The 72089-nt window shown below is 40.2% G+C and overlaps 1 protein-coding gene across 2 annotated transcripts; it reads left to right on the top strand.

Annotated features, from left to right (window-relative positions):
• The first annotated feature begins 35962 nt into the window (after positions 1-35962).
• Positions 35963-39899, top strand: LOC104613491 (interactor of constitutive active ROPs 4-like). Of its 2 annotated transcripts, XM_088900272.1 has the most exons (4): positions 36437-36586; positions 37245-37406; positions 37515-37600; positions 38465-39899. In XM_088900272.1, exons 3-4 carry the CDS (start codon positions 37587-37589, stop codon positions 39609-39611), a joined length of 1161 nt encoding a protein of 386 aa, XP_088756398.1. In that variant the 5' UTR covers positions 36437-36586; positions 37245-37406; positions 37515-37586; the 3' UTR covers positions 39612-39899. The 2 variants fall into 2 exon arrangements, with proteins under 2 accessions (XP_010279620.1, XP_088756398.1); XM_010281318.3 differs by lacking the exon at positions 37245-37406 and having other exon boundaries at positions 35963-36586.
• The last annotated feature ends 32190 nt before the right edge of the window (positions 39900-72089 follow it).

The following is a 72089-nucleotide window of genomic DNA, read 5'->3' as shown; positions in this document are numbered from 1 at the left end:
TTGGTTTGAGGGTGGTACAATTTGTTGAACTTGAGTTTAGTATTCAACCGAAGCTACAAATATCACTAAGTCCAACAAATTTTCTATTGTGATTCAGGACAATAGATTTAGGAAGACCATGCAACCTTACTACTCTGATTACAAGTTATGCTATGTGCAATGCATCATTGGTTTTCTTGCATGGAATGAAATGTGCCATCTTAGAGAAGCAATCAACCATGATGAGGATACTATCAACACCGCAGAAGGTGCAAGGAAGACCAAAAATAAAGTCCATGCTAATGTTAGACCAAGGGTGAGAAGGCATTGGAAGATGTAGATAAAGACATGCATTAGAAGGTCCTCCCTTAGAAATCTAGAAAATTCTACATCTTTTGACAAATCTGTCCACATCGCACTTCAATTTTGGCCCATAGTACTATTTTGCAATGAGGGCATAGGTCTTATCTGTTAGATAGTTATGCCCTTAGCACCAATCAGATTGATGTATTTATTGACATTTATTGTAAATGAATAAAGTGCATAATTGATTCATGTTATTTTGGTGTGTTTCTGTGTAATACCCTTAAACTAGACACTAACGAGACTCGTGTTAGTTTAGAATCTTCATAGCTGTTGGACAGACCTAGGGAGGTTTATCTTGCCAAGGATGACACTAATGTGGTGCCGAGAAGGTTGGGGTGGCTAGTCTCAAGCTACTAGGGTAAGACCCAAAGCACACGTAGTGTGGGTTTTCTTGAAACTTTGAACCGAACCATTTTCCAGTTATGCCCTAGACCTTGGAGACATATGGGCAAAACTGGAAGTTACACCTAACCCCTAGACTCAATCATGGTACTACACTAGGTGTCCGATTGGGCTGTCTTTGAAGGGATGAGAGATCCATCATATGGATGGCCGAACCCTACAGGTAGGTTGGGCAAAATTTAAAAAATTTCTCTCTCTCCCATGTGGGAATCACATTCCCTATTTTAGAAAACTGCATTTTCAAGGATCAATCTTGAACCTAAACCAGACCAGATCTGAAACCAAAATGTAGGAAAGGGATATACTTGATACGGAGTAGTAGTAACCCCCAACGAAAGTGTTCATGCCCAAGGAGAATACCAAAGATTGCTCCCACTAAAGATGACACAGCGTAGGGTGGAGCGGAATTAGCAGGTTGGTTGTTTAGCAAGAACCAAATTCTTTAGCAAGAACTCGATGGAGGGCAAGTGAGCACGACTTCTGATTATCTTTTCTCCCAAAAGATAATATCAAGAACTCTTCTTGATCGCTCCTACAGGTGGAGATCGAATTGGTAATGGCGGCAATAGCAGGAGAAGGCAAGAGCAAAAGATGGCGTTAGTCCAACTGTATGTTGTCTTCTCTCTTGAATCAGTAAGACTGAAGGATGAACTGGAGGTTTGCCCTGCTCCTCTATTTATAGCCTTAAAGAGAGCATCTCCTAATCCCATTAGGAGTTTCCTAATCCAAATCTTATATTTGGCTCTGGACTCTCTTTAAGAGATAAGGATAATCCCTTATCTTATCTGTAGATAAAGATCAGCCCTCCTAATCTAATTAGGAGTTTCCTGATCCAAATCTTTATTTGGATCTGGACTCTCTGAGTGGATAGGGACAATCCCTTATCCTATCTGCTGATCTAAATCCCAGAACCGCCCCTCTTTAATTAATCTAATTAAGCCAGTTCAAATTGGGCTTTAGGCCCATTAAATCCATGTGCTCACTTATCCTCCAAACTACTGCCCAGTTGGATATCCTTGTATGGCGTGGGACCCAAACATTGATCTACACATCAGCAACATGGGTTCAGCCCAGCCTTTGTTACAAGGCCTGGCCGAATTCACTATAGGAGACAGTGAACCCCTTAGTCCATCACCATGGGCTCTTAATGGGCCCAACATTTACACTAAATGGTCCTTGGGTCAAACCACCTTATAAAAACCCAAGGACTGTGGGCAGATGCAAGATTAGCCCATCAGTTATTACCCTCAATGGTCTTACACTTAACCTCTCAACCCATAATGATCAAACACTGCCCGACAAGAGAGGACCTCTCCCTCGACTGCAAAGTACAATGTTGCACTCTCTACTCACATGGATCACAGGAATTAAAACCTTTTGCAAACATTTTGAAACCATAATATATATGTATATCTCTATATAAATATATTTTGCAAAACAAATTTCAACGGTTGAAATCGATTGCTGGCAGTTTTGGTTTCCATCAGAGAGAGTGCATCCCCGATCATTCACTTTGTCCGGCAAAGGGGCTGATCTTGTCACTATGATCACCCACTCAGATGAATTCTCGGACTGTCCCAACATACCCAGGTTTTGAACCCCTCTAAGAATTTCACTGATTGGCATATCAAAGACAGTCCAATCCGACACCTAGTGCAGTATCATAATCGAGTCTAGGGGTCAGGTGTAACATTCCAGTTTTGTCCATCTATCTCCAAGGTCCAGGGCAATACTGGAATTCTGGTCAAGTTCAGGGTTTCAAGAAAACCCACACTGCATGTACCTCAGTTCTCACTCTGACAGCTGAGATAAGCCACCCCAACCAACTTGGCGGCACATCAGTGTCAACCTTGGCAGGATAAATCTCCCTAGGTCTATCCAATGGCTGTGAAGATTCTAAACTAACACGAGACTCATATGTGTCCAGTTTAAGGGTATTACACAGAAGCACACCATAATAACATGAATAAAATATATACTTTATTCATTTACATTAAATGTCATAATGTACATCATTCTGATTGGAGGTAAGGGCATACACTGTCTAACAGTCTTTGATATGCCAATCAGTGAGATCCTTAACCGGGTCAAAACCTAGGTATGTTGGGGCAGTCCGAGAATTCACCTAAGTGGGTGATCATAGTGATAGGATCAGCCCATTTTTCGGACAAAGTGAATGATCAGGAAATGCACTATCTTTGATGGAAACCTAAAATTGTCGGTAGTTGATTTCAAATTGTTGAGATTTGTTTTGAAAAATATATTTTTATAGAGATATACATATGTATTATGGTTTCACAAAATGTTTTCAAAAGGTTTTAATTCCCGTGATCCATGTGAGCAGAGAGTGCAACACTATACCTTGTAGTCGAGGGAGGGGCCCTCTCTTGTCGAACAATGTTTGATCACTATGGGTTGAGAGGTTAAGTGTAAGACCATTGAGGGTTATATTTGATGGGATAATCTTGCATCTTCCCACAATCCTTGGGCATTCATAAGATGGCTGGACCCAAGGACCATTTAGTGTAAATGTTGAGCCCATTAAGAGTCCATACTGATGGACTCAGGGGTTCACTGTGTTCTGTAGTGAATTTGGCTAGGCCTTGTAACATTGGCTGGGTTGAACCCATGTGGCTGATGTGTAGATCAATTCTAGGATCCCATGCCATACAAAGAGAGCCAAACTAGCCATCATTTAAAGGGTAAAGTGAGCACTGTGACTTAATGGGCCTAAGGCTCATTTTGAACTAGGCTTAAGTGATTTAATTAAATGGGCAAATTTGGGTTTATAACCTGATTAGGATTAGTAGTTGGATAAGATAAGTCTTATCCAACTTGAGAGTCTAGATCCAAATATTAGATTTGGATTAAGAAACTCATTCCTAGTTGGATTAGGAAGCTGATCTAGAAAAAGGTTATAAATAAGGGGGCGAATTCTATAGAGAGATCACTTTTTCTCTGCAATCCATTTCTTCCTCTACTCTTGTCGCCTTGCCTAGTTTGATCTCCACCTCTTGCAGTGATCAAGAACTGCTCTTGATATTGTTTCTTGGTGAAGAAACAATCTGAAGTCGTGCCCACACAGCTCTACATGATTCTTGCTAAAGAATCACAGGTTCTTGCTGAAGAACCCTTATTGCTGACCCTACCTCAACATTCGCTGTGTCATCTACAGTGGAGGCGGATTTGGTAACCTCTTTGGGTGTAAACACCTACGTTAGGAGTTTTACATTGATTCCGTATCAAGTACTATCCTCTCCCCAATCTTGGTTCCAAATTTGGTCCAATTTGTTTCAAGGACGCACCTTAAAAAATGCAGTTTTTCTAAATGAGGGAATAGGTTTCCCAGATGGGAGAAAGAAATTTTTGAAATTTTGCCTAGCCACCCTGCATGGCCGGTTGCTGGAGAAAATGGTCCAAGTATATCGATACCCCATTGCACGAAAGGCCACGGGCTAGTGTGATACTTGAGATCGGTAGCGGGCTGATGGTGGATGTTGGCATGTCAATGGCACTTGTCACACTTTCTGATGAGTTCAATGGCGTCTGCTTTCATTGTTGGCCAGTAGTATCCATGTCATAGTGCTTTTTGGGTGAGGGCCCTACCCCCCAAGTGTCTGCCGCACAGGCCCTCATGAGGATCTTCGGTACAGCCGTTCGTCTATCAAGACATATTTGGTCGCCTAACTCTCTACCCTTCTGGCGGCATTGCAATCTGTAGGGAGGGTTCCATGTAGCAGGAAGCTCGCGAGCGAGTCAATCCAGCTCGGCTCTGCTTGATCGACAGGGGCAACCTCCTCTACCCCCCCCCCCCCCGAGAATGCTAGGCCGAGGCAGGTTCTCTATGTACATAGTTCTCATGGTGTTATCACTGGTGCTGGCTAACCGAGATAGGGCATTGGCCTCAGCATTCTCAGACCTCGGGACTTGCTTAATGAAGTGTGACTGAAAGTTGGGCAGAGCCTCTCTTACTTTGGCCAGGTAGGCAATCATAGTCGATTCACGAGCTTCGTATTATCCTGTGACCTGATTGACTACGAGCTAGGAATCGCTGCAGATGATAATGTGCTTGGCTTTCATTTCTTTGGCTAGAGTTTGGCTATCAACGCTTCATACTCTGCTTTGTTGTTGGATGTCGTGAACTCAAAGCATAGTGCATACTCCAATTTCTTGCCTCTTGGGCCGTGCAAAACTATTCCGGCTCTGCTATCCTACTGGTTCGAGGAGCCATCTACGTGAATGATCCAGGGCTCCTCATCCCAGTTCGCTCTTGGCCTAACTAGGAGAGATGCCGCACTGGCTGCTACCTCACGGTGCTTCAACTCAACTGGCCTGAGAGCTCCGGGCTCGCCCGAACTGGGGGCCTCGTGCTCAACCGGTCTAGGGACTTCGGAGCTGAAAGTGCACTCCACAATGAAATTTGCTAAGGCTTGGGCCTTAATAGTAGTTTGCGGCTTATATTGGAAGTCGTACTCGCTGAGCTCAATGGCCCACTTCGTCAGCCGACCATAGACCTTGGGCTTAAGTAAGACTTGCCTAAGAGGCTTGTTGGTGAGGACGACAATGGTATGATCCTGAAAGTACGGGCGGAGCTTTCAGGCTACAATGACCAGTGCATACGCCAGTTTTTCTATCTCTGGATATCTCGTTTCTGCTCCCTGCAACACTTTACTAACATAGCAGATAGGTCATTGGACCCAATCTACTTCTTTTATTAGTACCGAGCTGACCACTTCGTCACTTGCCGAGAGGTACAGCTCTAAAACATCACCCTCCTCGGGCTGGGTTAAGACCGGTATATTAGCGAGGTACTTCTTGAGCTCGTCAAACGCGAGCTGACAATCTTGGGTCCATTCAAACCCTTTGCTTTTAATTTCTTTAAAGAAAGGTAGGCAGTGATCTGCCGACTTGGACATAAAGCGGCTCAGGGCGGCTATTCGGCCATTCATCCTTTGAACCTCCTTCATTTTTCGGGGTGGTCTCATATCCAGGATGGCCTTTATTTTGTCCGGGTTGGCTTCAATGCCGTGCCGGTTTACGATGTATCCCAGAAATTTACCCGAGGTGACACCAAAGACACACTTATTCGGGTTTAGCTTCATATTGAATCTACGCAGGATTTCAAAAACTAAATTCAAGTCTTGTATTAAATCACATGAGAGTTGGGTTTTGACGACCATGTCGTCTACATAACATTCTACTTTTTGGCCAATCAACGGCTCAAACAGTTTGTTTACAAGTCTTTGAAAGGTTGCCCCGACATTTTTAGCCCAAAGGGCATGACCATGTAGCAGTACAGGTCGAGCTCGGTTATGAATGCAGTTTTCTCTTCATCAGCAGGGTCCATCCTGATCTGATTGTAGCCCGAGTAGGCGTCTAGAAAGCTCAGCAACTCGTGCCCCAAGGTCGCGTCCACTAGACGGTCGATTATGAGGAGTGGGAAGCAGTTCTTTGGGCAAGCTCGGTTCGGGTCAGTGTAGTCGACGCACATGCGCCATTTACCGTTAGCCTTTTTCACTAGAACGGGGTTGGCTACCCAGCTCGGGTAGTGGACTTCCCTGATAAAATCGGCTGCAAGGAGCTTCTCGACCTCCTCATCGACCGCCCTCCACCATTCCGAGGCTAGGTTGCATTTCTTCTGTCTAACGGTCCTAACTACAGGATCAGTATTAAGTTTATGAGTTATGATGTTAGGGTTTATGCTGGGCATTTCTGCCGCAGACCATGCAAAAACATCTAAATTTTCTAGTAAAAAGCGTACCAATTTAGATCGCAAGGGCTCCTTAATGGAAGCACTGATCTGAAGAGTTTGGGCTGGGTCTTTCACCGAGGCCGGGATCAAGACGGTCTCTTCTGTGGGCGCAGCTCGCTCCTTGCTTTGCTCCGTAGGTCGCTCCAACTCGAGGTCATTGGCCACCTTGGTTTTTCCCTTAAGGGCGGCGATGTAGCATTTGCGAGACTCAAGCTGGTCACCTCGCGCTACCCCGATGCTGAAGTCCATGGGGAACTTCATGGCCAAGTAGTAGGTGGACACCACAGCCCATAGGGCATGGGTAATCCGCCAACCTACGCGTTATATGGGGAGGGGGTTGCGACCACTAGGAAATCGCGGTTGAGCCTCACTATGCTAGGCCAGGTGCCGACTTCCACAGGTACTGTTACCCTTCCCAGGGGCTGAACTTCCTCTCTGCTGAAGCCTACCAGGGGAGTGTTCGCAGGCTTTAGGTTGCACTCTCGAAGCTGGAGTTGGTCGAAGGCCGCTTTGAAGAGGATGTCTGCTGAGGTGCATGAATCGACAAGGATGCGCCTAACTTCGAAGTCGTTGATCTTCATCTTTATGACGAGCGTGTCGTCATGGGGGTAGTGAACCCCGCACGCGTCGTCCTCTATGAAGAAGATGGGGTCTTCTATCCTTGGTCGCTTCAGTGGGTTCTACTCCTCCCTGTCGGTCTCGCAAGATGACACGCGAGCTGCTGCTGAGGTGCAGCCCGCCACAATCGAACCTCCGACTATGACATGGATGGTCCCCCGGACTGGTCTCTCTTCGGGGGGCTGCTTCTGCGGCTGTTCCACTTGCCTGCTGGACTCAGGAGTGTCTCTATTTTGCTCCCCTTGTCGACCTGCTTTATTATTATTATTATTATTACTTTGTACAAAATTTCTCAAATATCCGCGACGGATGACTTCTTCTATCTCATCGTGGAGGTTTTTACAACTTTTGGTACTATGACCGTGATCTTTATGAAAGCTACAATACAAATTTTTATTCCTGGCGTTAGGGTCGGTCTTCAGCCGAGGTGGCCACTTCACGTACTGAGCATCCTTGATTGCCATGAGGATCTCGGTCCGCTCGCGTTGAGGGGTGTATAGTCCCTTTCTGCTGCTGGAGCTTAGAAGGGTTGGACCGGCCGTGCCCCCCGAACTGTGTCCTTCTTTCTACTGTCGCCTTGAGACGGGGGTTCTAGCTCCCTCTTTCTTTTTTCTGGGGCTTGCTCATCCTTCTGGTTGATTTCCTCCTCTGTCCCTATGAACCGATCCGCGAGCTTAAGGAACTCGGTCACGGTCTTGGTTGGTTGACAACTATGTGCCACTTGAACTCTTTGTGGGTGATACCTTGCTTGGCTGATGTGAGGCGAACTGCGGGATCCAGGTTGGGTATTTGCAAACAAGCATCATTGAACCGCTTGATGTAGCTTCGGATGGACTCCCCTTCCTTTTGCACTATGCCGAGGAGGCTCTCTTGAGTTCGCGAGCACCTTTTGCTGGTGACAAAGTGGGAGGTGAAAACTTGCATGAACTATGCCCAATTTCTTATCGAACCGGGCGTGAGGTTCCAGTACTAGGTGCGGGCTACCCCTTTAAAGGTGGTGGAAAAGGCAACGCACATGCAGGACTCGCTGGCTCTTGCTAGGTGCATCTGGGACTGAAAGGCGTCAACATGGTCATTTGGATCGAAAGACCCATCATCCTTATCTAGAGGGGGGAGCTTAAAGTCCCTTGGCATGGGGACAACAAGGAGTTCTAGAGATAAAGGAGAAGAAACTGAGAGGAGAGGGGTAGCTTCCACTTCACTTGAGCATACCACCTCTTTTCCTTTGAGCTCGGGAGAGACTCGGGTACTAGTTCGGCGAGCTAGCTGGCGTCTTCGCTACTGTTTTTTTGGCTCATCGTTGGTGCTTGACGCTTCAGTATCGCCGAGCCCGATAGGCTCAGACTGCTGGTGGTAACTTTGGACCGAAGGGCCCTGCCTATAGTCTGCGGCCAGGACCTCGAATGGATTCACCGCGAGTGGGAGCTCGAACTGCGAAGGCCAGGGCGACACAAGCTTGGTTGGTTGGGAGGCCCCCAACCTGCCCATAGGCTGCGAGGCGGGGGTGGTTGGCCTCTCCTTCTTGCTATGGGATGAGGCTTGGTTCTTGGCGGGATCCGGGGCCTGGGAGGCCTCTCCCCGGCGAGGTCGCTCACTTCGGTAGGAGGGTTTGGTCTGCTTTGTGGCCGGATGCTGAGGAGGAAGCGACGGTTGGGCCCGAGGTAGAGAGGGGAACTACTTCTGGTACTGGTATTGGGAAACCTGGTGCAACACTTGTTGTTGGTAGAGTTGGAATTGTTGAAATTGTTGCATTTGAGCTTGCATGGCTCGCATGCATTGCATTATGTCCTCCAACTGGTTCGGGTTGGCTGCTAGAGACACAACTGAGGGTTCAGCAAAGGTTGCCCCAACTGTGGAAGGGAGTGAAGCGACTGCGGGTGCCACTGTAAGAGGCATGTTAAGACTGAGGACCCCGTCCGCGGAGAGGGGGATGGTAAAATTTCCGATGCAGACAGTAGGAAGCTGGGGCTGCTCCCCAGAAGCGTTATGGTTGGTGCCACGTCCGGCATTGCTGGAAGAAGCCATGAATGCTGAGTTTTTTTTTTTTTGGAAGAAGGAACTGTAAAAGCTTAGAGGAAGGCTTTTTGAAGCGTTTCCCACAGACGGCGCCAAATGATGCAGCACGATCCAGGCACTCCTAGCAGGCTGCTGACTGGCTCCTTGTTGGTAACGGACGACACCTAAGAAGACGAAGGTGAAGGATTCCTAGGGGATTTGCCCAACGGGAATACTCTGAAGCTTAAGTTAGAACGTTGGGGAAGAAGAAAAGAGTATAAGAGGCTAAGACTGTAGGTCGCACTAGATCACTGTGTCTCAAGATTAGCTCGTGAGCAAGTAAGAGTTCAAGTTCAGATCTAATTCGAGAGAGAGTTCTCCCATTTGTTTAAAGGGCTTTTATAGGGGCGTTCTTGTCAAATCGGGCGTAACCGCCACTGGGCTCCTATCCCAGCCATTACCTGCCAGGGCTGCATAGGTGATCGTTACAATGTACTACCCACCTGGATGAGTGACATGTCATGAAGTGACAGGCATGCCACCATCTGTCGAGAGACGTGGGTGCAGACTGTCAAATGGGCAGGGACTGCACCGTCGGTCAAGAGACGTGGTGCAGTCTGACGAGTACGGCCTTGTCAGATAGAAGCTTCCTGAGAGCGTCGCATTGCTTAGTCGCGAGCTACCCTGTTGCGTAGCGAGCTACTTTGTAGCAAGCTCTTAGAGGTACTTCGGGGTGACCCTCATCAAGGTTGGTCTTCGGGGCAGTTCTTCTGCCCAAGTGCTAGAGCGAGCTGAAATAGTCTTGGAGTATTCCCTTCTCAGTAGCTCGGGGGACCTGGAGCTCGCGTTGTAGCGAGCTATGACATAGCGAGCTGCTCTCAGGTCATGATGCTGAGTTGTTGCTCCTACTGAGTTAGATCCACGTGTCATCGTTTTAGTAGATCGGGTCAAATCATCCTCCATCAGAAATCAAATTTCTTTTCAAATTCGGTACATAAAAATAGTCTTTAAGTAAAATAGCTCTTTCTCTGAAATGCAATTCTATAGTTCCTATGGTTGTAGCTGCAACAGTCACAGAAGTCCCCAAGTAAAGAGTCACTTCTTCGTCACTCAGCCTTCTGGTTGTCTTGAACCCCTGCAATGTGTTACACGCATGAGTAGAAGCCTTGGAGTCAATACACCAAGACACAGAAGTGTCCAACAAATTGGTTTTTATGATAAAGGATTTGAAATTACCTTTCTTCTTGGTCTCTAGATATTGAGGAATTCCTCTTCCAGTGGTCGGTCTGCTTGTAGAAGTGACATGCATGTGAGGATTTGTCCTTGTTTTGCTTTTTAGGTTTGCCAACCTTCTTCTGAGGCTTCTTCTTTGCCTTCCACTTTTTCTTGCCCGATTTTCCACCTTCAACAAACATGGAAATTGGCCTATTCTTCTTAATCAGTTTTTTAGCCCTCTACAACATATTGTTGAGTTCTTAAATGCTAATTTTTAGCTTATTCTTGTTGTAATTCATGATAAACTGATTGAAAGAGGGTGGCAAAGAGTTAAGAACAACATCAATTTTAGTATCATCATCAAGCCAAGAACCAAGAACCAAGAGCCTCCAGTTCATTGATATAGTCCATCATCTTTAGACAATGGTCATGAACCTGTTGGTTCTCAGTCATTTGAGTGGTCATAAATAATTTTAGGAGCTTTTGTCGAGTAGAATGATTATGCTCTTTATACATCATCCTCACACTATACATGATATCCTTGGACACTTCGATCTTATCGAACTGCCGCTGTATCGGATTGTCTAAGGAGCCTATGATATAACACCGAACAAAAGAATTTTTCTCCTCCCATTCTTGATACCCATTCTTCCGTGCCTCAGAAGCCCTGTCACCCGGATGTTCTGGTGCCAGGTTTTTGGCTACCTTATCCAATTTCTCAGACATCAGCACCAGCATAAGGTTATGGAACCAGTTAGCGTAGTTTGGGCTCTTAAGTTTATTATCGTCCAACAGTTTGGCGAATTGTCCATTTACCATTTCTGATAAAAGGCAATGCAAATTATTAGTCCACAACCTAAATTGATTCATGTTATTTACATAGAAAAGACTTTTAATCTATGTTCCATTTCCATTTGTTCATCTTTGAGATTTCCCTCCTATCTCAGTGACGGAGATTGCAATGTATGTCTCTGAAAATGTGGGAAATCACATACAGTGCATGGAACCAACTATTTCAGCTGCATAACCCCACCACCTTCTGTGAAGGATGATATCTACTCATCTTATGAACTTTCTCTTTGTCCTCTATCAGACAAGGTTCATTGTCATTTTAGGTTAGATCTTTCTGTCCAGTAAGTGCTTACCCATCATATTTGTGAACGCCAAGGTACCATGAGAGAGTCTTCCATTTTAGGATAGGCCCCTCCCACATTGGTCTATAACACCCCTATCATCTTATGAAATAATCAAACTGACTCACCAGCAAATGGATAACCCAATTTTATGGTGCATCTCCTAATTACTTATAAGCCCATCTTCATACTAATGATGGAAGGCCTTTAAAGAGTTCATCATATGAATCTCCCTATCACATGCACTTATATATATTTGGAGGAAACAAATAATTATGCCCTAGTTCTGATTTAGGTCAAACCAAAGTGCTCCCACTGACTTTCTTAAAGTCGGATTCAGATGAGCCCTAAACCGGATAAGGTTCCGCACGGTTCCTCTTGGGGAGGAAGCTGAAGTGGGGCCCATCAAGAAGGGAGATCATCCAATGATCTTAAGGACACCATGCAATGATGTGCATTAAGCCATGGTGTGTGTAAAGAGCCACTAACGAATGAACATGGGCCAAGTACTTATGGCCCATGCGCGAATCACATTCAGCACATCACACATACATCCACATGCACAAGAAATCACACAATTGATCCAATCAATTATATCAACTGTAAAACCCTTAATTAATTAAGTTAAATCAATATCAGCCCATTAAAGACCATAATATTATCATATAACATTATCTAGGTATATGGGTTAAACTGCAAAAGGTAGTTCAACCCATATAGCATTCATGCTCAATTTGGGCTAATGCATTTTTAACCAGGGTTTTATAGGGGTGGGCCGAATTGCATCTTGTAATGGGCCACCAAACCCCTGGCCCAAAATCAAATTTTTTGGGGCTGTGAACAGACCCTTTTGAATTGCAAATTTGGTCCAACCAGTTTGGACCAAGATGGGTTAAATCGGCCTGGGATTTGGCGTCCATTCCAAGATCCAATTCAAGATTATGATCTGAAAATTAATTACAACAGATAAAAGACAATCAAGAATCAGTGAAATCAATAACAAAGGGTTGATTGTTTGGCTGCAAACCTGCAAGAAAAAGGTTAGTCGTAGATTGCAGTTTCCAAATCTACAAATCTCAGATAGCAGAATTCGGTTATGCAAAACTTCTTCTCCTCCACGCGCTTCCAGAAGTTCTTCAGACGTGAAAAAAAATAGAAAAACCTATTTTTCTATTAATTACATCACATTGGATTCTATACATTTTGTCTAAAAAAAAAAGTATTTACAGACCAAAATGAATAGAAAAAAAAATTTGCAAGGTGTGCAAATCTTGCCACCTTTAAAGAATTCGATCTCCATAACACGACAACCCAAGAATCCAAGAAACAATTACAGAACCATTCCATAATTATTAAAGAATAATAAAGAATTAATTTCAGATCTACACGCCCATAACTGAGAACCAATTTCTCAGAAAAACAGTAAACTTGTGCAAATCGGGTAGAACAATTTCTGCCCATTTGCATAGGTTTAGATCTGGTCCAGATTTGGTTCAAGACTTGAACCTAGCTCTGATACCACTAAAGGGATGGGAGATCCATCATATGGATGGCCGAACCATGTAGGGTGGCTGGGCAAATTTTCAAAAAAAATCTTTCTCCCATTCAGGAATCCTATTCCTTGATTTAGAAAAACTACATTTTTCAAGGTTCATTCTTGAAACAAACTGGACCAAATCTGAAACCAAGATTAAGGAGAGGAATACCTGATATGGAATCTATGCAAAAAGATCCTCCCAGCGTAGGTGTTCACGCCCAAAGATGGTATCAAATCCTTCCTCCATTGAAGATGACACAGCTTAGGGTGAGGCAGAATCAGCAAGTGGATTCTTCAATAAGAACCCCAATTCTTTAACAAGAATTGTGTAGGGATGTGAGCACAGCTTCAAGATTGTTTCTTCCACCAAGAAACAATATCAAAATCCAATTTTGATCACTCCAAGAGGTGGAGATCGAATAGGGTAGGGCGACAAGAACAGAGAGAGAGAGAACTTAATGCAGAAAAATCAGTCAAACAGTGTGTCTTATTCCAGTTCACCCTCCTCCTTTATATAGACATTAAAGAGTTAATCTCCTAATCTGATTAGGAGTTTCTTGATCCAAATCTTTATTTAGACCTAGACTCTTTAAGTGATAAGGCTTATCCCTTATCTTATCTGCAGATCAGGATCAGCTTCTCCTAATCCAATTAGAAGTTTTCTAATCCAAATCTTTATTTGGATCTAAACTCTTTAAGTGGATAAGAGTTATCCTCTTATCCTTATCTGCTGATCCATACCCAGATTCACCCCTTTATTTGTTAGACAGTTTTGTATGCCCTTAGCTTCAATCAGAATGATGTACTTTATGAGTTTATTGTAAATGAATAAAAAGGCATATTTGATTCATGTTCCCTTGGTATGTTTCTGTGTAATACCCTTAAACTGGACACTTAATGAGACTCGTGTTAGTTTACAATGTTCACAGCCAGTGGGTCGGTCTGGGGAGACCTATCCTGATAAGGCTGACACTGTTGTGCCACCAAGTCGGTTGGGGTGGCCTGTCTCAGCTGCCAAGGTGAGACCCTAGGCGCATACAGTGTAGGATTAATTGAATCTTTGAACTGGACCAGATTTCCAGTATTGCCCTGGACCTTGGAGATTGATGGGCAAAACTGGAAAGTTACACCCGACCCCTAGACTCGATTATGATACTGCACTAGGTGTCGGATTGGGCTATCTTTGATGTACCAATCAGTGAGATCCTTAGCGGGGGTCAAAACCTGGGTATGTTGGGACAACCTGAGAATTCATCTGAGTGGGTGATCGTAGTGACAGGATCAGCCCCTTTGTCGGACAAAGGTAATGATCGGGGATGCACTCTCACTAATGGAAACCAAGACTACCGGCAGCCGATTTCAATCGTTGAGATTTGTTTTGCAAAGTATTTTTTATATGAGATATAAAAGTATATATATTATGGTTTCTAAAATGTTTGCAAGAAGGTTTTAATTCCCGGGATCCATACAAGTAGAGAGTGCAACACTGTTCCTTGCAACCGAGGGAGAGGTCCTCTCTTGTCGGGCAGTGTATGATCATTATGGGTTGAGAGGTTAAGTGTAAGACCATTGAAGATAATACCTGATGGGCTAATCTTGCATCTGCCCACAGTCCCTGGGTGTTACAAGGTGGCTTGGCCCAGGGACCACTTAGGGTAAGTGTTGGGCCCATAGAGCCCATTTGATGGTTTCTAGGGGGTGCACTATCCATAACAGTGTATTCGGCCAGGCCTTGTAACAAAGGCTGGGTCGAACCCATGTGGCTGATGTGTAAATCAATGCTTGGGTCTCATGCCATACAAGGAAGCCCAACTGGGCAGCAGTTAGGAGGGTTAAGTGAGCACATAAGCTTAATGGGCCTAAAGCCCATTTCGAACTGGGCTATTTAATTAGTTAATTATGGGGCGATTTCTGAGATGGATTAGCAGATAGGATAGGGTCTTGACCCTATCAACTCAGAGAGTCCAGATCTGAATGTGATTCAGATCTAGAAACCTCCTAATGAGATTAGGAGAAAGCTAATCTAATCTGTAGATAAAATAAGGGTTTATCCTTATCACCTAAAGAGAGGGCTGATCCAAATATGCTTTGGATAAGCAGCTCCTAATTGGATTAGGAGATGATCTTTTAGGTTAATAAAAGAAGGAGGGGGCGGCAGCCTTTAGAAGAATCACATAATCGGATCCTCTTCAGAGTTGAAATCACAGAAGAAAGATTTCTGCAATCCCTGCAAAGATCTTTCTTGCCGCCTCCTTCCTACAGCCGCCAGACATCCAGTTTGATCTCCAGTTGTGGGAGAAGTCAAGATTCGATCTTGACATCAGTTCTTTGAGAAAGAATTGACAGAAAGTTGTGCTCACGTACCATCCTGCTGTTTCTTGCTAAGGACAGAGTACTTGGAGAAGAACACTGTTGATTCTGCTCCATCCTGCACTGCGCCATCTTCAGTGGGAGCAGTCTTTGGATCTTTCCTTGGGCGTGAACACCTTCGTTGGGAGATATTATTTCTCCGTATCAGGTTTAATCCTCTCCTACTCCTTTTGGTTCAGATCTGGTTCAGTTTATGGTTCAAGATTGATCATTGAAAATATGTTTTTCTAAATAGGGAATGCGATTCCCAGTTGAAGGGAGAGAAAAATTTTTGAAATTCGCCCCCTTATTCCGCAAGATTTGGGCGTCCATACGATGGATCTCTCATCCTTTCATTATTTAATTAATCAAATTAACCAATTCGAAATGGGCTTTAGGTCCATTAAGCTTTCAGGCTCACTTCCTTTAATGCTGGCTAGCTTGGCTCTCTTTGTATGGCGTGGGACCCTATCATTGATCTCCATATAAGCCACATGGGTTCAACCTAACTTCTATTACAAGGCTTGGCCGAATTCACTACTAAATACAGTAAACCCTTGAATCCATCAGTATGGGCTCTTATTGGGCCCAACATTTACACTAAAGGGTATTTGGGTCCAACCATCTTATAAAGGCCCAAGGACTGTGGGTAAATGTGAGATTAGCCCATCAGGTAAAAGCCCTAAATGGTCTTACACTTAATCTCTCAGCCCTTAATGATCAAACACTACCCGACAAGAGAGAACCTCTCCCTCAGTTGCAAGGTACAGTGTTGCACTCTCTATTCACATGGATCTCGGGAATTAAAACATTTTGCAAACAATTTGTGAAACCATAATATATATGTATATTTCTATATAAATATATTTTGCAAAACAAATCTCAATAAGTTTGAAATCAATTACTGGCAGTTTAGGTTTCCATCAGATAGAGTGCATTCCCCAATCATTGACTTTGTCCGACAAAGGGGTTGATCCTGTCACTATGATCACCCACTCAGGTGAATTCTCGGATTGCCCCAACACACCCAAGTTTTGACCCCTCTAAGGATCTCACTGATTGGCATATCAATAACAGCCCAATCCGACACCTAGTGTGGTACCATAATCGAGTCTAGGGGTCAGGTGTAATATTCCATTTTTTCCCATCTGTCTCCATGGTATAGGGCAATACTGGAATTTGGTCCGGTTTAGGGTTTCAAGAAAACCCACATTGCATGTGCCTCAGGTCTCACCCTAGCAGCTGAGACAAGCCACCCCAAATCCACTTGGCGGCACATTAGTGTCATCCTTGTTAGGATAAACCTCCCCAGGTCTATCCGACGGATATGAAGATTCTAAACTAACACAAGTCTCATTAGTCTCATTAGTGTCCAGTTTAAAGGTATTACATGGAAACACACCATATAAAATGAACCAAGTATGTACTTTTATTCATTTACAATAAATGTCATAATGTACATCAAGCTGATTGGAGCTAAGGGCATACATTGTCTAATAACTGGTTGGATCGAATCTGTGGTTCAATAGGGTTTGTTCTCAGTCCTAAAAATTTGATTTGGGCCAAGGGTTTGATGGCCCATTACAAGATGCAATTCGGCCCACCCTATAAAACCCAGTTTTGACAAGTTAAAACTGCATTAGCCCATTTTCAACATAATTGCTGTATGGGGCGATCTACCTTTTGCAGTTTAACCCATATACCTAAATAATGTTATTAGAAAATATTATGGGCTTTAATGGGTTGATATTTTTAACTTGAATTAATTAGGGTTTTACAATTGATTTATTTGATTGGATCATTTATGTGATGCATGTGATGTATGTATGTATGTGTGATGTGCTACATATATGGACTATAAGTACTTGGCTCATGTTCATCCGATTAGTGGATCTCTACACACACTATGACCGCTAAAATGATTGAGAGCCAAATAGTTCATGACCATTGTCTAAAGATGATGGGCTACATCAATGAACTGGAGGCTCTCGGGTCAAGGCTTGATCATGTCACCAAGATTGATGCCGTCCTAAACTCCTTGCCTCCCTCCTTCATTCAGTTTCTCATGAACTATAATATGAATAAGCTAAATGTTAGCCTTTAGGAACTTAGCAATATGTTTTAAAGGGTTAAAAAACTGATTAAGAAGGACAAACTGATAGCCATGCTTGTTGAAGGTGGCAATTCGGGTAAGAAAAAGATAAGGGCAAAGAAGAAACCTCAGAAAAAAAGTTAGCAAGCCTAAAAGGCAAAAGAAGGACATGACATCAGATGCCTATCACTTTTGCAAGCAGACCGACCAGTGGAAGAGGAATTGTCCTCAGTATGTGGAGACTAAGAAACAAGGTAATTTCAAATCTTTTGTTATAGAGACCAATTTGCTGGTCACTTCTGCTTCCTGGTGTATTGACTCTAAGGCTTCTACTCATGCATGTAACACATTGCAGGGGTTCAAGACAAGTAGAAGACTGAGTGACGAAGAAGTTATGCTCTACTTGGAGACTTCTACAATAGTTGCAGCTACAGCCATAAGAACTATAGAATTAGTTTTCAAAGAAGGAATTATTGTAGTTAAAGATTGTCTTTATGTACCTACACTTAGAATAAATTTGATTTTAGTTTCAAAATTGTGCATGGATGGTTATTCTATTTTGTTCAATAATGTGATTACTATTAAATGGAATAACAAATTCCTCGCATACAGAGAACTTGAGAATGGTCTCTATGTTTTCCATCCTTCACTGAAAACAAATTTAACCGAAACTACATCGAAACTAATCCCCAAGAAGAGAACTCGTGATATAGTTAATCCCACGTGCCTGTGGCATTACCGACTTGGCTACATTAATATAGATTGTATCACACGGTTGGTAAAGGATGGTCATTTGGATTTTCTAACTATTGAAGATCTCTCAACTTGTGAGCCTTGCCTTCAGGGTAAGATGACGAAACAACCATTTACAGCCACGCCTGAAAGATCTATAGGCACGCTTGACCTTATACATACTGATGTATGTAGTCTCATGAATGTTAGGATACGTAACTAGCACGTCTATTTTATAACATTCACTAATGACTTCTCACGGTATAGTTACGTGTACCTAATGGGACACAAGTCTGAATCCATTGAAAAGTTCAAAGAGTTCAGACAAGAATTCGAGAATCAGTTGGGGAGACAAATTAAGGCCCTTTCGATCAGATCGGGGAAGCAAATATCTCTCCGACGAATTTTGAGACTACTTGAAGGATACTGGGAAGCCTCCTACAACACCACAATTAAACGATGTATCGAAGAGGAGAAGCTAGACTCTATTGGATATGGTCTGTTCACTTCTCGTTTACTCAGAATTGCCTATATCCTTTTGGCATTTCGCTTTAAAAACTACGATTTACGTGCTGAACCGGGTTCCATCCAAATCCGTTCCTATGACTCCATATGAGCTATGGACCAGTGAGAAACCAAGTGTAAGATACTTGAAGATTTGGGGGGTGTCTAGCACATGTTAAATGAACAAGTGCTGACAAATTAGAATCCAAAACCAACTATTGCTTATTTGTAGGTTACCCTAAAAGCTCTGTAGGCTACTTATTCTATGATCCAAAAGAGAAAAATGTGTTTTGCAGTCGAAATGCCTATTTCCTAGAGGAAGATTATATCTTGGACAATCATCATTAGGAAGTTGTTATTGATGAGAAGAGCCCAGGGGTAGTGGGAGATGTCCCACAAGCTCCAGATAATAACCAACTTAAAAGGTTTACCCGGGTATCTAGGCCTGCAGTTCGTTATGGCTATAACCAATAAAGTTATGGTGGAAGCCACGACCAGTGAGGAAGATCCCGTGATTTATACGGAAGCTATGTTGGACATAGATTCCTTGAAGTGGGTAGACGCCATGAAAGCCGAGATGGACTCGATGGAGACCAACAAGGTCTGGACTCTTGTAGACCCGTCCCCTGGGACGAAAGCAATTGGTTGCAAGTGGATTTGCAAGAGGAGGAAGGGCCTAGATGGTAACATTGAGACCTATAAAGCTCATCTTGTGGTGAAAGGGAACACTCAGAAAGAGGGAATCGACTATGAGGAAACCTTTTCGCCAGTGGCCATGCTTAAGCTATTAAGATCCTACTAGTTGTAACAACATACCATGATTACGAGATTTGACAAATGGATGTCAAAACTGCATTCCTGAATGGAGATCTTACTGAAAATATCTATATGCAACAACCGCAAGGTTTCATTGCTACAGGTCAGGAACACATGGTGTGTAAACTCAATCGATCCATATATGGACTTAAGCAAGCTTGTAGGAGCTGGAACATCCAGTTTGACTTTGAGCAAAATCCGGATGAGCCTTGTGTTTACAAGAAGACAGTGGGAGATAAGGTTACATTCTTGGTTCTGTATGTAGATGACATTATACTCATTGGGAATGACGTAGGAATGTTAACTACAGTGAAAGTATGACCTTCACAACAATTCTCCATGAAAGATCTTGGATAAGCCTCCTACATCTTGGGACTTCGACTCTATAGAGATAGATTGAAGAGGATAATAGGATTATCCCAGTCTACTTACATTTACAAGATTGTCAAAAGATATAGTATGAAAAACTCCAAGAAAGGAAATGTTTCTTTCAGGCACGGAGTCACTCTCTCCAAGGGCATGTCCCCCAAGACTCTCGAGGAGATTGAAGGCATGAGAGAGACTCCCTATACTTCAGCCATAGGGAGCATCATGTATGTCATGTTGTGCACTCGGCCTGACATTGCTCAGGCAGTAAGTGTAGTAAGTAGGTTTCAATCTAACCTAGGTTAGGAGCATTGGATAGCTGTGAAACACATACTAAATTACCTTCGAAGGACAAAAGAATTTTGTCTGGTATTTGATGGTAGATCACTACAGATCTAGGGGTATACTGATGTCGATTTCCAGTCAGACCCAGATGATAGAAAGTTTACATCTTCACGATGGGGTCCTGTGTAGTCAGTTGGAAGAGCAGCAAATAGGGGTCCCCCGTAGATTCCACAACCAAGGCCGAATACATTGCCACAAGTGAAGCTGCCAAGGAAACCATTTGAATGAAGAAGTTCATTTAGGAATTAGGAGTAGTTCCATCTAGCACATCACCCATTCCACTATTGTGTGACAACAATAGAGTCATTCCTCAGGCTAAAGAGCCACGAGCCCAATCAAAATTGAAGCACATCGAGAATAAGTACCATGTACTGCGGGAGATTGTTTGTAGAGGGAGCGTCCGGATTCAAAAGGTAGCGTCAGTGGAGAATGTAGAAGTACCATGTACTTGGACCTAAGTGTAAGTGGGAGTTGTTAGACAGTTATGCCCTTAGCTCTAATCAGATTAATGTACTTAATGACATTTATTATAAATGAATAAAGTGCATAATTGATTCATGTTATTTTGGTGTGTTTTTGTGTAATACCCTTAAACTGGACACCAATGAGATTCATGTCAATTTAGAATATTCACAGTTGTTGGATAGAGTTGGGGAGGTTTATCCTATTAAGGCTGACATTAATGTGGTGCCAAGAAGGTTGGGGTGGCTGGTCTCAAGCTACCAGGGTAAGACCCAAAGAACACGTAGTGTGGGTTTTCTTAAAACTTTGAACCATGCCATTTTCCAATTATGCCCTGGACCTTGGAGACAGATGGGCAAAACTGGAAAGTTACACCTAAACCCTAGACTCGATCATGGTACTACACTAGGTGTCGGGTTGGACTCTATTTGATATGCCAATCAATGAGATCCTTAACCAGGTCAAAACCTGGGTATGTTGGGCAGTCTGAGAATTCACCTGAGTGGATGATCATAGTGACAGGATCAGCCCTAGTGAATGATCGGGGAATGCACTCTCTCTGATGGAAACCTAAAACTATCGGTAGTTGATTTTAAATTGTTGAGATATGTTTTGCAAAATATATTTATATAGAGATATACATATATATTATGGTTTCACAAAATTCTTGCAAAATGTTTTAATTACTGGGATCCATGTAAGCAAAGAGTGCAACACTGTACCTTGCAACCGAGGGAGAGGTCCTCTCTTGTTGGGAAGTGTTTGATCATTATGGGCTGAGAGGTTAAGCGTAAGACCATTGAGGGTTATACCTGATGGGCTGACCTTGTATCTGCCCACAGTCCTTGGGCCTTCATAATGTGGTTGGACCCAATGACCATTTAGTGTAAATGTTGGGCCCATTAAGAGCCCATACTGATGGACTCAGGGGTTCATTGTGTTCTGTAGTGAATTTGGCCATGCTTTGTAACAAAGGTTGGGCTGAACCCATGTGGCTAATGTGTGGATCAATGCTAGGGTCCCACGCCATAGAAAGAGAGCCAAACTAGCCAGTATTTAAAGGGTAAAGTGAGCATTGTGACTTAATGGGCCTAAGCCCCATTTCAATTTGGGCTTAAGTGATTTAATTAAATGGGCAAATTTGGATTTATAACTTGATTAAGATTAGCAGTTGGATAAGATAAGTCTTATCCAAGTTGAGAGTCCAGATTCAAATATTAGATTTGGATCAAGAAACACATTCTTAATTGGATTAGAAAGCTGATCCAGAAAATGTTATAAATAAGGGGGCGGATTCTATAGAGAGATCACTTCTTCTCTGCAATCTTTTTCTTCCTCTGCTCTTGCTGCCTTGCCTAGTTTGATCTCCACCTCTTGGAGTGATAAAGAACTATTCTTGATATTGTTTCTTGGTGAAGAAACAATCTGAAGTCATGCTCACACAACCCTACACGATTCTTGTTGAAGAATCACAGGTTCTTGCTGGAGAACCCTTATTGTTGATCCTGCCTAAACATTCGCTGTCATCTTCAGTGGAGGCGGATTTGGTAATCTCTTTAGGCGTGAACACCTACATTAGGAGTTTTACATTGATTCTGTATTAGGTACTACCCTCTTCCCAATCTTAGTTTCGGATTTGGTCTGGTTTGTTTCAAGACCGAACCTTGAAAAATGCAGTTTTTCCAAATGAGGGAATAGGATTCTTGGATGAGAGAATGAAATTTTTGAAATTTCGCCCAGCTACCCTGCATGGTTCGGCCATCCATATGATAAATCTCCCATCCCTTCATTATCGTGCCTAAAGCATCCTTCATTGTGGAGCTCCTACAAACTCAGTAATCACCAAGAGCAATCACACACACATAACATATTATCCTTGAGCAAGTACTTGTCATGAAAGTAATAGCTAGTACTCTCCATTACGAGTAAATTGATCCTTGACTATAATTAATATTGCGAGATGCATAGGTATCATACAATTTTATTGATAATGCATCAATCAAGAGTTCAAGACACATATTATATAGAATTTTATAAATTAATACATGCACAAAGCCATTATTATTTGATTTTCTATTATAGTCTAAGGCAGAAACATATGCAACTATTATATTTGAATCATTATATCATTTTTCTATTTTACTATTTATAATTTTTAACATTAACAAAAATGTCAACTAAAAATTGAATTCTCAAATGTTTGGTAAACAATATTTTCATTTTTGTAAAAAATGAGTTTGTTATTATAAAATATAAATTAAAATGTTAATTAATAATTTATAAAAATATATAATCCTAACATAAAATATATCAAATCTATTAAAATTTCAAAGATACATATCATATGAAAATTCATAAATTTTAATTACTAAAATAATTATTCCATTATTAATATTTTTATTTTTATAAATATTCTAAAAAAATAATGTTTTGATATAAATGTATATTAGTGGATTTGATAGATTCAAGTTATTTTACATTTTCAAATATTTGGTAAATAATTTTTTTACTTCTGTAAATAATAAGTACATTGTTATTTAATGCAAATTAAAATATTAATTAATAATTTATAAAAAATTTAAGATACATGTGCAAATTTATAAATTTTAAGTATTAAAATAACTCTTCTATTTATAATATTTTTAAATTTCTTGAAATTAAAAAGCATTTTTTGATGTAAATGTGGATTTGATAGATTATGTATTCCATTGGTTTACAAAATACTAATTTTAAATATTATTCTTTTAAATTTGTACTTGGAGTTGTTGAAGATAAGTGTATGTTGCTTGTTTGGTGGCTTGGTGGTTAAAGATGCATTTACTCTTGGTAGGATACACTACGACTAGAGGTGTATCCTACCAGTCATACGTATTGGCCGGTACCATACGATATACACTGATATGCTGGTGTATCGGACTGATATACACAACTAGTAGCATCCACCTCCGGTCGTGATGAATCTTATGCCAATATGGTCTGATACCGATACGATATGCCCCGTATTAGGTGTATCATATCAATATTTTAATCCTTGATGACACGTCACTCCTCACTTCTATTGCACCAGGTTCCCATTGCATCATGGTCTTGCGCCCTTGTTACATCTAAAATGTTCTTATCACCACTAATCACAGCCTCATCATAGTTGAGTTCCTCCTCATCACAGCTATGGGAGCCTCGGGCTGCATCACACTTCCTCCTTAGAAGGGTTTCCGATGTTGATCCTACAAAAAACAAGAGACAAGAGTATATGTTTCATCATGGCATGGCTTACTTGTATTGGTGTTTTAAAAGTCGATCCAAAGGCTAAACTGTTTTCACCTCTGATTTGAAGATCAACAATTCGACCATTTGGGTCAAAAAGGTTAGATATAAATAGAAAATACATACATATATGACATAAAATAAATAATATGTAATTGCATTCTACATGTAATATATGTATTATTTTATGTCTAATTTATATTTTTTATTTTGGAATATGGGATCTCAAAAAGCTACCCAAAATATAAAAAAAAAGGAAAATCGTGCCCAAAGTTGTGGCCTCTAAAAATTTGCATATACATGTAACTTGTAACCCATGACTCGGGTATTGGGTTAAATGAGTCAACGGTTCCAACAATTTCTTTTTATCAACTCTTGAGTTTTAAAAGAATATATATATATATATATATATATATATATATATATATATATATATATATATATATTAAAATTGGATGGTCCATGTTAGCATGTCTCTCCTTTGAGAGAAGTTATTTATCTATTTTCTCCATTTTTTGCATTTTTTCTTATTTTCTTTTGTTTTAGAGATATAAAACATTAGTCATTGCTTATCTTGATTAGATTAACAAAGATGCACACTATTGGAGAGAGACTTTTGGGTTTTCCTGCATGTTATTATTACATTTAAAAAGACATTTAAGATAGAGAGAGAGAGAGAGAGAGAGAGAGAATAGTAATAATATAAATAGGTTGAGGTTAAACAATCAAAAAATTATTAATTTAAAAATCCATTAAATTTCACTAAAAATAAATATTAAAAAACATAGTAAATATTAAAAATGTGTTTCAATTCCACTTAAAAATCAAACTTAATAAATGCTAATAAAAATAAGAAATTTAAATATAAAAATATTAATTGATAGTTTTAATAATATTATTAGATAACTTATGAGTTGAGAGACCTTTATTGTGCATAATGAACTCATTAAAAATGATAAAAATTAATGAAAATTTAAAATGCACAACATGTTTTATTAATAGTATTTTATTGCAAAAAAATACTTATATGCAAAATTATTGAATAATAATGAAAAAATACCAACAATTAATTAAAAATCCAAAAAATTCTGAAAAGCCTAAACATAATTAAAATACTAAAAATAATTAAAAAATATTGAAAATTAACAATATTTTATATTAAAAATATTAAACAATTAATAGTATTTTATTATTAAAACTACCAAAAATTATTAAAAAAATACCAAGCTAGAAATTATTGAAAAATATTGAAAATTAGCTTTATTTTTTATTAACTATGGTATTTATTTAGTTATTTAATTTATTTGTACTAAAAGCAAATGCAAATTAATTTTGTAGTGACTAATATGCAAAAATAAATGCTGAAAAAACTGAAAATTATTGAATAATACTCATATTCAAAAATTACTGAATAATAATAAAATAACACCAAAAATTAATTAAAAATCCAAAAGTTCTGAAAAACCTAAAGCTTAATTAAAATACTAAAACTGATTAAAAAATTAAATTAATTGCAATTTTATTGCAAAAAATACTGAATAATAATGAAAAAATAATGTATTTTAATTATTAATAGTAATATAATTAAAAATAATTATTTTTAAACTGTAATTAACAATAATTATAATTTAAGCTATAAATAGTAGAAAATTACATTTAATTACCAAAAAGTTATATTTAATTACCAAAAAATACATTTGATTAGTTTTAGCCAAGAAATTAGAAATGTTTCTAAAAATATGATAATTTCCAAAAATTATTGTATTTTTAATAAAACAATATTTTAATAGCTAACAATATTGTAATAATTAATAATAAAAAGTAACAGATCATTTATAACTTAACCTAACCTGATTAGATCTATAAATTAGCAGGCTCAAGCAACTACTTTCTTTTGAGTTAGGTCTAGCTGAGATATGCACCATGCCCACACATTATCAGGAATAATTAGATTCAAAATCTAAATGGGTATCAAATTTTTGGAGTCCAATGATGGCTTTAGCGGATAGGGCCCAAGCTAAACAACCCCTAATAAGCTCAACTTGGAAGTTATATGCATATATGGTAAATATTTTTATATAATATTTAAATAACAAATTTTATATTAATATATAGAAATGTTATATATTTTTTATGCTAGACTAAAATTAAATAAAAATTTTAATTTGTAAAAAATCATAGTTTTATAATTAACACGGGCCTCTTTATCAACAGAAAATGTGCAAGCCCGAGCCTAGCCTAATCATCGGACCTAGATCTTGAGCCCAAGCCCAACCCTTATATAAAGCTCGAAGATTGAGCCCGATCCCGAACTGTACACAAAATTATCCCAGGGGAGGGAGGCACAGCCCAGGATGCCCCCATGGACCAGCATGGCATGGCCGGCCTGCACTTTGTGCAGGACACATGCGGGTTGTGTCGTGCCAGTCCAACACAACCCAATTTACACCTCTACTTGAACCTGCCGCCCAATATTAGGGATAGGGCAAGAAATTCAAGGATTCCCCATCCTAGATGAGGAGTGGGGTGCCTTGCCACTGAAATCGCCCGACATTGAGGAATGGTTTCTTTGCCCTAAACCCACTTGACAATGGGGATGGGGTAGAGTGTCTTGACTATGGGACAGGGATAGGGATGTGGTGCCCCGCCCTGAACCCATCCCATTGTCATTCCTATATAATTGTTAATTATTAGTGAAACTAATAAAAATGTTAGTGTTTGTAATTATTTTTGTTTATTTAAAGTTAATCAAAATTTCATTTAAAAATACTAAAAATAATAACAATTATTAGGATTACTAAAAATTATTAATAAAACTAAATTTATTAATAAATATTTGTTCATATTAAATTAACAATAGTTATTTTTTGTAAATCAACATTAATTTAAAAATATAATTATTAAAATTCTAGATATTAACAGTAACTTTGAATACTTTTAGTTAGTTAATAACAAACTTTAACTATTAATTTAATATTAATTAATAGTACATAAAATTATTAAATCTTTCAGATTTTCTTGTACATCACACGGATCCCTGATAGTTAGTTCTAAAAATAGGATTGAGTGACAGTTCGAACAATTTGACCATCTGAGTGGAACGGAAAGGATAAGAAAGGAAGGGAGAATGTTTAATGACTTTTTGCTTGTAGGGGACTTTTTATCAAAAAAAAAAAAAAAAGGTTGTTGTTTTCCCGTTCACAGCATTGAATATTTACTTTTAATCATAATCGATTTTGTCGATTTAAGAAACATTATCATTTATTTTCTAAATAGTTATACTCTTTTTTTGGTTAATTGGTTTAATTAGGATTCGATACTTGGATGCATTTGGATTTGACTTGACCCGGTAATAATCAATGTGATTCGAATTTGAATATGACAAATTCGGTCCATTTGCAGCCTACAGGCTAGAACCCAGTTGCTAGTCAATTGGCACTGAATCTTCAACGACCAGTCTACCACTAAAAGCAAAAAGTAAAAATAATCTACATACCATTCTGCTTTTTGTAAATGATAAGACCTGGGTCGGGTTCCCTTTTTCCACAGGGAAACCGTGATAAAGTTGACACCTGAAATCCAAACCTCCTTCAATATCAACCATAAGTTTGGGCGGTTGCTTTTTCCATTGCTGTACTCCATGCACACACATAAAGAAATACTCCACTTATTACCTTTGTTCTTCACTTTTTTTCCCACTGGCTTGTCACTTTTGGATGCCTCTGTGCTCTGTCTCTTATTTTGCGTGACAGGTTTATGGGCTTGAAATCCAAGGCCCAGCACTACATGATCACAAGCAGGGATCTTGGGCCTAGTATTATTGGGCCCAAGGCATGTCATCAAATTGTTGGTCCTGAGTTGAGTTGTCAGTCTGGACTAAGAATGATCAACCTTATTCTAGAGGAATTCAGATTAGCTGAATTCGATGGGATGGCTGTTCAGCAGGCTGTAGAACCAATGATGAGATAAATTCATAGGCCCTACTGTAAAAGATAGGAACCCCATTTATTTAAATACTGGAATGGAACATTGATTCCACAGCCTGCTGAACAGCCACCGCCTTCAGCCAAACCTTGCTCGTTCTAGAATCATTTCAGTTAGTTCAACTTTGAGTTTTGATTTGAATTATCAAGCACCTAAAGCCTGCCATTATAAAATTAGATGGTTATTTTATATGAAGAACTCTAGGAATGTCAATCAATCGGGTTTGGATCAACACAAATCCAACCCTACGACACCCTATATGATTAAGGCTGCATTTGGCATTCCTTAAAAACTTAGTGTTCATAGGGACATTTTAACTACAAAAAAGAAGATAAATCCTTAAAATAAGGAATGTCAAATGCAGCCTAAATGGAATACTTGACCCGATCATATAGGATGTGATAGCAAATTCTAAACCTACCTAAGCCATTGTTAGTATTTATAAAATTTTCAATGTCATTATATTATAGAAGTTTAATGAATATTTTATCATAAATACCTAGGGTGCATCTTGAGTTTGGTTTGGTTAGAAATTTGTCCGATTTTCAGTGAGCCCGAACCCTAACCCCGGCCAATGTAGTTGAGATTCTTTAAATCAGACAACCCGACTTGCTGTCCTAGTTTGACAAGTAAACTTACAACTTATGATAATATGGAAAAGGAAAATTATGACTTGGTAATGTCAAGAGGTCAGGTGTAGCATAGGCCTTATGCTTGAATGGCTGAACCCAATCCGACACTTGATCCATGATAATAAGGAGTAAAATGATGTAATCCCCACTTTGTATGAGAGAGAATAAAGGCCCAAAGAGAATAGTACAAATTTTGTATCAATTTTTAGGATAAAAGATTTGTATTTCCAATGTGCAAATTTTCATCGAAGTAGAGGTGTAAATCATAACTACAACCACAAGCAAATACATACAGATCTTTTATTTACGTATGAACTAAAACCAAACTTGACTCTCAGTCAGATGATGGAGCCATGTTCCACTTCAATCCAATTATCAAGCCAATTCTACTTTCAAATATGAGTTCACTCGCAACCATGTAGAACTGGGAACCAGTAGATCCAGGTTGATCAAGAATCCTTGCTGGTTGGTGGTGGGTGAGAAGAGGGCATTGGATGGTGATCCATGACCACTTGTATAAGCCGTCATGGTTTTTAAAACCGACTCGGAGACCGAATCAATCAAGAGTCCAGTTACTGGGTCGAACGGTCCGACTGTTTAAATCGAACGGCCGACTCATTCCGACAAAAAAATAAAAACCGATCAAAACCGTTCGAACGATTAATCGCTCGAGTCAGAAGTTTGTTGATTAAAATCAACGTTTTTATAAAAAATCTGATTTTGGGGAAAACCGAAACTAATCACCTAACTGATTCCCGATTTTCCAATCCGACCATCCAATCCGGTCAGGTTTAGAAAACCATGTATGCCGTCACTCGTCAGTAGCTGTTGGATGTGATCCTTCTATTTTGCTCCAAGAACAGGATGGTCTTTTGAGGTCTTATTGAAGGGGCTGTTTGATATAATTCGTATTTCAAATATAAATGTCACCACAGCACCACATAGGCATTTTGAGTTTAATAATCAATTTTCTGGTTGGAGATATTTTGAGTTAAAACAGTACACTTTTCATAGAAATCCATGTGTTTCAAGAAACATCGATTTCTCTGAAAAGAAAGTCTCAACACGCTGACTGACGTGATTTTGATGTAATATTGACATGGATGAAAAATACAAATTTCTCACCAAATAGGATTGATTACAGACAATGATGCCTGTGTTTCAAGTATGAATAGTGTTTCAACTTAAAACATTGATACATGAAAGACCATTGCTACAAAACATGACCTAAAATTTTAATGAAGATTATGAGTAAGCCTTTTTAACTCCGATAGCTTCGACACTTGGTCATGGGAAGCTATAACCTCATAGAGGAGATATTCTCATATACATTTTTATTTCTTGGATGCCAATTAGATCTATGTTTGTGTTTACAATAATGTTTTAAAAAATGATTCAGATCGGAATCGTTTTGGCCACTGATTTTTGGGTTGATGTTTCAACTGTCTGATTCAAATGAATGGTCTGTTCTGATAAAAAAATAAATATAATTAAATCATTAGGTTGTTGATCAATTTAACAATTTTTAGTTAAGGACCAGGTTTAGATTAAAACAGAACCAATTGCCTAAACAATTTCCAGGCCAAACGGTTTGACTGTTTGGGTCAATGATGATTTAAAAACATTAATTTAATTAGAATGACCAGTTTCCTGTTCATTTGCTTACTTGTATGGAGTGGATTTGTAAAAATATAAAAGAAAAAGGAGAGAGAGAGAGAGAGGGTTTTACAAGTGGCCATAATTCAGAAAATGTGCTTCAATATCAGTGGTTTGATTTATAACAAGGCCATGAAGTTGGCCACATAAGACCATTTCGCCCGTGACTGACGAAATCATTTCTCTTTACTAATAGTCTAATACCACACGATCGGACATGGGATAATTAGAAGTGGCAGCCTTTTGTGGATCCACCTAGTTTCCAGGTCATCCTTTTCACATTACAAAAGAGATTTATTTTCCTTCCTACACATGAGAAAGGTACGTAGGACAGCATTCCCCATACATTATTCCCTTGTAAAATTTAAAAAGGACAAGGCATGAAATGATACATGAGAATCCTCTAACATGTTTATCATTCATTGGCTTCCAAACATAACTTTGTCTGAATTTCTGAATCAGTTAGCCATAAGCACAGTAGGATTCTCAAGGATCACTGAAAGAAAATCAGCACTGATTCATTGCAATGTTTTAAAAAACGTTCTGGCCATCAGTTTTGGGTTAATTGTCCGACCGTCCAATTTGAACAAATGACCTATTTTGACAGATAAATTAAAAAATAAAAATAAATAATTAAAAATAACAAAAGGTTAAAACTGTTAAGTGAATTAATGGTTCAATCACCCAAGTTAACAGGTTGTTGATTTTTTCAATGATTTTTTTTTTTTGAATAAAACGGAACCAGTTGCCTGGATGATTCCTAAACTGAATAGTCCGACAGTTTCGATCAACAGGCGGTTCAAAAACCTTGGTTCATAGTGAAAGGAAATGAACACATACATGGGTGTCAGGCTGATGACATGGACAACATCCTTCCCCCTTATTAAAACACCTAGACAAATTTGAGCCAATAGTCATGGATGTTATGGAACTAATGCTTGTTAGTTGGTCCTTGAGAAGTACTTGAGTGTCGATAGAACATACGGGTACATGCGTGTAAAACAGGCTATATAACCAATTATAAATAGGGATTTTTGGAGTGTTCCGTAGACATAACACCTACATGGACCCTTTCGTGGTTGTTGGATGTGACCCTTCTATTTTGATCCAAGAACAGAATGGCAATTTGAATGTCTGTGTGAAAAGAAGAAATTGAAGGGAGATCATGACTGAATTTTTAAGTAAGTGAAGTTTGAGATAGCTTGGCCATGCCAAACTATAGTCTCTTCTAGAAGGCACTTGAGCTAAGTTTTGTGTATTGAACTTTTGATTCCCTTACCTCATTTTGCAACCACTTTAAAGAATGAATTTGCAAGAGATATCCAAGAAACATAAAGAAGAAGAAGACACATTGGTCATGGCAAATTTAGACTCAAGTTGCATTTATAGGGGGTGTTTGGTTTTGTAGCATTGTGTTTTTATTGCTTTTGGGTTGATCATATGGGTGAATTTGAGTTGTGCCGAGTTAAATATTTGGCTATTCAAGTTTAGTTCAACAGAAAAATATGAGGTTCAAGTTCAATTCAAACTAGAAATATGAGCTTAAATTTGACTTGATTCAAAAGCTCATATGTTCAAGCTCGGCTCAACTTGAGCTTGATAAAGACTAAGGCACCATTAATTTGGTAACAGCTGAATTTGATGAACTGAATGATATATTGCTTTGTCTTTTAAGTATGTTGTGAACTCATTAATGACTGTAATGGGTTCCTTATTTTACCCTCGAATATTTTATTATTTAATAATTTCATCCAATAGGAGATAAAAAATGTTATTCAGTTCAGCCCTTTTTTTGGTCATCAGCTTCAGTTCAGCCACTTCGGCCATTATCCAACAACCCCTAAATTAGGGATGTCATGGTCCAATCCAATCCCATGAATATTTGGACCATTTTGGACCAGTCTAATTCAATGTTGGGATCGTCCAATCTGTTTAAATTGCTTTTGATTTAGATTGGCTCTAACACAAACCTGGTCCATAGACACCTGAATTCTTATTTTCTATCAATGGATTGGATATTGGTTCAATTCAACCAAATCCAATTTAAATCCATTATGGATAGACAAGGTCCAATCCAATCCAATAAATACTTTGAACCATTAAATCTGTATTAGTCTAATTCAATATGTTTTATTGGTCCGTTCAATGTGTCCAAATTAACTTTGATTTGGATAGGATACAACCCAAAATCTGTCCATTGACACCCCGACCCTAAATTAGGCATGCTTTGTAATTAAACAATTTGATGGAACCTATTCCAATGTAATGTGTTGAAAGCCTTTGCGATGGGCCTGTAGGCCTTGTGTTCACCCTGCCCCTATTCCCACCCTACGTCCCCACTAGCCTCTAACCCATTAATAGGGGTGATCATGGGCTGGGCTGGGCTTTGCACTTATGATAAGGACTATAACCTAGGCCCAGGCCTGGCCTGGCCCAGGGTTCTAGTCCTGAAATATAAGCCCTAGCCCAAGTCTATACGGGCCCGGGTCAGGCCAGGCATGATTCTGGGCCAATGTCTTTCATATATATATATAAAACATTACATATCTATAATATTTTATATTAAATGACATAATATGCATATAAACTTATTTTATACATTATATAATATAAAATATTACATGTAATATAAATTATACATGTCATGTTATAATATTTATATATAAAATATATAATATAATGTACAATAACTTGTATACATGCGTATACATTATACACAAAATGTGTAACTTTAAATATATGTGGGCTGGGCTTGAAGTATTAAGCACAATCCTGGCCCTAAAATTTGCGGGCCTAGGCTCGGGCCGAGCTTGAACATAAAACCCAGGCCCAAGCCCGGAATTTCCGGGCCAGGCCGGACTGAAATGATCACCCCTACCCATTAACCCAACCATTTCAATAAATAAAAGAAAGAAAATAACAGAAAACAAACAAAGAAAAAAAGAAAAGAAAAGAGAGAAAAGTTTCTTTTCTCCCTACAGACATAGTGAGACTCACTAAGGCCCCGCTTGTTTTTTGGTGAGTTATTTACCTAGGTAAATGCAATTACCTAGGTAATTTTTTCTTGGGAAATACTTGCCCACGTCAGTGTATTTACCAATGTTCTTTTATTTCCCAAGTAAAAAAGAAAATGACCATTTTAACCATAAAAATCTATTATTAAATGGGGCATTTTTGTCTCATTCAAGTGAATCTTTCCCCCACGTTGAAAAATTATTTATCCACATAGGAAATGAAGATCACTAAAAAATAAACATTCATGATCCCCACATTAATCTGAAAAAAAAAGAGCATTTTCTATTTACTAACTTTCCCCTCCCTCAAAATCCAAAAAAACAAGAATGTAAAAGACACATTTCTAGGATAAAGCATAAAAAGGTGGTTGAGTTGTTGGATAATGGGTATCAGATCTATCGGATTGTTAGCCTGTTGCAAGTCTTTAAATATCATTACACCCAATACGTAAGAACCCTGTGTATCGGGGTACTACCAGAACTTCACAATACACCTAATACATCCTAATGAAATTTTGAACCTCAGGTTAAACCATCTGGGTCAATAATGGTTTAAAAAGCATTAATAAGAATAACCCAAATTATTTGTGTACTCTGTAAGGCTGTACAGCCTCAGAGACAAACACATGGAAGGAGACTCTCCACCAGGTTGGCTCTGGTACCAATTTTCCGTAGAGCCAAGGTGGTGTTAAGTCACTGTGAGTTACCCCAACTGTGCTAACTTACAACAGTCCTTTCCCTAACCACATCAACAATAGCAAACAAAAATTTCTCCCTAATGTTTGCATTATTGCATCCCCCCTCCACATGCATTCAATAATTCAGAACCTAATCATCCACTTTCCTTTATTTCCTTTGTATATATGTGTCTCAGCTGTTTAGCTAGATCATCTCTTTATCTTTTCTTTTTCTTCTTTTTTTTTCTTTGCCACGTGGAAGTAACCCTAGCTGCACCCTGGTCGCTGAACCGGTTACAAATTCAATATCATAATCAGAACCCTAAAATTCTTGTTAATGGCATTGTCTGTCTAACGAATTTGAGGAAGACATTAGAAGGAGATCTTAAATTGCTTGACAAAGACTCAGTCTTTTCACCCTGTTCTTTACTTTGTGATTGGTTTGAAAGAAAATGTAGAGGTTGTGCAGGTTTCCCTACCTCTTCTTTCAAACCAAACACAGCCTCTAATTAAATTATTGAGAGAACCCACATAGACCCAATAAATATGCACCTCCAAATTTGTCTTTCCTCCTTTAACCAAGACATAGATTTTGTGATACCTACGATGTATTGGTTTGTTTCTTATAGGGTAGCAAAGACTATGATGATGATAAGGGTTTCTAATCACATGGTTCATGGGTTGGATGGTCTAACTGTCCGGTTCAATCATTTTACTTATTTCAATTAAATAAATAGTTATGGATTCTGATTTAATTTCATTTTTTATAAAATATAAAATATGTAATTTCGAGATCTTTGATGAAGTCAGCATTTTTAAGAACCAAGAATCCACAAAAAATGTTTCGGCTGGCGATTCCTGGTCTGACCGTCCGGTCAACCCCAAATCAGACAACATTATTCAGTCAGACTCCAGTCTAATGGGAAGGGGAAAGGATGATTTAGTGGAGTCTATGGCTGTTACATAAATCAGATGGATAATCTCCCCATCAATGACTGACACGTGTCAATCCAACAACGGGCCAGGAGTTCGGATTTCTGTTTTTTTTTTTTTTTTTTTTGTGGAAGGAGTAGTTGGGAGAGAGAGATTATAGAGAGGGTAGGTTTAGGACCCCATCCATTCACATCGAAACATTAATCCTCTTCACATGCAGAGGCTGAACAGGATCCTCAACAACCTCCCATTGGGCCTCACATGTTATTGTCTTGGCCCAAAAGAAAAAAATTATAAATAATGAAAAGGACTGGGCTTAGATCTTCAGTTTAGATATAGTAATTCACGACTCATCATATTGGTTGGTCCCACGGCTTGAACACCACTGATTAGAAGACACATCTAAAACTTCTCTGATCTAGGGCCCCATCAACAATCTTTGATTGTGATAGTTTTCCACTCTTGGGGTCTAAATAAATAGTGATGTGGATCCTGCAATCTTTGAATAGTTCAAGACTAGTGTATTCTAATGCACTGGTCAATCACAGGATCTTACAAATGATCCTGCTGCTTCCTAGTATGATCAACTCTGTTGGATTGTATAGGCCGATGCAATCCAACCGTTGAATTATGCATAAATGACAACAGGAGATGGAGATAATTAAGGTGATGCCGAATCCAGGGCATCACGAGATGGTGATGCATCAGACGTAGTTGTCGTCACGAGGTCGTCCCACGTGGGATATCTTTTTCATATAAAAGAGGATATACTTTTTGGAAATTTCTCTAGTGCCCTTCAACTTTATAATATTCCAGCTTTGCACTTGCTTTTTTCCTCATAAATGCAGGGGCCACGAGGCAGGGAGATAATCGATAACGCTCACTTTTTTCCTCAAACTAGACACGTGCCGATATAGCAATGGCTCCAAAGCAGATTTTTTTCGGGTGTTTGAATTGAACGCGGGCGGTGGGCTCAATCGGTTCCTCCTACGATGAACTGGACGGTTGAGATGGATTGGAATATAAAAATAATAATAGTTGCCAGGTGTAAAACGTGATAGCAAGAAACGAAGTGGGGCCCACAAGCGCATTTTGAGCTCCTGGGTCAAAATCTGATGCCCTCGACTCGACACATGAGATGAGAGAGAGAGAGAGAGAGGGTTCAAGCTGGTGGTTTGTTGTCTAATTGTGGAAGGTCAAACAAAAATACGGTGGGATTCAGCAGTTGGGGATGCAAGTTGCGAGCATCTGACGGCCGAGATTCTACAGCCAGAGTGGGGTGAGCCGTGAGCGTGCGGGCGGTGAACCAATGAGAGCGCTCTCGTTGGAGCTAGTGTGATAAATGACAGACAGCGTGCTCAACGGATCACCAATCACCCAGTAATGATGAACCGTGAACGTACTCGTGCAGTCGTGCTTCCTTTTAAAAAAAGAATTGGTTCAGGCTTATCTTGTCTGTTGTCTCGAAGGTCCGGTTCAAACGGTTCTCTTGGGTTCAAAATTATTGGTCTGGTCCATTTCTGGGCTTGTTTTTGAAAACATCCTTGATCCTCCTCTGCTCTCAGGTCTCAGCTATAAATGATTCTCCATTTTCTTCTGTGTGAACTTCTCTTCTCGATTTCGTTTCTGTCTCCCTTCCTTCTTAGCCTCTGTACTTTGTCGTCGTCGTTAATGGATGCTACCCCACAGTCTCTGGATCTTATACGAGGAGGTGATTGACGATCTGCTTTGTTATTCTTCCACGACGCTTTCACATCATATAGGTATTGATTTGTCTCCTTGCTCTTCGTCTCTGTTCTGTACTCTGTAGTCTGTACATTATTTAAACCTGATGATCTCTTGCTAACATTAATCCTTTGTCAGTCTGGAGTCTCCTAACCAGGTTGATTTCCTTTGTGTGGCTCTTTTCGTTTTCCATGTGATATGAGACTGAGGTAGTGTGTTTATGTGTTTAGTATTAGATCTGGTCTCCAGACTCCAAGTAATGCTTCAAGATCTGAGGATTATCCGCGTTCAATCTCTCTCACTTTCTCTTTCTGTCTTGACTGTCTCTTTCTCTTCTGAATTAGTTCTTTTTGTTAATCTAAGATCTGTTTGTTCCGCTTCCATGAATAGATTGTAGAGCTTGATTGCTTCCTCCCCAGAAAGAACTAGGAAAAAAGATCCGTTAGGTTCGATTTCTCTCTATTACTCTTTATTTACTGGTTTTGACTACTTTGTCTTCCGTTGGACTTGAATGTCTCTGAGTTTTGAAGGCTCAACTGTGAACATCCGTCGATAAATCGGTATTCCTCCAGTTTTGTGTTTTTTTTTTCTGCAAAATTACGGGAGGCGCCATTGTTTCAATTTGGGGTTACATGCTTCATAGTAGAACGACCAAAATGTCCATTAGTTCAGTGGTATTTTGATGAATGATGACAGAAGGAGCAGCCTCGCTGCTCGTCTCTTCAGAGAGCAGAGGAGGGGAATCGCATCCATTGATCTCTTTTCCTTCTAGTGTGGGCATTATGTGCCTTGTCCAGCTCCAAACCGTCGGATGATCCTTAAATTTCATACTTAACAGATTCAAATTTCAATCTAACGGTGGGGAATCTCCAATAAATTCCTTATTTTCTTTCAATAATTATTACTTCCTGCTTTTCTTTTGAATATTATTTTAATTTTAAAATTTACCCTGCTCGAATTTTGCAGAACAAAATACGGGGACGTGACCTGTTTGCCCTTCTTCCTCAACCGCCGCAGATAGCGTTTTGACGTGCAGATATGCCGAGGTCGAGGTAAGATTTACCACCCTTCTCGAATCAATTATTTTCTTTTCTTCTTTTCTCGAGGGAGAGACCACCCAACGGACTTTCGTCATGTTTTGATCAAATCAGCGCCCTTCAACAGATTTCTAGAGGGCTGAGATGGTTATGCACTTATGCTAGATGTCTTGATGAGGCCCATGACTCATCGTAAATCGCATCCTAGGGATTTGTACATCTTTGAAAGATTCCGGTTTAGAATGATGCATCAACAGTAGACTCGATTACTCGAACCGCACTCCGCATGGGCAAACGTCTTTCTCCTTTTTGAATTTGAAACTGGTAATGGGCTCGAGACCCGAGGGTGCTCCCTTTTTCGTACCGAGTGAAAAGCCTTTCAGGACAAACAAAGCACTTTCAATTTTCAAAAGCTATATATTAGTGAAGATCTGCTTTTCTGGGAAAGCAGATGTAAACTTTACCTTTTATTGTTGTATGTAACTCGAATGTTGATGTGAAGCACGGATTGCAGTATCCACATTCGACATCTCAATTATCTTGTCTTGCTTCCCCTCACTGTGTGTCTGCATCTGTCATTATGGGATGCAACTTGCAACCGGGTTGATAGATCTTAGTCTGTTAACAATGATCCATGTATAAAGTTAAGAACTGTTGGATTAGAATCCTTGTATAGTCTAGACTTTTGACCCACAGAAGTTTCAACAACCGAGGGCTGCTAATCTTTACTCTGTTACACACCCTCTCTAGTTTTTCCATTTCATGAAATATCAGTCTGGACTGATATGTAAAATGGGATGTCGTTAAATACTAATTGTTGATTGCTAATGATTGTGGGTGTGTATATTGATTTTTGTTAATTTTTAATTTGATAAACAGAGGGTCGGAGTTGCCTCAAAGGCAATCTACTAGGGCCCCACTGCATCTTAGAACGTCAGGTCATGAGTCTGATAATCTCCACCATCGACCCACTGTCGATCGAAGTCCAAAGGTGGGAGAACGTCGATCTCCGCGAGGGGCTCATTCTGATCCTTTGCATCAAAAGAAGCTTGGGACCCGCATTACCGATTTGGAATCTCAATTGGGTCAGGCCCAAGAGGAGCTGAAAAAGCTGAAAGAGCAGTTGGTTTTTGCGGAAGCTGCTAAGAAAGAAGCTCAGGAAGAGCTGGAGAAGAAGACCAAGGAGCCAGCCGCAGAGGAGGCCACTAAGGAGGTAGAACACCTTCCTCCTCCAGGGGAAACCCGTGAATCCAATGAGAAAACCAGCTCAGATGGAAATCCGGATGAATCGCCGGAAGAGAGCTTTCCAGAAACCGATGTTTTCGAAGTTCTGGTGGAAACCGTTCCATCTAAGCCCAAGAGGCCGACACACACGACCGAGCAGCAAGAGAATGAGACCAAGCCAATAGAGAAATGCGCTGAAGCAGTAACAGTTTTGGACCCTGTGAAACCAGCGTTGGATAACTCGGCTGTGATGAATGACGAGATCAATTTGCTGAAAGAGAAGTTGGCAGAGAAGGAAAAGCAATTGGAGATGATTCGGGAAGAGAACGAGCTCTTGAAAAAGAAGGTAAAGGAAGCAGCGGTGGAGTCTGCTTCTTTTCTAGTTATGGAGGAAGAATCCGCTCTGAAGCTCACCAAAATGGGGCAGGAGCTGGAAGAGAGCAAGGCGAATGTGGCTCGACTGAAGCAGCAACTAGAGACGGTGGAGGGAGCAAAGGTGGCATTAGAGACAGAGATGAAGAAGCTGAGGGTGCAGACAGAGCAGTGGAGGAAGGCAGCTGATGCAGCAGCGGCGGTGCTGGCCGGCGGAATGGAGATGAACGGGAGGGTGGCAGGAAGGTGTGGCTCAATGGACAAGCACCTGAGCAGCGGTGGCCTTGAAACGGCTGGTGGTGGGTACACCGGATTCGTGGGATCACCATTGTTGGGTGATGAATCAGACGATGGGTTTGGAGGTGGTAAGAGGAAAGGCACTGGTATTCGGATGTTCGGAGATTTGTGGAAGAGGAAGGGCCAGAAATAATGGGGGAGAGAAGCTCAACTGGTTAAATTCAATTCTCTCTTTTTTTTTTTCTGTATCTGCACACTGTAATTTAGACCGGTATCTCTCTGGTGTGCAGTGTGCTGCTTACTAGCTTTTGTCTATTTTGGGTTGCGAAATAGTTACTTACGATTTCGCATTCAGTGATAATAGGTGCTATACATTCTGCTGCTGTTAACTTGTGCATGGAATCATGGAATTGTTGGTTAATGATTCGACTGCTAATACTAACCCAGCCAGGTCTAATTGATGACCAATTCTAAATCAAAATCCTAATTACTAGTCATTTTTACTTCTGTTTTCTATCTTTTATGGGTCTCCGCATTCTGCAATTGGGATTTCAGTCCAGAGGGAGTATTGATAATCATGACCCACCATTGGAATGGTTCTCAGTCACAGGCAATAAATGCTTGTATTGACACCAAACCCAAAGAAACGGACCCAGCAAGCACCAGCAAAGGATGGTGAATAACGAATTCCAGTAGAATGATTATGGTTGGCTGCTTTTAGTACCTCGAACTTTATTAGGCTTGGGCCCCCAAATACGCTTTAAGATGTTACATTATTTTTCGGTAATAAATAGAACAATTTTAACATGTAACATTCGTTGAACTTGAATCATACTAGGTTGTTTAGATGATGATAATGAATAATAATATATCCAAAATATTTTATAAATTTTATAATTTTTTATTTTTTTATTTTTTGTTTTTTATTATTAATCGGATGTAGATAATAAAATCCAAATGTAATAATCGGATCGAGTTGTGAGTTTCAAGTAATATTTTGAAAATCGATCTAAAAATAGAATTGGTTAACGCATCGTTTTTTGATTTGATGGTTCAATCGTCTGGGTTAAACGGTTTGACTTGTGATGTCATAAATAAATTAAAAGTAAAAATATTTATGAATAATAAAACAATACCATAAAAATTAAATAAAATACAAAAAAAAAATCGCCGCCAGTAATGGAAGTGTGATGGTGTTGGGTTGAAAGAGGGAAAAATTGCCACCAATGGATTGTAGTTTGGTCGTCGGTGATTAAAATTGCTGCTTCAACCATAAACTCTTTAGTGGAGGAGAAGAAATTGCCATTGCAAAACTGTCGTAGATCGTTGATGAAACCAATGGTCGCCATTGGTTGTCGGTAGTTTGTAAATGGTGATTGTTGCTTATTAAATTGCGGTTGCCACTACAAAATCATGCACTCAATGACGGCTCAAACTCAAAGTGAGAATTGAGAAATGCAAACCTTGCATTTGTCATAGGTCATCGTAGATAGGGGTGACAATTTTTCACCCAACCCACTGAACCCACCCAACCCGCCCATTTGCTTTACAGGATGGAACTGGGTTGATCACCCAATCCACCCACTTAAACGGGTTGGGTTGGGGATAACTATTGGGTTAACCACTACAGATATAAGTATTAATTCTTTTGCCTTTTTTTTAATTTTCTTCATTTGAATGAAATAATTTATAATTAATGCATTAATTTTCTATTAATTATTAAATAAATTTAGATTTGTCTCGAATCAACACACTTCACCCATTTTGACTAGGGGTGAGAAAACAAAACCGAAAAATCGAATTGGTCGGTTTGGTGCTTTTAAAAAACTCGAAGGTACCAGTTCGGTTTCAATTAACCAATATAGAAAATTGGTGGTTAACCGAACCAACCGATATACATATATTTCTATATATTTTATATATTTTAAATTAATAAATATGCATTATATATATAAATATATATATATATATTTATTATATATTATATATTATATATTATTTAAAATATTATATTTTATATATATATTTATAATTTTTTATTATATTTTTATAATATATATTGTAAAACTAAAAAACTGAAAAACCGACGGTTAACCAAACCGGTCAACCGATTAACTGAATGGCTTCGATTCGGTTCTAGGTTATCGGTTTTCCAAAACCGATACTATTGGTTTAGTTCCAAAAAATGCCCCACGGTTCGGTTTACTGAACCCCAACCGTGAGCACCCCTAAATTCGACATAAATCCAAATCAACTTGACCCGAGTCCGGACCAGCTCAACTTGGTCTAAATATGAACAGAGTTGATCACCTCGATCCGGTTTGTTTGGGTCGGCCAGCCCAGTCTGAACCGACCCAACCCAACACATGTCGAACCAGTCGATCCGAATCCGAAATGGGTCCAGTCGGGATGATTCGATACCCGATTGCTTTTCCCGGTTTGGATTGTTCGGCCCAATCAGCAGGTGCACAACCCGACCCAAATCCGAACCGGTATGATCTTGACCCGCTTCGGGTCAATTGGTTTGGTCCCAAACCCGTGCACAAACCTGATATGGGCCGGTCCAAGTCAATCCACTATTGGTTGAATCGGTCTAGTCTGGTCCAACCAGACTGATCCATATCTAAATGGTTCGACCACCCTTGATGTGATTAGGTCGAAGACAATTCAATTAGATAATTCAAGTTGGTCTGACTGGTTTAAACCTAAGTGGTTCATTCAAACCCGAAATTTGAACATAGTCAAATGGCTTCGCCGCTTATGTAAAAATAACATGCATGTTATGTGATTTGAACCTTCACAACTTGTGTAAATAGCAACCACTAATACCACCAAGTTATGACCAGTTTATTTGTCAAGAGAGAGTTTTTTTTTAAGTACATAAATATAAGATTAATGGGTTTGGGTCAATTGGATTGGGTTAAAGCAGGTTTAGGTTGAATCCAACCCATTTAATTTTATATAATTGGGTCATTAATGGGTTGGCGGGTTAGATGGGTTGGGTTGAAGCTCAACCCAAACCAAACCACCCAATTGCCACCACTTACCGTAGATGGAGCCTCAACTATCAATCACTGGTCGTCGTGGTTCGCCATAGGTTGCTGTCACCGCAAGTCATTAGAGGTCAAGCTAAGTGAGCAGCTAAGAAGGGAAGAATGAAAATGATTTGCATTCGAACCCTAACCCCAATTATCAATTCGATGGGGATACTAGTGGAAATCCTTTTTTATTTTTTTAATATAGAAAAAAATAAAACATATAACCCGTGAATTGTTGTTTGGGTTGAATGGTTTAACGGTTCGACCACTCGGATCAGCAATTTTTTGACCTTTCCAACGTTTTTTTAAGAAAATCGGTTTATAATATAACCAAAATCGGAGACCTAAATGATTCCTGATTTTATTTTTCGGTCCGACCGTCTAGTCCATTTCGATTTTGAAATATTGGTTTTAAGTATCATTGACAGGCCTACTTGCTTGGCTAGACTCTTCTTTCTGTAGTGTTTTATCTTTTTTCTTTTGTTCATGGGTAAATCTCTTAAACTACCCCTACTGTTTACGAAATTGACAAATTGTACCCTTACTGTTTACATACTGCCTTCAAGAACTCTTAAATTTTCTGACAATTAACATGTTAGTAAACACTAATGAAAAAATTAAATATTGAATTTGCCCTTCACTATTCATCAAATTTTCAAAATAAAACCCAACTGATAAACAAATAAACCCAAAATCATATCGTTGGCGGCGGCAGCTGCGATGAGGTCCATCTGGTCATCATCTCACAAGAGCTGGCTTTGTGAGTCTTCCTAATGAAGTGATTAAAGTGGACGGTAGAGCAATTCGAATACCTAAACAATGAGTTCCGAGTAATGCAACTCGGACAAGGTGGGGAGTACAGCTTGGTGATTCATCACTCAGAAGAAGAGCTTCAGCAGTTAGAGAAAAGAAGCAAACACTGGCATCGATGCTGCGTAAGAAAGTAACGACTAAATTAAGATAGATTGTCTCGGAGTAAACACCTGTGCAAGAGATGTTATGATAACACAACTAATGCTAGAGGAAGATGCAAAATACAGAGAAGCTTAAGCATTAGAAACGTTTCTTAGATCAAGTTACGGATTCATCGTGGGCGGCAAACACAGACCGAGGAGACACTGACGGTAAAGAACCCATTGTCGGTTGAGTTTGGTAACTAGAAAGACAGAGGACACGAGTTCTTCTTTTTCTGGGTTTTGACTTTTTATTGTTGCGATTTCACTGTCTTTGGAGCCTTTTTTCCTCTCTTTAACCATTTCTATTTTTCTTGCTCATTGTCGTCGTTGAAGACCAAAGGGTTGTCCATGATGGAGATTGTTGGACTCGGTTTGGGGAGCGGGTTCTTGAGCTTGGTGCTTAGTTTTACTATATTTGGTTGAGGGTTATAGAGTAGGGGATGGCCGGTGAGGAGGGGAAGTTAGCTTGCTTGATTATTTAAATACATTAGTTGAAAGATGCAAAAGAGAAATTTCAGGTATGATTGAATGAATCCATTGTCGGTTGAGTTTGGACCAAACTTTTGCCGGAAGTTGCAGTGGCCGTCATCGCCTGCGACGACGATACCAAAATCATTGCCATCACAACAACTTCCAACAGTGGTAGTGAACAATAAAGGTATTTTAGGAATTTTAAAATAATTATCACTCATGTGATGTCACATGTGAATGGAGTGTGACGGAAAATTAACGGCAATGGAGGTTTTAGACAATTGTCAGAAAATTTAAGGGTAGCGTAGTACATATGTAAACAGTAAGGGTACGGTTTGTCAATTTCGTGAACTGTAAGGATAGTTTAAGAGATTTACTCTTTGTTCATTTATAAAAATATATGTAAGATTTAAATAGAGAGAATTGAATGAGGTGAAAGTAGTAGTTCAATTTACAATTTAAATCTTACAATTAAATAGGGAATAAATTCAAAACTAAGTATTTTAAAAAGAAAGTTTCACAATCTTATTCACAATTTTAATAGTAGTTTAAATATCGAATAATAGATGTGTTCAATTTTTTTTTACAATTTTTGTATTTTTGTGTGTAAAAATAATTCTAATATATCACACTTACCTTTTATTTAATATGATAAATATATGATATTATACATGTGCCTACATGCTTTTTTCTTTGCAAAATTTATGTATTTTTATATCTTTATATCTTATTATTTATTTATGACATTAAAGATTAACACAATTAACCCAAAATTGAACTATTTGTTATTAATTTTTATATTTCATTTTTTGTTAGTTCTAAATTATGTATTTCATTTTCATTATCAATAAAAATAATTCTTGTTTACTACACTTATTTTTTAATTTGATTAATAAAAATATCTTAAATGTGTCTAATTTTTTTCTAAATTTGTGTTGTAATGTTCTATATTTATTTTTATTTTAAAAATGTGATTACTTATGACTTTGTAGGTTAATCAATTTGATTCAAAAGGTTGAATCGCTTAGCTACCACTTGGATAAAAAATGGTTTTTTTTTGAGTCAATTTTAAAATATATGAGTTTATATTGTTAAAAATATTGACATATATCTAATTAGTAGCATTTATTAGTGAAAAACAACTTAAAAATATAGTATTTAATAAGATAAAATGGGATTTAATACCTTAAGTATAAGACTTATGTGGGGGGATTAAATGAGGTGGAAAGTAATAATTAAAGTGACATTTTCAACCTTACAATTAGAAATGGTTTAAATACACAAATATAGGCATTTTAGTAGCCATTAAAACTGACATTAAAGTTATAATAAAATGACTTTTATACCCTTTCTCAAACAATGAAATAGATGGTAATTTTAGAAAAAAAAAGTTCCACATTGCACAAACAATGTTATAGCGGCAGTGATGACGAACATGGAGATAACTGCTAGTGGTGGTTCCTCCTCCTCCTCGTCCTCCTCCTCATCATCGTCGTTGTTGTCCTTCTCCTCCTCCTCCTCCTCCTCCTCCTTCTTCTTCTTCTTCTTCTTCTTCTTCTTCCTCACTTATCAACTTTAACTATCCACTTCATTCTCAAAGTCTCACACTCCCATATCATAATAATGTATCTATACAGTGGACCAAGGTTTTTAAAACCGGATCGGACAAGGAACCATTTTGGGCACCAATTCCCGAGTCGAAGGGTCTAACCGTTTAACTTGAATGGACGACTCATTATGACTTAAGAAACAAAACAAAATAAAAAATAAAAAATGGCCAAAACCGTTGTCTAGGTCGATGGTTCGACCACCTTAGTTAGTGGGTCGTCGACAAAATCAAAGGTTTTTAGCCTAAAAGCGGTTTTATGGTGAAACGAAACAGGTTACCTAACCAGTTTTTGATTTTTTCGGTTTGGTCCAGTTTTCAAAACCATGCGGTGGACTTTAACCTAATCCAAATCTAACGGTCAAAATATAAAGTTACATTATATTTTACATCTTACCAGTTTGACCCACTCAAATTGGACAGTTGAACCGTTGACTCGAAATCCATAAGCCAAAGTGTTCCACAATCTTATTCATAATTCTAATAGTAGTGTAAACATAGAATTATAAATGCGTTCAATTTTTTCTATATTTTTTTTTGTATTTTTGTGTAAAAATAATTCTAATATGTTACACTTACTTTTTGTTTAGTATGATAAATATGTGATATTATACATGTGCCTGGATGCTTTTTTGCAAAATTTATGTATTTTTTCATTTTATATTTTTATATTTGATTAATTTTTATGATTTATTTATGACATTCAAGGTTAACACATTTAACCCAAAAGTTGAATTATTTATTATTAATTTTTATATTTCATTTTTGGTTAGTTCTAAATTATGTTTTCCTTATCATTATCAATAAAAATAATTCTTGTTTATTACACTTATAAAAAATATCATAGATGTGTCTAATTTTTTCTACATTTTTTTTGTAATTTTATATATTTATTTCTATTTTAAAAATTTTATTGCCTATCTATGACTTCATAGGTTGATCAATTTGACTCGAAAGGTTTAATTGCTAGCCACCACTTGGGTAAAGAATGGTTTTGTTTCTAAGTCAGTTTTAAAATATATGTGTTTATATATTGTTAAAAATATTGACATAGATCTAATTAGTAGCACTTATTAGTGTAAAATAACTTAAAAATATAGGATTTAATAAGAGAAAATGGGATTTAATACCTTAAGTATAAGACTTAAATAGAGGGGATTAAATGAGGTGAAAAGTAATAATTGAAATTACATTTTCAACCCTTACAATTAGTGATGGGTTAAATACACTGAAGGGATGGGAGATCCATCATATGGATGGCCGAACCCTACAGGAAGGTTGGGCAAAATTTCAAAAATTTCTTTACTCCCATCCGGCAATCCTATTCCTAGTTTATAAAACTATATTTTCAAGGTTCGTTCTTGTAACCAAACTGGACCAAATCTGAAACTAAGATTAGGTAGGGATATACCTGATACAGAATCCACGCAAAAAGCTCATCCCAACGCAGGTGTTCACGCCCAATGAGTGTACCAAACCCTCCCTCCACTAAAGATGACACAGCTTAGGATGAGGTAGGATCAACATGTAGTTCTTCACCAAGAACCTTTGATTCTTCAGCAAGAATCGAATGGGTTAGTGAGCACAACTTCAGAATTGTTTCTTCTAGCAAGAAACAATATCAAGATCAAATCTTGATCAGTTCCAAGAATTGGAGATTGAATAGGGTAGAGCGGTAAGAGCAGGGAGAAAAAGAACTGAAGGCAGAAACAATCAAACTGAGTTGTCTTCTGTGTTGTGTCTGTGTGTCTTTTTCAAATCCACCCCGCTCTCTATTTATAGCCTTAAAGAGACAACCTCCTAATCTGATTAGGAATCTCTTTATCCAAATCTTTATTTGGATCTGAACTCTTTAAGTGATAAGGATAATCCCTTATCTTATCTGTAGTTCAAGATCAACTTATTTCTAATCAAATTAGGAGTTCCCTGATTCATATCTTTATTTGGATTTGACTCTTTAAGGGGATAAGAGTTATCCTCTTATCCTCATCTGCTGATCCAAACCCAGATCCACCCCTATTTAATTAACACAATTAACCTAGTTCGAAATGGGCTTTACACCCATTAAGCTTTCAGGCTCACTTCCCTTTAATGTTGGCTAGCTTCGCTCTCTTTGTATGGCGTGGGACCCTAACATTGATCTACACATCAGCCACATGGGTTCATCCTAGCCTTTGTTACAAGGCCTGGCCGAATTCACTACTGAATACAGTGAACCCCTGAGTCCACCACTATGGGCTCTTAATGGGCCCAACATTTACACTAAATGGTCCTTGGGTCCAGCCATCTTATGAAGGCCCAAGGACTGTGAGCAGATGCAAGATTAGCCCATCAGGTATAACCCTCAATGGTCTTACACTTAACCTCTCAACCCTTAATGATCAAACACTGCCTGACAAGAGAGGACCTCTCCCTCAGCTGCAAGGTACAGTACTGCACTCTCTACTCACATGGATCCTGGGAATTAAACCTTTTGCAAACAATTTGTGAAACCATAAGTATATCTCTATATAAATATATTTTGCAAAACCAAATTTCAAACACATTTAAAATCCACTACCGGTAGTTTAGGTTTTCATCAGAGATAGTGCATTTTCCCGATCATTCACTTTGTCCAACAAAGGGGTTGATCCTATCACTATGATCACTCACTTAGATGAATTCTTGGACTATCCCAACATACCTAGGTTTTGACCCCCTCTAAGGATCTCATCGATTGGCACATCAAAGATATCCCAATCTAACACCTAGTGCAGTATCATAATCAAGTCTAGGGGTCAGGTGTAACATTCCAGTTCTGCCCATCTATCTCCAAGGTCTAGAGCAATACTAGAATTTTGGTCCAGTTTAGGGCTTAAAAAAAACCCACACTGCATGTACCTCAGGTCTCACCCTGGCAGCTGAGACAAGCCACCCCAACCAACTTGGCGGTACATCAGTGATAGCCTTAGTAGGATAAATCTCCCCAGATCTATCCAATGACTGTGAAGATTCTAAACTAACACGAGTCTCATATGTGTCCAGTTTAAGGGTATTACATAGAAACACACCACAATAACATGAATCAAATATGTACTTTATTCATTTACAATAAATGTCATAATGTACATCATGCTGATTGGGGCTAAGGGCATACACTGTCAAACATACACAAACATGACAATTTAAGTAGCCATTAAAGTTGGCATTAAAACTATAATAAAATGACTTTTATACCCTTTCTCAAACAGGGAAATAGAAGGGTAATTTTAATCTAAAAAAGTTTTACACTATATTTACACTTTCATATATAGTATAGATTATCTGCTTAGCACGTCTAACCAACATACCTATGTGCCGATACAAACAAATGGGCTTGGTTCTTTAATGGACTCAACGATGAAATTACATAAATTAGGGCTATAGTTTCTTGATCTTGATCGAAGCCTAATTGAAGTTAAATCTTCAAAGAGCCTGGGCTTGTTGGTTGGACTAACTAAACTGGGTGCCAAGCCCATGATCGGAAAGAGGCATTCCAGCTAGCCCAACAATATGCAAGTTGCAACTTCCCTTTCCCTTATTTGTCTCTCCATAGCCCATAGGGTAAGGGCTTTGCATTTTTCCAGGGAAGTCATTTGGACAAGAATCCTAAACATGGTTGTGCCCAAAAGGGTCTTCATGGTCGCATTCCTAATTTTCCATCACTAGGGATGCCAACGGGTTGGGTCCAACATGGGTTTGCCTCAACCCTAATCCGACCCTCTAGTGCACCAACCTGAACCCGAATAAACCCAACTTTTAAAAATGCATGATTCTCAAATCTGACCCGACCCTATAGGGTCTAACCCAATACCAACTTGATCACACCCATAACATTTTAATTGCATTTTCAAACGTGTTGTGAAGACATAAAATCCATTAGTTTAAGTTAGGAAATTGTTTGAAGACCAAACCAGCAACATAAGCTCTCCAGTATATATCTCCAGTGATAATTGAGGAAGAAAACCTAGAACTCCAAAAGCCAATTTCTGAAGAAGAAATAAAAATGGCTCTCTTCCGAATGGCCCCTAGGAAAGCTCCTAGCCTAGATGGCTTCCCAAATCTCTTTTTCCAAAAATTCTAGGATGTGGTTAAGGTGATATCTACAGAGAGATATTTGACATTTTTTCAAAATGGGACTATCAAAGGAAAGCTGAATCACACCTTCCGAGCCCTAATTCCAAACAAAAAATTCCCAGAAACTACCTCAAGTTTCAAACCTATAAGTCTTTGCAACATAGGGTACAAAATAATAGGAAAAATTCTAGCCAATAGGTTGAAGCCAATCTTGCAAAGGATAATCTCCCCAAATCAGAGTGCTTTCTTCATAGGCAGTCAAATTACTAACAATATTCTCCCTACCCATGAAGTCACGCACTATATGAAAAAGACAAAAGAGAAGAAAGGTACTGTGACAATCAAATTAGACATGAATAAAGCTTATGATAGGGTGGAATGGCCTTTTCTTCAAGCTGTCCTAGAAAAATTGGATTTTGGTCATATTTGGGTGGATTGGGTCATGAATAGTGTAACCACTATCTCCTATCAAATTCTCATCATTGGATCTCCTTCCAAGCCCTTCCACCCCCAAAGAGGACTTAGACAAGGAGATCCTTTGTTTCCCTATCTGTTTCTCATTTGCTCTGATGTATTATCTGCTTTATTGAATGAGTTAGTCCAAGATTCCTCAATTTTGGGTGTTAAAGTTGAAGGGATGAGAGATCCATCATATGGATGGCCGAACCCTATAGGAAGGTAGGGCGAAATTTCAAAAATTTCTCTCTCTCCCATCTAGGAATCACATTCCTTGTTTTAGAAAAACTGCATTTTTCAAGGATCAATCTTGAACCAAGAACCGAACCAGATCTAAACCAAAACAGTAGGAGAGGGATATACCTGATACGAAGAAATAATATCTTCCAATGGAGGTGTTCACGCTCAAGGAAGGATCCAAAAACTGCTCCCACTGAAGATGACACAGTGTAGGGTGGAGCAGAATCAACAGTGTTCTTCCCAAGAACCAAATCCTTCACCAAGAATTCACTGGAGGGTAGGTGATCACAACTCCGAATAAAATTTTCACCAAAAACTGATATCAAGAATGCTTCTTGATCGCTCCTACAACAATGAAGGTTGAACTGGCTGTGGCGGCAACTAGAGGAGAACGCAGGGAGAAGATGGCGTAGTCACACTGGTGCTGTCTTCTCTCTGTGTAAACTAAGATTTGATCTCTGGAATTTGGGATGAGCTGAATGGTTCGCCTCCTCCTCCTTTTATAGCCTTAAAGAGTGCTCCTAATCTCATTAGGAGTTTCCTAATCCAAATCTATATTTGGATAAGGAGTTTTCTTTAAGAGATAAGGATAAGTCCTTATCTTATCTGCAGATTATATCAACTTTCTCCTAATCTTATCAGGAGGTTTTTAGATCCAAATCTGTATTCAGTGGTAGCTATGATTATAACCCTAGCAAGTGCACTAGTTTCGTCATCTTACCCTGAAGGCAAGGCTCACAAGTGGGAAGATCTTCTACAATTAGAAAATCCAAAGGACCATCCTTTATCAACCTTGTGATACGATCAATGTTGATATGGCCAAGTCGGTAATACCACAAGCACGTGGGATTAACTGTATCACGGATTCTTTTCTTGGGGATATTAGCCGACATAGTTTCGTCTATGTTAGTTTCTAGAGAATGATGGAGAATATAGAGACCATTCTCAAGTTCTCTGTATGTGATGAATTTGTTGTTTCTTTTAATAGAAATCGTATTACTAAAAAGACAGAATATCTATCCGCATACAGTTTTGAAACAGAAACAAAATTTCTTCTCAAATTTTGTACATAAAGACAATCTTTCAGTACAATTGATCATTCTCTAAAAATTAATTCTACGGTTCCTATGGCCGCAGCTGCAACACTTGCAGAAGTCCCCAAGTAAAGAGTCACCTCTCCTTCACTCAGCCTTTTGCTTACCTTGAACCCCTACAGTGAGTTACACGCATGAGTTGAAGCCCCATAGTCAATACACCAGGACGTAGAAGTTACCAACAAATTGGTTTCTATGACACATGATTCGAAATTACATTGCTTGGATTCCAGGTATTGAGGACAGTTCCTCTTCCAGTGGCCGGTCTGTTTGCAAAAGTGACAGACATCTGATGCATTGTCTTTCCTCTGTTTCTTGGGTTTGGTGGCCTTCTTCTGGGGCTTTCTCTTTGCCCTTCTTTTCTTGCCCTTCTTGCCAGCTTCAACAAGCATGGCTAGGGGCTCATCCTTTTTGATCAGTTCTTCGGCCCTCTGCAACATATTGTTGAGTTCCTGAACGCTGACATTCACCTTATTCATATTATAGTTCATAATGAACGGATTGAAGGATGGAGGCAAAGAGTTGAGAATGGCGTCTATCTAGGTCATATGATCCAGTCCGGATCCAAGAGCCTCAACCTATTTGATGTACCCCATCATCCGAAGACAATGGTCATGAACTTATTGCCCCTTTGACATTTGCGTGGTCATGAACTGTTTCAAGACCTTCTGTCGAGTAGAACGATTATGCTCTTCGTACATTGTCTTTAGACTGTCCAATATGTCCTTGGCAAGTTCGATCTGATCAAACAGTCTTTGTATCAGATTGTCCAAATTGGATAAGCTAGTCCCTTCTCCGTGCCTCCGAAGCCCTATTTCCCAAACGCTCCGGGGCAGGATTCTTGGCCACCTTATCCAATTTTTCAGAGGTCAAGACCAGCATTAGGTTACAGTACCAGTCGGCATAGTTTGGGCCCTTAAGCTTATTGTCGTCCAAAATCTTTGCAAATTGTTCGTTTTCCATTTTCTGATAAAAGAGCAAACATCAGTCCACAACCTAATTTGATTCATTTATCTACATAGATATGGATTTTAATCTATGTTCCATTCCCATTTGTTCATCTCTGAGATTTCCCTCCTATCTCAGTGACGGAGACTGCGAATTGTCTCTGGAAATGTGGGAAATCACATAGGGTGCATGGAGCCAACTGTTTCAGCTGCATAACCCCACCACCTTTCTATGAAGGATCATATCCACTCATCGTATGAGCTTTCCCTTTGGCCTCTATCAGACAAGGTTCATTGTCATTTTAGGTTAAACCTTTCTGTCCAGTGAGTGCTCACCCATCATATTCGTGAACGCCAAGGTACCGTGAGAGTCTCCCATTTTCTAGTGAGGTCCTCCCACATCGGTCTATGGCGCCCCTATCATCTTATGAAACACTCCGATAGATCCAGCAGCAAATGGATAGCCCAATTTTATGATGAGTTTCCTCATTACTGAAGGACCCATCTTCATGCTAATGATGGAAGGCCTTTAGAGAGTTCATCACATGAATCTCCCTATCACATGCACTTATATTTCAGGAGGGAACAAAAGTTACGCCCTAGTTTGATTTAGGTCAAACCAAAGTGGCTTCCACTGACTTTCATAAAGCCAGATTTCTAGTGGGCCCTAAACGACTAGAGTTCTGCATGTATCCTTTTCAGGAGTGTGGGGCCCACCACTAAGGGAGATCATCCAATGATCTTTAGGGACACCATGGCAATGATGTGCATTCAACCATGGTGTGCGCAAGAGCCACTATCGTATCTGCATGAGCCAAGTGCTTATGGCCCATGTACGTAGCACATCACACATCCATACATCACATGCAAGGATAGAATTGATCCAATCAATTAATATCTGTAAAGCCCATTATTAAAGCTCATTTTAAACCATAATATTATTGATTAATATTATCTAGGCATATGGGCTAAATAACAGTTAGCAGTTCGGCCCATATAGCTTTCCTACAATTAGTGGGCTTTAGTAGTTTTAACTCTTTAAAACTGGGCCTTACAGGTGTCGGCCGAATTAAATCTCTTAATTAACTATCAATCCCTTGATCCAAGAGTGGGAAATTAGGGCTGACAATCAGCCTCCATCGAACCACAGATTTGGTCCAACCAGTTTGGTCCATTCTGGTTCAAATGGGTCTAGGGTTTGGTTTTTAATTAAAGATTTAATTCAAGAAATGATCTGAAATTAAAATTATTGATCAAAGAACAAACAAGAATTAGTAATAGGGTTGTTTGCACATCTCCATCCTGCAAAACAAATGTTAGATCACAGTTTGCTGCTTCATAAACTGCTAATTGCAGATATCAATTTTCATATCTGCAAAATCTCCTCCTTTGCGCTGGCAACTTCAATCATGAATGAAATAAAATAGAAAACCCTAGTTTTCTATTAATATTACATCATATCGAATACCTATACATTCAGTCTAAAAATTAAAAAAAAAAATTACAGACCAGAATGAATAGTAATTGCGAAATTGCAGATTTTCTACGCCAATCAAGATTTTGATCTCCATTTGTACGAACAACCCAAAAATCAAGAAAATAATAAAGAATAGTTCTAAATAAATTCCATATTTATAGAAATTAATTTCAGATCTTTCGCCCTTTAACTAGGAACCGATTTCCCGAAAAAAAACCCTAATCTGCGCAAATCAGGTAGAATGCCTTCTGCCCATTTGCGCAGGTTCAGATCTAGTCTATTTCGGTTCAAGATTTGAACCATGGCTCTAATACCACTGAAGGGATGAGAGATCCATCATATGGATGGCCGAACCCTACAGGAAGGTAGGGCGAAATTTCAAAAATTTCTCTCTCTCCCATCTGAGAATCACATTCCCTGTTTTAGAAAAACTGCATACATCATATCGAATACCTATACATTCAGTCTAAAAATTAAAAAAAAAAAAATTACAGACCAGAATGAATAGTAATTGCGAAATTGCAGATTTTCTGCGCCAATCAAGATTTTGATCTCCATTTGTACGAACAACCCAAAAATCAAGAAAATAATAAAGAACAGTTCTAAATAAATTCCATATTTATAGAAATTAATTTCAGATCATTCGCCCTTTAACTGGGAACCGATTTCCAGAAAAAAAACCCTAATTTGCGCAAATCAGGTAGAATGCCTTCTGCCCATTTGCGCAGGTTCAGATCTAGTCTATTTCGGTTCAAGATTTGAACCATGGCTCTAATACCACTGAAGGGATGAGAGATCCATCATATGGATGGCCGAACCCTGCAGGAAGGTAGGGCGAAATTTCAAAAATTTCTCTCTCTCCCATCTGAGAATCACATTCCCTGTTTTAGAAAAACTGCATTTTTCAAGGATCAATCTTGAACCAAGAACCGAACCAGATCTAAACCAAAATAGTAGGAGAGGGATATACCTGATACGAAGAAATAATATCTTCCAATGGAGGTGTTCACGCCCAAGGAATGATCCAAAGACTGCTCCCACTAAAGATGACACAGTGTAGGGTGGAGCAGAATCAGCAGTGTTCTTCCCAAGAACCAAATCCTTCACCAAGAATTCGCTAGAGGGTAGGTGAGCACAACTCCGAATCAATTTTTCACCAAAAACTGATATCAAGACGCTTCTTGATCACTCCTACAACAATGGAAGTCGAATTGGCTGTGGCGGCAACTAGAGGAGAACGCAAGGAGAAGATGGCGCAGTCACACTGGTGCTGTCTTCTCTCTGGAATTTGGGATGGGCTGAATGGTTCGCCCCTCCTCCTTTTATAGCCTTAAAGAGAGCTCCTAATCTCATTAGGAGTTTTCTAATCGAAATCTGTATTTGGATAAGGAGTTCTCTTTAAGAGCTAAGGATAAGTCCTTATCTTATCTGCAGATTAGATCAGCTTTCTCCTAATCTTATTAGGAGGTTTCTAGATCCAAATCTGTATTTAGTGGTAGCTATGATTATAACCCTAGCAAGTGCACGTATTATCAAGTAGTATAAAAATATCGTTCCCACGAGGATTTAATAAAATAAGTATTAGAACTACAACCTTCCTTAATTATTTGGACAATCGAAATTCATATTTAAGGCTAAGAACTAATGGAAAGCAGAAAAAGAAAACAAGAGCAGAAGTAACCACTGCTGAAGTATGTAACGATTGATTGAATTTGCTAGGACTTTTGGTCCACCTAACCATTCCAATGAATATTAATGTATGAGATTACCCAAGATAATTTGTCACTCCCATAAGCTGAAGTCTTTCCAATTTTATTTAATATTCTCTCTCGAGATATACTAAAACTACTTTTATCAGGTAACCCCTCGATCTCTCGACTAGAGTTTTCAAGATAGAAGTGCATTAAGTTCAAGGAAAAACTATTATATTCAGATGAATCATGTGTATATACCCCTATATACCATTCAATTCACACCATGAATTATGTGGTCAGTTATATGAATTTCTCTTTCGATTCATTCACATACGCCTAATCAATTAAGAGATGGTCACTCCTAATAGCATTAAGCAAGATAATTCATAGACTATATGGAAATCACGATATTGAATAAATTAGAATAAAAATATATTCATTGATATGATTAGGCTTTCCACAACCCTAACTACAGATAAATTAGTTCATACTAGCAGAAATAAAACAAACAAGAGGAAAGAAAGAACTCATGGTTTCGTCCTTGGAGTTGAGATCTCTTCTCCTTGCCGCCACCTCCTTCTTGCAGACTTCTTTCTTGATAGCTGGATTGCTCCTCTGCTTCTTGATGCCTCTCTAGTCCGCCCCCTACTCCTTTATATAGCTTAAGGGGAGAAGGTGGTCTCCTACTCTTTCTTGAAGTTAATCTCTCAAAAATAGAAAGTCCTAGTCTAAACCTACTCTTATCTGTTTATCTAATGAACTCAATCTCTTCACGTGATTGCATCATAAATTTAGATCTGATAAGACTCTTCTCAGTTTCTTGTTCTTGGATTCATATTAGACCTCCTCTGCAAATTGGGCTGCTGCCAGGCTTTTCTACAAGTTGGGCTTAAGCCGCGGATTGGGCCTTCCTACGAATTTTCCCCGATTTCGGGTCCATATTTTACTTTGATTCAGGCCGAATCTGTGAAATCCCAAAACATGAAAGTTGTAGATTTACCTCTTATCTTTCCAGTGAGTCTTGAATCAGCCCAATCGGACATCGGATACGAGAGTTAAGCTCAGATTACTAATTAGTGCCGAAACTGTGAAAAATTATCCGATTTGCCTTTCTTTGCTCCTTATGCCTTCTTTCATGCCCTGAACCAAAATACAAGAAATATGAGTCCAATTAAGTACTAATTAAGTATGCAAGACAGAATATTTGGGGATAAAAATGTGATAAATTTTACTCTCATCATTTAGATCTAGACTCTTTGAGTGGATAAAGTAAGACCCTATCCTATCTATTGATCCAATCCCAGATCCACCCCTCTCTTTAATTAGTCCAACTAAACCAGTTCAAAATGGGCTTAGGCCCAATAAGTTTGTGCGCTCATTAACCTTCCAAACTGCTACCCAGTTGGGCTTCCTTGTATGGCGTGGGACCCAAACATTGATCTACACATCAACCATATGGGTTCAGCCCAGCCTCTGTTACAAGGCCTGCCTGAATTCACTGAAAAGACAGTGAGCCCAACACTTACACTAATGAGCCCAACACTTACACTAAGTGGTCCCTGGGCCAAGCGACCTTATAAAACCCAAGGACTGTGGGTAGATACAAGATTAGCCCATCAGGTATTACCCTCAATGGTCTTACACTTAACCTCTCAGCCCATAATGATCAAACACTGCCCGACAAGAGAGGACCTCTCCCTCGGCTGCAAGGAACAGTGATGCACTCTCTACTCACATGGATCCCGAGAATTAAAACCTTTTGCAAACATTTTGAAACCGTAATATATATATGTATATCCGTATATAAATATATTTTGCAAAACAAATTTCAACGATTGAAATTGGTTGCCAGCAGTCTTGGTTTCCGTCAGAGAGTGCATCCCCGATCATTACCTTTGTCCGACAAAGGGGCTGATCCTGTCACTATGATCACCCACTCAGATGAATTCTCGGATTGTCCCAACATACCTAGGTTTTGACCCCCTCTAAGGATCTCACTGATTGGCATATCAAAGACAACCCAATCCGACACCTCGTGCAGTATCATAATCGAGTCTAGGGGTCAAGTGTAACATTTTAGTTTTGCCCACTAATACCAAATCCAAGGCAATACTAGAATTCTGGTCCGGTTCAAGGTTTCAAGTAAACCTACACTGCATGTACCACGGGTCTCACCCTGGCAGCTGAGACAGGCCACCTCAACACTTGGCGGCACATCAGTGTCAACCTTAGCAGGATAAATCTCCCTAGATCTATCCAACGGCTGTGAACATTCTAAACTAACACGAGTTTCATATGTGTCCAGTTTAAGGGTATTATATAGAAATACACCATAATAACATGAATCAAATATGTTCTTTATTCATTTACAATAAATGTCATAAGGTACATCATTTTGATTGGAGCTAAGGGCATACACTGTCTAACAAAAGTGTGTAGACAAGCTATGATGATTTCTCATCTCTTTTTTGTAGATGACAGCTTCATCTTTACATTAGCAAATCTTAAAGAAGGAGGGAAACTTCTGGAGGCAATCTCAATCTATGAAGCAGCTTCTGGTCAAAAGGTGAATTATGACAAGTCTGAGATTTTCTTTAGTTCCAATGTGCATGAAAAATTTAAGAAGATAATCTCCAAAGCTTTGAAGTTTAAAAAAGTGAACAATCTTTATATTTAAGACCAGTCTTAGGGTTGGACTTCTCAGTCTTTCTTAGTGCTAACAAGAGGACTTCTCAGTCTTGGGGTTGGACTAGTATTCTAAGGGGGAGAAATGTGTTAAGAAAAGGTTTAATCTGGAATGTTGGAAATGGTAACCAGATCAAAATTTGGTCAAATCCTTAATTCCAGATATGGATCATTTAAGAACAGTGGGACCGGCTCCAAGGATAAGTCGAAATCAAAATGTTGCTGATCTTATAGACAATCTTACCAGAACCTGGAATCTCTAGGTGATCAAAGGCCTTTTTCTAGACGAGGTGGCTGATAAGATCCTAGAAATCAAACTGCCTTTGAATTCATGGGATGACAAACCAATTTGGACTAGTTCTGTTTCAAGCTAGTTCTCGGTCAAGTCAACTTATTTTATTGCCTCTAAGGATTTGAGTGACTCAAGCCCATTAAGAAACAACTCTCTGGAGGAGAAATCCTTCTGGAAGAAGCTCTGGCATATCCTGGTTGAACCAAAAATAAAAAATTTCTTGTGAAAATGCTATAGAAATGGCCTTATAGTTAATGAGAATTTGTTTAAGAAGAAAATAATTCCTTCTCCCCTATGTAGTATATGCAAAAGAGAGAATGAATCCGTAATGCATACTCTCTTTCATTGTGAAAAGAGTATATGCATTTGGTTTGGGACTGGTTTGGGTCTTATTGTGGATCTTGTGGATAGGTCTATCGCTTTTGTGGATTGGTTTGCTCAAACTCTAAAAATTTTTTATATTGGAAATTTGGATGTTGTTGTAAAAATTTCAATAGGACTATGAGAGATTTGAAAAGATAGAAACATGTGTGTCTTTGAAAGTTGCTCTACTAACCCATTAGAAGTTCTTAATGCCATCAATAGGTCAACAGCAGAGACATCTCTGCTCTTGCAATTGAGATCAGGAAACTCTTCAGCTGAGGGGATCTGAAACCCTCCCTTTTTTTGTTGGTGCCCACTGCTAGATGATTTTGTGAAGATTAATGTGGATGCAGGTTTCAGGGCTTCAAATAAAGCATCATTTGGTCTTATTGCAAGGGATACTTTAGGTTTATGCAAATGGGCGGCTTGTGGCCCTCCTGTAGCTGATTCTTCCTTAATGGCAAAAGCTTTAGCTCTGTTAGAAGTTGTTAAAGCTACAAAGAGAAGTGGTTTACTACGCTTTTTTGTAGAATCATACTATCAGATCTTGATCTCATATCTAAACAGCTCTAATTATTTTTGACCTTTTGATTTGGATTACCTAAAGGAAGATCTTCTTAATATTTGTGTGAAGGCTTAGAAATCAAGTTTCTTTGGTGCCCCCACGGTGCAAATGTTGCAGCCCACGAGTTAGCCAAGATTTGCTTTTCTTCTTCTTTAAATTTGGATGGAGTGTTTCTAGACCAGCTTTCTTCTCTAAATTTGGATGGAGTGTTAGTTTCTTGCTTCTTGTTGGTGTTGTTCTGTTGTATGCCTTGGGGCACTATTCTTTCTTAAACTTTAAGAATATAGAATTTTTTTTATACGCAAAGAAATCCATTAAGCTAAACCAAAAGCAGAAAACAATAGAAGGTCTCAAGAGAGGTTAGCTAGAATCAGATCTTACAAGGGACTAAATCCAAGCAGGGCAGTCGAAAAAAAACAGACCCTGATCCTGGAAACCTCTCTGAGCTAAAGTATGAGTACAGCTATTACAACTTCTGCTCACAAAAGAAAAGGAAACAAAAAAAGACTTAGACACACTCAAAATACCTTTTAGAATGGATTTCATGGTTGTAGGGACCTCAGGGAGGCTTTTCTGAATTGCATTCACTAGCTCCTGATAGTCAGACTCAAGCACACAAAAGGATAGGCTCGCCATCTTTTCCAAGTTTAAACCTTGCCTAACTGCAATAGCTTTAGCCTGGAGAGCTGAAGCCACAAAAACAGGTCCATAGAAGGCCGCCACACAAGCACCATTGTGATCTCTGATAACAACACCAAAACTTCTTGAATTAGGATGTCTGAAACCTCCATCCACATTTATCTTAAAAACACCTGCACAGGGAGGCACCCAAAAAGTGTTGCAGCTCTGGGTTGTCTCAGATACACTCGTACCTTTGAAGGAGCTCTTCGAAATCTCTGTCATGAGCAGCAATTGCCTGTAGACATCCAAAATAATAAAATTCGCATTGAAACTTTCATTTTCAAAGATAACTTTGTTTCTGGCTTTCCAAATGAACCAGAGCAAGTAGGTTGTGCTTTGGATAAGAAAGACTAAGTTTTCTTTTGAATCTTTATAGGATTGGATCCATCCAGCAAACCAGTCAATGAAGTTTATATTTGGAGGATAAACCTCCATTCTTGCATTGAAACAACTCCCAAACCACACCTTCCTTATCTCCTCACAGGAGCACAGGGCATGAAAGGTAGTTTCAGGTTCTTTACCACAAAGTCTGCAATCCTCAGAGATGATAATTTTCCTATGCACCAAATTTGAACTAATTGGGAGAGCATTCCTACAACATTTCCAAAGAAAAGATTTAATCTTCAATTCCACTAGTATTTTCCAAATTGCTTTCCAGAGAGTACTTCTTGGCACAAGGTTATTCACATTGATTTCTGAAGCCCGACTTTGTTTTGCTAAAAAATAGGCAGACCTAACACTAAAATTACCTTTAGTGTCCAGGATCCAAGCTAAAACATCATCCCACTCACCCCTAGCTAGGTTGATCTTTTCAATTTGGTCCGCAATAACCCCACTGAGGCAGCCCTGGATTACCTCAGTATTCCACCTCCTGTTCTCAATATCAATAAGCTCATTGACAAACCGAGGAGTACCTGGTCTTGGATTTGGGCCCATAACTCTAAAGCCCTCCACCCCTAACAACCAGTTATCTGTCCAAATGGAAATATCACTACTTGTGTTGACTAACCAATAGGGCCCTCTTAACACTAACTCTCTTCCTGCCAAAATGCTCCTCCATCCCTAAGATCTATGTGTAGGCAACTTGTCTCTAAGAAATTTTTTATTTCTAAAGTATTTGTTTCAAATGACTTGTGCCCACAGACTATTCTCTTTATTTGCTAGCATCTAGGCTAGCTTGGCTAAGAGAGCCACATTGAAACAATGAGGATCCCTAAATCCTAGGCCACCATTGCCTTTGCTTTATGTTAAGGAATCCCAAGATAGCTAATGAATCTTGCTTTTCTCATTTGATTTTTCCCCCACTAGAAGGACCTCTGGAGCTTGTTAATTTCATTACATATTTTCTTTGGGAGGAGAAAGCAAGACATGCAGTAAGTAGGGACGGCAGCAACCACGGATTTCAGGAGCACCTCCTTACCCGCTTGGGTGAGGTACCTCTCATTCTAGGCATTTGTTTTCTTCTACACCCTCTCTACCAGATAGGAGAAAAGATTTGCTTTGGATTTGCCCATCTGAGTTGGCAAGACCAAGTACTTTGACGGGCTCCTAACAAGATTGATTTTCAGGCTTTTTGCTATTATCTTCATGAATCTAAGGTGGGTTTTAAAACTAAAAAACACCTCATATTTTGCAAAATTCACTTGTTGACCTGAGGCCTTTTCATAGTTTCGAATCGCTTCCACCACATGGCCTCCTTCTTGGAGGGAGGCTCTGGTAAAGATGTAGTTGTCATTTGCAAAGAACAGGTGAAGATAACAGGACAATGAGCATTTAACTTGATACCTGGCATTTTTGCATTTTGCACTAGGTCTGTTATGCTAGCCGAGAACATCTCAGAGCACAGAATAAAAATCTAGGGGGAAAGAGGGTCTCCCTGTCTTATCCCCCTCTCTGGGATGATTTTCTCAAAAGGGGAGCCATTCACTAGAATTTGGTAAGTTACTGAGATAACACATTCCATTACCCAATGTATCCATATTGGACCAAAACCTAAGGTTTGGAGGACCCTTTCAAGAAAAGGCCATTCCAGTCTGTCATAAGCCTTACTCATATCAAGTTTTAAATCCATCATCCCTCTCTTGCTCTTTGAGGTCCTCATGTGATGAATGAGTTCATGAGTAATGAGGATGTTACCAGTTATCATTCTGTCTGGGATGAAAGCACTCTGGTTTTTGTTGATAATGGTGTCTAGCAGCAGCTTTAACCTGTTCACTAGAACTTTGGAGATAATCTTGTATATAGTATTACGCAGACCGATGGGCCTATAATGGGCAGCACACTTTGGGTTCTTGTTTTTTGAAATCAGAGCTATGTAAGTTGTGTTCTATTTCCTCAAAAGGTGGTCTGAGTGAAAAAAAAAACTCTTAACAGCCCTAGAAACATCCTCTTTCACAATGCCACAATATTTTTGAAAGAAAATGTTTAGAAGGCCATCCGGTCTAGGTGCCTTCCTAGGACCCATTTGGAACAAAGCTGCAGTAATCTCCTCCTCAGTAATATCTCTCTCAAGCAAGTTCTTAGCCTCCTCTGTCAGTTTGCTATTACCAAAACTAGTCGCCATGTTCAGCGTTTCCATAGAAGGGTTTAAGGATTTAAAGATGCTTCCAAAATAGTTAACTAGAATTTCAGAGATCCTATCCTCACCCTCGACCCAAATTCCATTGGAGTCCTGAATTTTGGAAATTGAATTTTTGGCCCTTCTCTTAATAGTTTGGATGTGAAAGAATTTGGTATTTCTATCACCTAGACTAAGCCAATTAATTATAGATTTTTTGGCCCACAACATCTCTTCTCTTCTCATCCAAGAGTCTAGTTGGTCCTGTAGCCTATTCACTGCCTCTATGTTAAAGTCATCTCTGTTGGCGTTCATTTCTCTGGCTAGGGCTTCCTTTGTTGCAGCTATCTTACCTTGGATGTTCCCAAACACTTCTCTATTCCACTTTTGGAAATTTTGTCAGAGAAATTTACATTTCTCCTTAAACTTATATTGGCTTGAGCCTGAATATTGGGTTTCCCACATCTTTTGGATAAATGGTTCACAGTCTCTATGGGTTGTCCAGGCTTCCACAAATCTGAAAGGCTTCGCTTTTTTAGTAGGAGGGACCTCAGTATCAACAACAAGGGGAAAATGGTCTGATCCCGAGGCTGGTAAGACCCTAATTCCAACATGTTGGTACAGAAGCCTCCAATCTGCATTCGAAAGAACCCAATCCAGCTTGGCTCTTACATTTTCTGCCCCTTGCCTTTTGTTTGACCAAGTGTAAATTGGACCCTTACTCTCTAGAATGTTTAAACCACAATCAGCTATCACCTTCCTATTTCTGAGGATGACTACCCTCTATGCTGGCTTTCCCCCCACTTTGTTGCTTTTTTCGAAATACATGTTCAGATTCCCGACACAAAGCCAGGGGCCTACAGACAACTGGGAAAGATTTAACAATTCTCAAATTCTCTAGAGCCAGGTGAAGGGAAGGGAGATCTATCATATAGATGGCCAAACCTTGCAGGGTGGCTGGGAGAAAATTCAAAAATTTCGTTCTTTCCTTTTGGGAATCGTATTCCCAGTTTTAGAAAAAAATTGCATTTTTCAATGATCGTTCTTGAAAGTAGGTGTTCACACCCAAAGAGGGTACTTGATACGAAATCCACACATGTAGCTCCCGAAGTAGGTGTTCACGCCCAAAGAGGGTACCAAAACCCGCTTCCACTGAAGATAGCGCAGCTTGAGATGAAGTAGATTCAGCAATGAAGTCCTTTAACAAGAACTGCAACCCAACAACTTGGATTGAACAAGGGAGGTGAGCACGAAATTTGATCTGATTTTTCTTGCAAAAATCAAAATCAGAACTGGTCTCTATCTGATGTAGGGTGATTTGGCCCGACCTAGCGAGAAGGGGACACGTGAATGCGACCTGATCAAGGAATGACAGCTTAGCTCGGCAAGTCTAGTTTGCAACATTAGGAACTCGGGTATTCAGCCACCTCGGCCCAAATCCCACCTCGGTGTAGAGACACCTCGGCATCCAATCCAGTTCGAGACTACATAATCGAAGTACCAGCTCGGAGCTAATGACCCAAATCACTACGTAACCGACTCCAGAGGCCTCTCCAACGGATCCCGAGTTTCTCGGGATCACGACGAGCCGACAGAACCCAAGTTTTTCGAGATCACGATGAGAACTAGTCCCAGCTCCACTGGAGTCGGAAGTGAAACGATAAGCCTTATCTACACACTGCTCTCCTTCAAAGATGAAACGAACCTTATCTCCACACCCCGGAGATCTTGGAGCTCTTTCGTGAAGCTCATGACTACTTCACTATATAAAGGCATGAATCCTCAAGGCAATGGTACGCATGATTACTCTACTCTCTAGCACTCAGCTCGCGTTTACAACATACTAGCTTAAGCATCGGAAAGACCTTGCCGGGTTAGCCACCCCAGATTCTCTAGTAGATTGTCTTGCAGATAGATCCAGCTCGTTGCTCGATTGGAAGCCATATCATCCTCCAGCTAGGAGTAGTCAGATCGCGCAACAACAATTGGCGCCGTCTGTGGGAAATGATCGAAAGGTCATCCCCATTCTTCGTAGTTACCAACCTTGATTTCTATGTCAATGGCATCTTCCAGTCGTACCGGGAAAAGCAGCGAGATGAACATCTCCAAGGGCAACCCCAACCCCTTACGATGTGCATCGGCCAATTCACCATCCCGCTTACTATGTCTGGAGTTCCAACACTAACCGCACCACCAAACACCACACAGGTGAGCACCTCACTTCCCCTAGTGGTAGGCACAACTTTTTCTGAGCCTTTTGTGGTTCCCCCCGGAGTCGGGCAGTCCCAGTTCAACGACCTGGTTTAGTGCGTTCGGGCTATCCAGATTCAGATGCAGCAGGTTCAACAGTTTCAATAGTACCAACAGCATTATTTCTACTAGCAGTATTAGCATCAGTTCCCTCCACTGCCCCAGAACCAGTAGCCGGTTCCACCTCGGCACCCAGGGGCCCATTAGAATCAGAATCAGCCTAGGACTAACCAGAACATCAGCCAATCTCCCCATCAGGGTGAAGAGACCTCACAAGTACCAATTCCTCTAAGAAGTTAGGCCTTGCCTCGTGGGAGAAGAAACGGTCAACTTACTCCACCGGACTCGCAACGGAATCTCGGAAACAGGTCCAGGGATACTTAGCCTAACAGGACCAATCCTCCTCGGCATTCACAGCAAGAAAATGATGGTTCACTAGTAGGTAACCAGTTCAGGGTTCGAGGAGCGAACTCAAGATAGGGCCTCTCCGTCCCTCGTGATAGCCAACCCCAGAATCCCATAAGGAACTAGGAGTTACCTCGCAATAGAGCGGTACCGGAGCATACCGAAGTCAGCAGCACCAACACTGAGCCAGTGAAGAAACAACAACGGAGACGCCACAAGACATGCGTTGTACCTCAGCTCAGAACAGCCAGCCATCAAAGCCAAAAGAGCAAACCAAAGGTAAGGAAGAAGCGAGCTCGGTGGCTACGAAGACCGTGCCTCCACTGCTTTGCCGGTCGTCCCCTCTATCTCCCAAGCTCTCAGTGACTCCAATGCCTAAAGACTTCAAGATGTCTCCCTTAGACAAGTACGACGGGTCGTTCGACCCCAATGACCATGTGGACTCTTTCCAGTCTCAGATGCACCTAGCTGGGGCTGATGAGTCTTGTATGTGTGTGACCTTCTCCACTACATTCAAAGGGGTAGTTCGCACCTGGTACTGAAATCTCACACCAGGCTCCATCAAAAGCTGGTCCCAGTTTGCAAACCTATTTACCTCGCACTTCATCACTAGCAAGAAGTGCCCGAAGTCACAAGAAAGCCTTCTCAACATAGTTCAAAGGGAAGGGAACCGATCAGAAGCTATATTAAGCGCTTCAATGACACCTGCCTACAGATACCAGACCTCGACCCGACAGTAAGAATCATTGTAGCGAAGAAAGGAATAACCCACAAGGAGCTTAAATGGCATGTGGTGGCCAACAAACCAAAGGATATCACCGAATTCCTTAAGCTAGCCGATCAGTTCATCGGTACCGAAGAGGAAATCAATCAGAAGACCGACAATCCACCAACAGAAAAGAGGAAAAGAGACAATGAAGAAAAAAGTAATGGTAGACAAAAAAGGAGGAAGAGCAAGTCCCCGAGCAGGGGAAGAAACAAATCTAGAAGCCGGTCTCCCTCGTGAACTCGCAAATCAGGTCAGTGCTCCAGAACTCCACCTGTTGAAAGAACGAACTACACGCCATTGAACGCTAAGCGAGGAGAAATCCTAATGGCCATTAAGGACTCCTCCTTTGTCAAATGGCCTCCTTGGTTAAGGGGAGATCCTGCAACAAGGAACCAAAACATTTATTGTCATTTCCATAGAGACCATGGGCACAACACAGAAAATTGCAAGAACCTCCATGATGAGATCGAGGACTTATCCGCCGTGGATACCTAAAGAATTTCATACAGCGAGAAGAGAGAGGCCAAGTAGATCGGCAAACAGATCGATAGGGGGACCAAAGAAGGAATGCCCTCGAGACTAGCAGGCAGAATGAGCAACCACCGCGATAGTTGCCCGAGGAAAGACCGATCCACGGGGTAATTAACATGATTACTGGCGGGTCCATCATCGTGGGGTGTACATCAGTAGCCGGGAGGACCTCAGTCCGCGAGCTAGAAAATGAAGAGAAAAACCCACCAAAGCGATTTGGGCTTGAAGAACCAATATGCTTCATAGAGGACAATGCACGCGGGATCCAGTACCCTCATTACGATTCCCTAGTGGTAAAAATGAGAATCAATGACTTCGAAGTAAAGCGCATCCTGGTGGACTCAGGTAGCTCGACGGATATATTATTCAAGGAGACTTTTGACAAGCTACATCTACAACAAAGCGATCTAAAACTGGCAGACGCTCCTCTAGTAGGCTTCAACGGCGAGGAGGTTAGACCTCTCAGACGAGTCATGGTACCCGTAGAGGCCGGCATGTGGCCAAATATTGTGAGGTTTGAGCACACATTCCTGGTGGTCGCGACTCCCTCTCCCTATAATGTCATAGTAGGTCGACCCATTACGCATGTCCTATGTGCAATAGTATCCACCTACTATCTGGCGATAAAGTTTCCAACTGACTATGGAGTAGGAGTTGTGTGAGGTGACTAGCTCGAATCTCACAAATGCTACGTAGCTGCTCTCAATGGGAAAGCGAAGCTAGCGGATGATGTCGAGCTTGAGTGGCCAGCGGAATATGTCGACGAGCAAGCTGCCCTGACAGAGGAGACGGTTCATATCCCGGTCTCAACTGACAACCCGACCAAGACTCTCCAGATCGGTGCCTCGATCAACGAACCACTCCGCTCCCAACTAGTAAGTTTCTTACTCAAAAACATGGATATTTTTGCTTGGTCCGTGGTAGAAATGCCTGGAATAGACTCCAACGTTCTAACTCACAAATTGAATAGCGACCCCTTAGTTAGGCCAGTAAGACAAAAGAAGCGCAACCTCGCCCCGAAACATTAAAGGGTAGTCGATGAAGAAGTTGGGAAGCTCCTCACGGCAGACTTCATCAGGGAAGTCCATTACCCGAGTTAGGTGGCTAACCCGGTTCTGGTGAAAAAGGCCAACGGCAAGTGGTGCATGTGCGTCAATTATACCGACCTGAATAGAGCCTACCCGAAAGATAGCTTCCTGCTACCCAAGATCGACCGCCTAGTGGACGCGATGTCAGGGCATGAATTGCTGAACTTCCTGGATGCCTATTTTGGTTACAACCCGATTAGAATGGACCATACCGACGAAGAGAAAACTGCTTTTATAATTGAGCTCGGGTTGTAATATTACAAGGTCATGCCTTTCGAATTAAAAAATGCCGGGGCAACTTTCCAACGCCTTGTAAATAAGATGTTTGAGTCGTTGATCAGCCATAAAATAGAGTGTTATGTAGAAGACATGGTCGTGAATACCCAATTGCCAAATTCTTTATTAAATGATTTAAGGAGTGTTTTTCAAATTTTGCGAAAATACAACATGATGTTAATTCCAAACAAGTGTCTTCGGAGTCACCTCAGGTAAATTCGTAGGCTATATAGTCAACCGACATGGCACCGAAGCCAACCCAGAGAAAATAAAGGCCATCCTAGATATGAGGCCACCCCGCAAGATAAAAGAGGTTCAGAGGCTGACTAGCCGGATAGCCACCTTGAGCCGCTTCATGTCCAAATCGGCAAACCGGTGCTTACCCTTTTTTAAAGCCATAAAAAAGAGTAAGGACTTCGAATGGACTGAAGAATGCCAGCTCGCCTTCGACGAGATGAAAAGATACTTAGGTACCACCCCAGTTTTAAACCGACCTGAGGAAGGGGACGTATTAAAGCTATACCTCTCTGCGAGTGACGAGGTGGGTAGCTCGGTACTAATCAAAGAAGTAGATCGGGTCCAACGACCCATCTACTATGTTAGTAAAATTTTGCAGGATGCAAAAACCAGATACCCGGAGATCGAGAAATTAGCATACATGCTAATCATAGCAGCTTGCAAGCTTCATCCGTATTTTCCAAGCCCACACTATCGTCGTCCTCACCAACAAACCTCTAAGGCAGATTCTGCTCAAACCCGAGGTGTCTCGGAGATTGACGAAGTGGTCTATCGAGCTGAGCAAGTATGATATCTGGTACGAGCCTCAGCCAGCAATCAAAGCCCAAGTCTTGGCTGATTTTGTAGGGGAATGCACGTTTAGCACTACAACCCCCGAGCTGTCCGAGCTCGATCACATGACGGGAGCTTCAACCAGCATGGCACCAGTCCCGGATAGAGTAGGAGCGACATGGGACGAGGAGCCCTGGATTCTTCATGTCGACGACTCACCCAACCAGCAGGGAAGTGGTGCAGGACTAATTCTATACGGCCCGAGCGAGGTGAAGCTAGAATACGTTGTCCGGTTCGGATTCACGGCATCAAACAACGAGGCAGAGTACAAAGCATTGGTCGTCGGGTTAACCCTAGCAAGGAAAATGAAGGCAAAGCACCTCGTCATATGCAGCAACTCACAACTAGTGGTAAACCAAATCACTGGTGAGTATGAAGCCCGTGACCCCACTATGGCTACTTACTTGGCCAAAGTCAGAGAGATCCTACGCGGCTTCGTCTCCTACTTCATCAGACAAATTCCGAGGTCTGAGAGGCCGACGCCTTGTCCCAATTAGGCAACACAAGCAGTAACACCATGTGGACCGTGTACATAGAGGACTTACCTTGGCCCAACATTCTCGGGGGGGCAGAAGAGGTCACTCCCGTATCACAAGCAAAACCGAGCTGGATCAATCCACTTGTAAGTTATCTGCTTCATGGGACCCTACCTGTAGAATGCAATGCGGCCCGAAGGGTAAAGCGCCAGTCAGCTAAGTACGTCCTTATAGACGGATAGCTGTACAGAAGGTCTTTTACGCTCCCTTACTTGCGCTACTTGCGACCCTCAGAGGCCGAGTATGTACTCTGCGACACCCATGAAGGCTTGTGCGGTGGACACTTGGGGGGCAGGGCTCTCGCACAGAAAGCATTACAACAAGGCTATTATTGGCCCACGATGAAGGCAGATGCACTCGAGCTCGTCAAGAAGTGTGACAGGTGTCAGAGGCACGTTAACATTCACCATCGACCTACTACTGATCTGAAATACCTCACTAGCCTATGGCCCTTCACGCAGTGGGGAATCGATATCCTTGGTCCTTTCCCGCCAGCGACATGACAAAGGAGGTTCCTAGTTGTAGCAGTAGATTACTTTACGAAGTGGGTGGAAGCTGAACCTTTGGCAACGATCACAACCCGCAATATAGAAAATTTCTTTTGGAAAAACATAGTATGTCGCTTCGGACTACCTCGGGTACTTATCCCGATAATGGGAAGCAGTTCGAGGATATCAAGTTTCAAAACTGGTGTGCGAAATGGGAATTCAACAAAATTTCACCTCGGTGGCACACCCCCAAGCGAACGGGCAAGCAAAAGTCACTAACAGAGCGATACTTCGCGGGTTGAAAGCTTGCTTAGCCCGATCCAAGGGATTGTGGGTGGACGAACTACCTAGTGTCCTTTGAGACTACCGGATCACTGTCAAAACTACCACAAGTGAAACCCCCTTCAACATCACGTATGACACAGAGGCGGTGATCCCAGCAGAAATCGAGGTACCTACACTATAGTTGGAGGCTTACGACAAGGAGACGAACAATGACGAGCTCCGTACCAACCTAGACCGGGTAGAAGAAGTATGAGACCTAGCTTACATCTAAACCGCAACTTACCAACAAAGAGTAGCTCGGTACTATAATGCTCGGGTCAGAAAACAACACTTCCGCATCGGTGACCTAGTTCTTTGGAAGGTTATGGTACCTGAGCCCAGTGTTGGTAAGCTTGGACCGAATTGGGAAGGTCCGTACTGAGTAAGACTGGTGTTCGGGGAAGGCACGTATGAGCTCGAGACTTTGGAAGGGAAGAAGGTAACCCGAGCATGGAATATCAACAACCTGGGAAGGTACTACATGTGACCACCGAACTGGTCAAAAAAGGTGACCGAACTGGAGAGAGGACTGCGAGTCACTCCTAGAAGCCTAAGGGTCATGGCGCCAAGCTGACAGAAAACCTCGGCACTACGATAAGTCCTAGTCACCTCTTCAGCATAGGCATACAAGTCCTAGTCGCCTCTTTGGCATAGGCAGATAAGTCCTAGTCACCTCTTCATCATAGGCATATAAGTCCTAGTCACCTCTTCGGCATAGGCATACAAGTCATAGTCGCCTCTTCGGCATAGGCAGACTAGTTCTCACGTCTTAGGCATAGACAATTCGGATACAAACCCTACAACGTCTAGCCCACCTTAGCGAATAATAATAGGTTAATCCCATTTGAAGTCAGGCCTGATGGCTTGGCACTAAGGGATAACCAACACCTAAGTGAGTAGCCCGTGTGCAGACAGGTCGGGTATATACCCTACAGTGTCTTCTCACCTCGGCGTACAACAATACGAAGTTATCCCTACTTGGAGTCTAGCTCGTTAGCTCGACAATTCGAGGTAACCTACACTTAGAAAAAAAAATTCACTCCTATTTGGTTTAGTTCGTCAATTCGGGAGTCATCTACACTTAGAATAAAATAGAAATTTTGCACACAAAGATTGAAAAAAAAAACATTTATATTTCATTGATATAACATGTCGAGTACAGAAAAAAAAGAGAGAGATTTTTACAATGAACCGAGCTCAGAGGCTCGGAGTATTGAGCATTACAGAAGGGGGTCCAAGAAAAGAGGCATCTAGTAGTCACTTCAAGGCTCCTCATCCTTACTGGAGGCTTTGGCAGGAGGATCCGTCTCCATGCGGCTCTCGCCAGCACCGGTCTCCTCATCTTCATTGAGCAGGTCATCGTCACTTTCTTCTTCGAAGTCCGGATCTTGGGTAGCTTCGACGGACATCTCCTCTGTGATCCTCGAAGTGGTTATGAAACCAAGGTCGAGCTGGGGAAATTCACGTTGGGTCAACCACCTTCTAAGTTTGAATCCTTTACGGTAGCTCTCCGTCCCTACCTCGACCATCTCTTTCTGGTACTCCGTTGAGGACTTGTACTCCTCGACAGCCTTAGCCTTTTCCAGCTCCATCGCTTGAAGAAGTAGCTCGGTTTGTTCCTTCACATGAGCCTCGAGGTTCTCCACCTCCCTCTTCAATGTCGCCTCACACTCCTCGAGCTCCTTCTTCACTGACATCAACAAAGTGAGCAGCTCCTTCTTAGCCTGCACATCGTTCTTCAACTAGTTATTTTCATTACGGGCTAAGTTCAGCTCGACGTGAGCTTTCCGGGAAGACTCCTCGGCTCCGAGGGCTCGCTTCAAGTTCACCTCGGACTGATAAGCCAAGGCGTGGATGGTGGAATTCACCTGCCAAGAGAAGAAAACAAGCATCAATGTACAAAAATCCAAGTATAAGATAGATTGAAGAAGACAAGTC

Source organism: Nelumbo nucifera, chromosome 3 (genome assembly GCF_055504915.1).
Source record: "Nelumbo nucifera cultivar China Antique chromosome 3, China Antique-T2T, whole genome shotgun sequence".
Lineage (NCBI taxonomy): Eukaryota > Viridiplantae > Streptophyta > Magnoliopsida > Proteales > Nelumbonaceae > Nelumbo > Nelumbo nucifera.
Note: the sequence above shows the minus strand (reverse complement) of the source record. Positions and strands in the feature narration are given on the sequence as shown.